We start from the raw sequence: 72,089 nt of genomic DNA on the forward strand, positions 1-72,089 counted from the left end.
CTTCCTTATCTCAGCCAATCTGGTGGTGACAAAGAAAATAATTCCCAGTTCCCCAAGAAAGGGGCGACTACCACGATGCCCACAGCAGATCATGGTGAAACCTGTTATTTTAACTACTTCCCTGGGTAGAAGGGTGGGTGCTGCTTACCTGGTTCATATACTAGGGCTCTGTTGGCACAGCCCTAGTATAAATACTACCATCCTTTCTGTTCACCTGCAGTGAGGGGGTGGGAAGGAGTCTCCTTGCTCACCAGGTCCAGTCTTCTCTGTTTCCTATATGGAGCAAGTAAGCCTTCTTTGGGGGAAGGGGGAGAGGGGAGGCCTTAAAAGGCTTAAAATGACTGCTTTTCTATCAGTCCAGCTACCTTTGCAATTAAAGTGGCAACTCCTTTTCTCCATTAAGCTGGACAAAGGCCCCCACCCCTTAATATGTGGTGAGGGGCACTAAAGTGATGTGGACTAATAACTTTTTAGTTTGCACCCACATCATCCTCATGGGAGTGTGTGTGTTGTATTTAAAGCACAGCAATTTGATGAGCACAGCTATTCACATCCATATCCCAAACCGCAGGGGAGTGTAGACAAGCCCCAGGTCTAGCTATAAGATAATGATATAGTTGGATTTATCCATCTGTGTGTCAGATGTCACATTTTATCCTTTAAAAAAAAATCTGTTTAATTCCTCTATCTGCAAGTCACAGATGGAAGGTGATTTGAACAAGGAGTTTTATATGTGCATATGTGCACATGTGAATCAGATGGAAAAATCCATATGCTCATAACAGTTCTTAAAAATCTGTTTATATTAAAACACTTAATATATTAAATATTAGCATTTTAGATAAATTAGTCTAGGAGTTAAACAATTACCAAAAGGTTGATTTACAATACAATGTAAATTATTACACAAACAGCCAACCTTAAAAACACACACACACCACTTAACATTTCCATTCCTAGTGTCAGCTCTGCTGTGTTGTATGTGGGATAAAATACCGCATTTTCCCTCTCTTCTATGTTTGCTTCTCAGTGTTAGACAGTCAGAGAAGTGAGACAGACAGACAGGCACATCATCCAGCTGGAAGAGGTGATCTAGATAAGAAATTCTATTAAAATATGGTGGTTCTATAAAGGTATGTACAAAAACTCAGGCAGCCTGTTTTGTTTCCTTGATTGGAAAAGAAATAGTGAAAAACTGTGTTGTCCACAAGAAGCAGCTATGATTGGGTGAGATCTACTTTACATCTTGGGTGTAGATAAGACGAGAAGGGTACCGTCAGGGGTGTGGGGAAGAAACTATGCTCGAAAACACATGCTGACTTATTACATATTCATTCTTTTAAAAACCTACTTTTTGTCCATTAGAACCTGCTGTGACTTTGGTTCTGCTCTCCGATGTAAAAAACCTTGACAACAGTTAGGCTGCTGATGTGCCGAAACCATTGCCTATCATGCAGGCCAATACTGTCTCACTGAGTCCTGGCACTCTCCCTTGCACTCTCCCACTCAGTCTGTTTTCATTTAATATTTCTTCTCTTTAAGTTATAAACTCTTTGGGGGCAGAGACTGTCTTTTTCCCCACTCTATATTTGTGGGGTTCTGGTCCATAACTAGGGCTCCTAGATGTTACAATAATAATTACACTAATAATTAAGGATCAGCCAAGAACAGGGCCCTATGGTGCTAACACGGTACAAACATAGAATAAGTGACCATCCATGTCCCAAACTGCAGGGCCTGTTCTCCTGTGTTGCTCCTTTGAAAGCTACACTTATTGGAAAAATGTTAAAAAATGTGTTTGTTATGTCTTGTCAGAAGAGCATTAGACAGCATGTGATGCAGGTATTATGTCCATCTATGGTAAACATGAAATTGTATATTACACATTCTGAAAGAAAATACAGAACAGGGGTTCTCAAACTGGTGGTCAGGACACCTGAGGGGGTTGCGAGGTTATTCCACAGGGGCGGGTGTCACAAGCTGTCAGCCTCTGCCCGACACCCTGCTTTGCCTCCAGCTTTTATAATAGTGTTAAACATATATGTTTAAAAAAGGATTTAGTTTGGGGGGAGGGGGGTGCCACACTCCCAGGCTTGCTATGTTAAAGGGTTCCCCAGTACAAGGGTTTGAGAACCACTGATATAGAAGCTGTTGACACCACATATTTGTAATCTCTAGAAGATGCTTGCTAAGTAATTTCATTATAAGATTATTTGGGGATGGGAAATTATTTGCTATTAATTATTTTTGCACTGTTTAATTAATTACTTCAAAGTTAAGGTATTGGTAAATGATGTGTTTATGGTAGATTTCTTATGTGAGTTAGATAACAGTATTTACTTTAAAATCTGTCAGCAATTTTTTATCAAGTGTAAGTCACTGGTAAGGGAGTGAATGTATCATGTTCACTTAGGTCTAGATTCTGATACTCTTACAATGGAATTTGCACATTTACTCCACAAATGTTCCTCTGGACTTCAGTAGCACTATTTGTTCATCATTACTAAGGATCCTTAATGCTTAACATAACTTAAACATTTTAAATGTATTCTTTGATACTCTTGAGATTGTGAAGTTCAAATAAAGAGTAGATCCAAGCTTCAAGTCAGTCTAATTGTTCTTAGGAGAGTTGCCAGTGCTCCCAATACAGGCTCTGAGTAGTTAATAGAGTTACTCATACCCTGCAGCACAATAAGGTGACAGTGTGGTGTGGTGGGAAGGGTGAAGTTTAGGCCCCAGGAGTTTGTGAAAGCTGGCTTTGCAGGCTGGATTGTTTATTGGACTGTTTCGACTTGAGTGAATTTTCTTTTCGTTTGAAATTTTAAAGGAAAGAAAGCTCATGCCTGCAACTATTTTGTTGCCATTGTACACCTGTGCTTACTCTATTTCAGAAAAGGCTCACTGGGACTAATTGTCTACAGTTTTTAGTAATATAATATCTACCTTGTCTGTGATCATATTTCTTAAGCCTCAAACCTTTTGAGAAAAAAATAAAGTTAGTGTAAAAGGATCTTATATGGCAAATTCAGTATGTTATTCAAAAGTTATTAAGTGAAAACAAACAGGATAACTTTACAAATAAATGATAACCTCTGGTATTTGCCTTGTGCATGGATTGGGTAATGGTGCTGGGGACAAAGGAGAGCTCAAAATCCTAGGGCCAGTTTATCTCAGCTCATAATTGTTCATTAGCTGCTATGCAGCCATTCAGAACTGCTTCTCCTGCGGATACACCCAATGCTCTGAAAGGCTTCACATGGATTCTAAGGGTATACTGGCATAGAAGGATAATCTGTTGACAGATTCCAAACTGATACAGATTTTTGTGTCATTAGCAAGTAAAGAGGGAAACCTCTCTGTAGGGGTTGCAGTACATGACACCTACAAAAGGGAAGCATTGTTTTGCTATTTCAATAAATCAATTTTTTAGAGTAGTTTCTAATTTTGTAGACAAATTCTGAAATATGCAAGGTGTCTGATTAACCAATACTGTAGCTTTTGTCTAGCACAGGTTTAAAATGTCATTGCCATGGAGAGTTTAATGAACCATGGGACAATGCAGATCCAGAAGTGATTGACCGGAATTCAAATTCACCAGCTGGGTTCCCTGGCTACTCAGACACTACCTGAAGACTAATAATTTTCTGAAGGTTGGTCCTAGAGGTGCCGTGTTTGGAAGACGATACCATCTTCATTGATATTTCCAGAAGTAAACCCATTTATCCTAGTTGCATTTTCATCTGAATGTGGTGTCGTACCCAGTTAATGTTCTCTCCCCCTTTTGGGTGGAGAAATGTGTTTTCTATCTGATAATTAGCACAAATAACCAATGTAAGCCAACTTCATGTTGTCATAGTGTAAGGGGATTATTTGCCAACCATATACATTGCTTCAGAATTGACATATGGACATAGAATACTCTTTTCAACCACTCAGAGTAAACACCATTGTTCACACTGCAGTCAGAAGCAAAGTTGCATGTGTTCGGCAACACAGAATGCAGCAATAAATACTATAGTACAGAGTGAAAGCATATCTAATCTGGTCAATTCAGGCTGAGGCTGCAATTATTGTTATTTTGATACATATCAGAATAGATAATACATTACTGACAAGTATCCAAAAACCAGTGAACTTTTATACTCCTCAAAATCCATGTCTCTCTGTACTTGGCTGATTATGCTAATAAGTAATCACAGATCCTGGCACAAGGACCACACTTTGAGTCTTTATATGGAAAGATCATAAAAATCCATTTTAATTTTTGAAGGATAAAATTAAGTTTGTAGAACAGTGGTAGGCAGTATCCTAAACCACTTGCTCTGTGGCAATGCAGTTCTCAAGAAGGTATTTTTCAAAAAAAGAAAAATAGATGGAATTAAAACCAAATCCTTTATAAATAGGCTTGATTTGTTTTCATATTATTGAGTACCTTTTTTAGTGTTCTCAATCTCTGTTTGGTTTATAAGTTCCTCACTCTTTCTTTTAGTACATACCATTAATATGAAAAATCAAGAGAACATTTCTATTTTTTCTATCTAATAAAAGTGCATGTGACATTTGCATAGGATAGCATACCAAAGATTATCACTATAGGGTCCCAAACAGCAACGAACCAAGTTCTTATATGAGCAATATGGAAGAATGATTTTGTGTTTAAGGCACTGGACTGGGACTTATAAGAGATGGATTCAATACGCAGATCTCAACAGACTCCCTGTGTGATTTAGGGCTCAATCTTGCAAGATACTGAGCACTTTGGGCTCAACCCAACAAAGGCCCAGCTAAAAATTAAGGAAGTGCAAGAAATAGCCTAGATGAGGACACAGGCTTGGTATGAAGGCTAGTTTTTATATTAAATGGAATTCACAGAATCATAGAAATTTAGTGCTCACAGGGACCTCAAGAGGTCATCTACTTTATCCTTCTGTGGTGAGGCAGGACCAAGTATACCTAGACCATTCCTGACATTTTCTCGAACCTGTTCTTAAAATCCTCCAATGACAAGGAATGTTGAGTAGCTTTGCTGGTTCTATAAGGAACAGTACCAGAAATAAGCCCTAACTCAGCTGTTCTCAAACTGGGGGTCAGGACCCCTCAGGAGGTCAAAAGGTTATTACATGGAGGGTCACGAGCTGTCAGCCTTCCCCCAAAACCCTTCTTTGCCTTCAACATTTATAATGGTGTTAAATATATTAAAAAGTATTTAGTTTATAAGGGGGGCTCACACTCACAGGCTTGCTATGTGAAAAGGTTCCCCAGTACAAGATTTTGAGAACCACTGCCATAACCTTTCACACAGTTAAGCCACAATGACTAATGTCCTAATTTTCTTGCTAATGAAAGGATGTGATGAGCTGTCATGGCCTAGTTAAGTTGATTTCCAGAATGGTATCTTGGTAAATCCTGTATCTTGTGTATGTGTGGGAAGGGGGGAAAATAAATATTAGTCACCATAACAACAGCGAGATTTAAGGAGAAAGCTGGAATTAAGGTTATAACCTAGAGATAAACTACCATTTGGTTTCTATATTGAAACTTTTACACAGCTAAATGCTGCAGAACTACCATGGTTTTGGCTTCTACACTGAACCTTGTTATTAAGAAAACAACTAAACTAGGTTAAAGGTGGTAGCATTGCTACAAAGTGATTATTGGTTGCATTAACCTTATGATTTGATTACCTGCTGCATTAATGTGGTGATTTGACCAACTGATAATTTAATCCAATATTACTGTTAATCCACTGAAACAACAAATCAGTATCAATTGTGACCTTGATTTGAGAGTTGGTTATTTGATTCCTGGTTTTAGTAACCTCTATAGTAGTTTAACAATAGTGATCTGTTTGTTGGATTTTAATATTTTCTTATTTATTCATTCATTTTAATAAATCCATGCAAAGATGCAGAGCCAATTTTCCTTTCAAACAAGAAACACAGACCAGAAGAACCTTCAGAGTTTGGCTAATTTACCAGAAAGCACACACCTAAGTGATTTGCTGGAACAGAGTCAATATACTCAGTAGCCGGACTGAACACTTCATTTCTCTGCCTCATTCCCCATCCTGTAAAATGAGGATGTGTCAACACATCTTGGTGTGATCTATTTTGGAGGCCCAGTTTCTCTTAACTGGTCCTCCTCAGTGTGTTTTCAGTCAGGCCAGTTCATGAGCACTCAACTTAAATTGAGGGTATCAGCCCTTCAATTCCTCGGCTTGCAGTCTCCTTCTGGTTGCTTTCTTAGAGACAAACTAATACAGGACTATCACCCTTTTCTCTCAAGCTTTTCTTCCTCCTCCTTCCTCTCTGTTCTTTCCCCCATTTACAGGAAGTCTTGTTTTCTCTATTGGCCACAGCTGTGGGATCCTGACCCCATGATTGGCCATTCTGGCAGCTGTGTGAAGCATGATCAAGCTGCTTGCTTGTAAGCAGGAAAAAGACTCTCCTCTCCCTTCTGCCTATGCTCAGTATTGGGTTTGTAAACCTCATTAAAAGATGCTAATTCTTTACTCTCAGCCTTTGCCTGGCTTCATGCTACACACACAAAGAGCTTTACGACTAGTACAACTGGGCCCTGAGCCAGGATGGGACCTTCAGGCACTACCATGCAAATAATAATAATTTGGCCCATTGTCTTTAGTTTGGATAAACAAATCTGGAGACATTACTACTGCATGCGTTCTGAACCTATTATTTAAAGTTCTAGAAGACTATGGCAAATCAGCCTTGCTCTCTGTTTAGAAAAAATTAGGAGTATCTGACCATTATTAAATGGATAATTATCATTTCTGGGTATTTATCACTCAGATCACAAAAATCAATTTTCACTATTGGGAATGGGATTTTCCTCTTAATATTTATAGGAAATATGTGAGATAAATGCTGATTTGGTAATTGGCAATTATCTAGTTTTGACTGAACACAGCATTTGTTTACACTTCTGCATTCAGCTAGGTCTCTTCGTACTTTGATTAAATGGCTAGTACCATGTAGATGAATCCCTTGGCATTCACATGGCAAGCATGGCTTGTATTTCAAAATGCACCGGAGTAAATGGGAGACAGTGAGCTGATTATTTCTGACAATCACTAAAGTGAGGAGCAAACATGCTGACTCACACACACACACACAAATTCATTCAACCGATTGAGAGGAGTAAATCATACCTGCTTGACTCTACTATTCAGGGTACTTTAGCCATATGATAAGCAGACTATGGCCAAGTACAAGTCTTTTTATAGTAGCCAGTACTTCTTAAAGTACATGCACTACTGCTTCAAAGAGTAATGGAGAATTATGATATTTAAGTGATATAGATTTGTTAATGCAGCACGAGAGGTAGTTTATTCTGATTTTCCTCAAGTAATTAAAAACATATCCTCCTTCCTTCTGTCCTCTTCACGCAAGTGAAACCCTTCATCAGTGTTGCCTGTCTCATGTTAACAAAATGTGCTTTTCTTGACTGTGACCCCTCCAACTCTAGCTATTTTGAAGAACTGCAAAATTCATACCCAGGCGGCCGTATGGAAAAAAAATGCTGGGTTTGGTTTCCAGCTCCGATGGCTTATTTTGTATTTTAACTACAGGAATCTCCCCTCCTGTATTAATTATGGTCTACACATAAAATCATCATCATGTCATGAAAATGCAAGTAAATTGCTTTTAATATGTACAGAAAAACTTCTCAACAAAAGCCATGCAATTTTTATATTATCTTCTGTGCATCAGACTTACTTCAACCCACTGTGGATGTTTGGCATTCTCTCTCTCTCTCTCCAGCCAATAGGGGATTTGTTCAAAAGATCTCTCGTAATAGTCATTCAAAAGCATCACATTTGAGTGCATTAATGAATACTATTGTCAACTTTCCACAGACTATCAGTTACTGGGTCCACAGTCATTGCTCTTGCTACCATCTTAGAATTTCAATAAAAAAAAATTAGAAAGCAGGGCTCACTTAAACATTTCTAGAGGTTTTTCTAGATAATGTTGCATTTCTGCAGGGAACCACAATGAGACAGTTGAGTACAATCCCTCTGAGAATATATATTTAAGTGCATACTGATATTCTGTGTAGTAGGTTTGAAAATCCTTGCTTAGAAATTTGTATTGATTTTACAAAAGAATTCTCTCCGTTTCAAATAAGCAGAAAGAAAAAGAAACGTAAATTGAGTAGTACAGAATAGAGAACAGGCCAAATTGTTAATTACAAATTAATTAGCTGTGGCATTAAACCCATTTTTTTCCCTTACAGTCACCCTGGTGAATAGTTACAAATTTGTAGACAGTGTTCACCAAATAATAATTTTCAACCTATAGCTTGTTCATGAACTGTTCACTGAGTATTTGCTCTTGTTATTCATGGTGTGTGAATGATCACCTGATATTCACATATTATGTTTTGTGGACCCTAACTGTAAGACTGGAAATGTTTGCACATGGTGAATAGTGGGGGAAAAAAATTATGAATACCAAAGTATTCATCTATGAAAAACAAAAAAAAAAATGTCTTCTTGCGTCACTGCTTAGTCCAGAGAAATTTTGCACCAAAAATTAAAAATTCTGTGTACAATATTGTAAAATTTTGCATTTTTTATTTGTCAATATAATCATGCCAGTTTCAAATATTTTGGTAATTTATTTCAGTATACCGGTCAGCTAGTATGTCTGTAAGAATACTGACAACAGAAAATATTTAGGAAATATTTTGACAAATAGATTCCTTAATAGGCATATTAATATAGAACTTTAAATAATAATGTATTTAAAGTACAATATAGAAATGTATTTCCCACACCCCTCAGAAGCAGTGCAAAGGCTTCGGGGAGTCATGGTAATGGAGGAACTGAAGGAGAGGTTAGTAATTGCTGGGAAGGAGCCGGGGAGTAAACCTGAAGGGTTGTTGGGGTGTGAGTGGGAGGAAGGGATTGTTAGGGAACTTCAACAATGCAGACCCTGCCTGACTACTAACCTCTCCCATTCAGTCAGATGCATCTGCCCCATCCCTGAGCGTCTCTGCACCCTCATCCCCCATCCCCATGTGCCTCTATACCCCACTCAGCCAACCCCTATACCCATGTGTTACTGCATCCTCTGTCCCCTATGTGGCCTTGCACCCCCACTCCCATTCAGCCCCTGCCTTAATGCTGTTACATGACTAGCTCCCATGCTCCCACCCCAGTCTGTCCCCCCACTAGCCCTCCTAAATCCCAGTCTATGTACCTCTTAGCAGCTCCCCCAGGAGCCACTTTGTCCATCCCTCCTCCCCATATCCCATGCCTCCTCACTTGGCCCCATAGGCAAGGTACTATGAGGAAGGTAGCCACTGCCCCCTGCCTCTCTGCAATTGGCTGCTCCAGCCCTGAGCTGGCTGCTTCTCTTCTGGTGGCACAGCAGCCCCTAGTTGATGAGAGATGTAATTGCAGCACCTCCCCAGCAGAATCTGTTTCTATGGCGGAAAAAAGTAATCTGTGGGGGACATGAATTCTGTGGAACAGAACTCCCTCAGGAGTAACTGTTTGTGATTCACTATTTCTAGGTATTCTTAATCCTGCCACAGTGCAAGGTGCTTATGAACCAGATGATCTCTTAAGGCCCCTTCTAGCCCTATATTTCTACCCTATGTATATGAAGAACTGACATTCCCTCACTCCTGTGAATAAAAAATGCCTTCTTTAATGTTCACAAATAGTGACTAAAAATGTGCAAACTGTTCTTTAAAATTAACGTTTAGTAACTTGCTCATTTTCAGCAATCTTCAGTACAGAGTCATCCCCCCCTTGCAAAGTGTTTAAAAAGGGGAAATCATTTTATGCAAATAGTTTGCCAATTAATTAATGCAAATAAGGCCAGATCCTGAATCCATGTTAAATTTTCTTTGCACCTCTCCAGCAGCAAGAAGTCAAGATTTCAGCCTTAAATTTATTTTGAAAGGGCAACTGGAGATTCCTCTGTTATTTGGGAATCTCATAATGGCATAAAGGCAGCATAACCAGCTAAATGTCATAGGATATCTGTCTCCACACAGGATAATTCTGGGCCTGGCAGCTAAGGGAGAGGGTTTGGCTAGAAATCAAAATGGGAGCAAGTGGAGTTGTATAAGGACGTTGTAAGTGTAAGCAGGGGAATAGCCCCGCTATTGTGGGGAACTTTCCTGGCTTCTGCACTATCCCGGTGAAGTGGGCTATCGAAAGGATCTGAGTCCTCGCTCCCACTTCCTTTACCCAGTGGTCTCCCTGTCCTTGAAGACTCCCCTTCCACTCTCCTGTCTGGCAGAGTCCTCGTAACCCCAACAAGGCTGGGCCCAGGATTCCTGGGGGTCTCGACCCCCAACCCTGCTGAGGTCACTTAGGATAGGGGCTAGGGGTCCCCACTCTAGGGTACTCTCTCTGCACTTGGCACTTCTCTGACCCACTGACCATTACCTACAAGTTAAAGCAAATGCAAGTTATTTAATCAACAATTAATTTTAAAAAGAATAAGGGAAAATGAGAAAGGTTAAAGGAAACACAACAACCTGCTCTGTGGCAGGGAACATCACAAACAGTGTCTCTGGAATGTCAGGGTAGTTCACAGTCTGTTCCTTGTAAGTCACAGGCCTTCTCCTCAGGCCCTGGCTGTGCTGCAGGGATGCTGCGGGTTGGACACTTGCTCTGGTGGTGGCCACACGCTCTAAGTGGTAGGACCCTTCTTCCCAGTGTCGCCCCCGCCCTGTCGGGGTTACGATTCAAGCCTGGCCTGCAGAGCCTCTTGGCTGAGGCGTCTCCCTGTGCTGGGCCCGCTGCCCAGGGTCCCCCTCGCTCTCCCCAGCTGCTCACCGCACCCAGCTCCAGACTGCTGCAGCCCCAGCTCCACCACTCTGTCCCAGCATGGCCGCTGCTTCTGCTGCTCTGCCTCCAGCTCCCTGGGCTGCTTCTTTGGACCCTCTGCCTCTGGTTGCTACAGCTCTGCTCCAGGACAGGTCTGCTCTGCAGCCTGCTTCTTTGACTCTGCTCCCAGCACTGACCTGCTTCATGAGCTGCTTTTCTGGCCCCTCTGGCTCTGGTTGCTGCCGCTTTCTTCCCAGGGCAATTCTGCTCTCTCTGGGCTGTGCCTCTGGCTTTGGGGCTGCAGCTCTGCTCCCAGGACAGGGTCTGCTCTCTCTGGATCTGGCATGGCTCTGCTCCCCAGCTCAGCTCAGGCCCCTGTTTTCTCCTTAGCTCGGCCCCACTCTGTCTGACCCAGGCAAATCCAGCTCACACGGAGGATGGGACCTCCCTGCCTCCTGACTCCCTGATTAGCCTGCCCGCCCTGTCATTCAGGCTGACCTGGAGCATTGGGGCTGGGGACTATCAATCTCAGGGTCCTGATTTCCCACAGACCCTTCCCCTTTTAGTACTGGGGGCTAGCCAACCAAAACACCCCCACTGAATGTTAGTAAGGGGGCAACAGTCCCCTTACATAAGCATGTGGGACTCACCCCTGCAGCACCTCCTGCTGGTGTCCTGGGAATTAGCTCTACTTCCAGCCTTGGAGTGCCCTCTGCAGGCCGGTGTCTTGCTTACGCCAGGCCCCTGTGTCCCTCCCAGATCCGGTGCCCCTTGTACACTGGGCTGCTGCCTCCTGGCAGTAACCCCTCACTTGCAAGGTCTCCCCTCCCCGGGGAACCCGCACCCCCTATCCCTACCTCACCTCAATCATAGGCTACTACCAGTCACCAGCTAGCCCCTGCACCCTGGGGCAGACTGCGGTATAAGCCACCTCATCATAGTCAAGGTTGGGTTTGGACCTCCTACCTCCGTCTAACCTTGGGCTGTCCCCTGCAACCCCAGTACCTGTTGGGCCTAATATCAGGCTGCAGCCTGGGGCTTTCCTGGCTGGAGCTCCTCAGGCCATTCCCGACCCCTGCTCCAATCTAGGTACTCTGCTTAGGTTCCTGCAGCCAAGTCCCACCCTCTCAAAAGCTAGAGAGAGAATCTTGAGCTTCAGCCCAGCAGCCCCTTTATAGGGTCAGCTGAGTCTCTTTGGGGTGTGGCCACAGCTGAGGCTGCCTCCCAATCAGCCCAGCCTAAGGCTCCCAGCCCTAGCCCTCTCCAGGGGCTGGCTTTTAACCCCTTTGGGCCGGGAGCGGGTGTCCACCCCACTACAGAGTTATTAAAGGGATCATGCACTAATGTAGCATTGTATAGGAGAGCAGGCAGTGTATGCAGAGACCCGCATACTCATCCTGGGATTTGAAGGCCAAACTGTGTTCTTTCTGGCTCATGCCTTGCCTCATCACCAGTAAGAGAGATTCTGATACCTGAAATTCAGTAACTCCTGAAGTCCCATGGTCCTAAGGGGAATTGACCATGTTATATTAAGGCAAGAATTTTGTCCCAGAAACTGGACTTTGTTTCTGAAGTGCAAGTCAGTAGAATCCGGATAATTTTTGTATTGTCTCTGCAGTACTAACTATAGCTTATTTTTAATCAATAAAGTAAGAGGCTAGAACTCAGAATGCATACAGGGAGCAGGTCTGCTGGGTAAAGAAAAACTATTTTTCCACAACTTTTCAGGGTAGAATTGAACTTGAAGCTGCTGGTCCTGCTATATTATGGATTCCTTGATCAAGTACTGTTTTAAGAGATTTTTACCACATATATAGTCATAACTGAAATTGACTCAGAGTAGATTTAAGTCATTTAATGAATCTGACAGTAATTATTATTCTGCTTTTAATAGGTAGGATTTTTTATTAGTTTAATGGTTTTATGCATTGATCAGATAGTCGCTGAAGACAATTTCAGTGCAGATAAAGAATCTGAATTTAGTATAGATTTTCTTTTAGTAAATTTATTATATGCTATTCTGGGTGTTGCTAATTGTGACTAATATGTGCTGTTTCATTTACAAAAAGCCCAATCCAATGCTCACTGAAGTCAATGGGGATCTTTCTATGGGCTTTGCATTGGATCCACAGTGAGCAGCTGTGTATTGCAGTGACTCCTCTAGTGCCCATGATTTTGTGGAATCTTTCAAGTCTCTTTCAAGCACATTTCTTAATTTTAGACTAAACAGTTCATTTTAAACATTGTTTATTCTAAATCCGTTTTAGAGTAGCCACATTTTCTGTCATTAAACTTTCCAAGATAGTGAGTGCAACTTTGGTGCTTGGTCCCTGGTTTTTCAGAAAGCTCAGTAATAGAACTTATTCATACAATAAAGAGTTATTTTGGAAATCTAACCTATTTTTCTTCTGTGGCAAAAAGTCTGACCAACCTATCACCATTGTCAAAGCACACCCAAATCTATACAAGTTTCTAAAGCAACCCGCACCAGAATATCTAAAGATGAAAATGTACCACATGGGATTCACCTTCCCAATGTCAATCAGAGCAGCTTGCCTAATGCTCTAGGATCTTGTTTCATCTGTTCTATGCTTTCTTTCTGAACCTTTTAAAAAAACAAAACAAACAAACACACACACACACACACAGAGCCACCCCAGACTTCTTGTCTCTGAAACAGCAGCTCAGAAAGAACAGGCAATAACAGTACTCCATGATTAAGATACACGGAAAACCGCAAAACCAAAAATTTCATGGAAGAAGTCCCTTTGCTGTGACCCTTAAAATCAATATTTTTGTTGCTCTCCATCCAACAGATTACTGTATCAGAAGAAGCTAGAATTTGTAGAGGATGGGCAAATAATCCACTCCTCAGGGTTTAGATGCAAGTGCATTGAGAAATAAGTTAGAATAAACTTTTGTGTCCATTATTTAGTATAACGTTGTCCACAGACTTGAATTGTGACACTAACAAATGACAAAAAGAAAAGGAGTACTTGTGGCACCTTAGAGACTAACCAATTTATTTGAGCATGAGCTTTCGTGAGCTACAGCTCACTTCATCGGATGCATACCGTGGAAACTGCAGCAGACTTTATATACACACAGAGACCATGAAACAATACCTCCTCCCACCCCACTGTCCTGCTGGTAATAGCTTATCTAAAGTGATCAAGTTGGGCCATTTCCAGCACAAATCCAGGTTTTCTCACGCTCCGCCTGGATTTGTGCTGGAAATGGCCCAACTTGATGATCACTTTAGATAAGCTATTACCAGCAGGACAGTGGGGTGGGAGGAGGTATTGTTTCATGGTCTCTGTGTGTATATAAAGTCTGCTGCAGTTTCCACGGTATGCATCCGATGAAGTGAGCTGTAGCTCACGAAAGCTCATGCTCAAATAAATTGGTTAGTCTCTAAGGTGCCACAAGTACTTCTTTTCTTTTTGCAAAGACAGACTAACATGGCTGTTACTCTGAAACCTAACAAATGACAAGTTCATTTATTTAAATTCTTTGATTTCACTACATATACAAAGGCACCTTCTTTCTTTGTGGAATTGCTTGATTGCAAATGATCAGTACTAACCTGGCTAAGTTGGTTTGAAAAAGCAAAATAAAGCTAAACAACAAATATACTTAAAACAGATAGACAGGATGCAAAATGAAATGGAAATCTGTTTTGCATAAAAAAAAAATCCTTTTAACCCTGTGTCCAAACATTGCTCCGAATGCTTGTCTGTAAAGGCACAAATGGATCTCATAGTGTTTAAAGTTGGTTTTATTACTTAAGAATGGGTTTTAGTTTAAGAGAATTAAATAGGCTTTTTTAGAGTAACTTTTATTTAAACATGATTTAAAAGCTTTAGTAAATTTTAGACAACAGTTTAATTCAAATAATGGATGTGTTTTATTCACAGATAAGTCACACAATCCCTTGCTTAGCAGTTTACACAGTTTCTGAAGCCATGGTTAATTAATTACAAATATTAAAACTAGGATTAACTTTTGGGCCCGATTCACAAATCATTTTCTTGCCAGAACCATGAGTTGGCCAATGAATTTAGTTTTTAGAAGTTATTATGCCAACAATAAATATTTCCTACAGTTTTAATAATTATTTAATGACATTTACTGTAGGTTAATAGACCCATTTTAATTATGTTTCATAAATGAGGAGGGGAACAAGAGAAGAGGAGAAATATTTTAAAAGGATGAAATTAAATCTGTGTGATTATAACATTCTTCTAAATATAACCGATTTAAATTATTTTTAACTAGCATATAAAAAGGCTCGCTCTTTTGTAGAAGACAACTCCTTAGAGATATCATTTTAGTTATACAACCTACAATCCTACTACAAAAGATTTTCTTTTAACAGGTTTTGTGATTGTATATATCTAGTATTACTAGAAAAAAAAAAAACCTAGCTATATAATAATGTAAATGTGGCATCGGATAACCATAAGAAGGGAAACCCATTACATAATTTTTCCATGACCTATAATATTGCAGTGCAGATTGTCTTCTGCATTTATGTCTGTTTGTGAGCTGGCCCCAGGAATGTGTTATGCAGGATTGATGATCATAATAGTCCCTTCTGGCCTTAGAACAAACAAACAAACCAAAAAACTATGCATCTATGAATTTGGAGTTTCTAGATCAATACACTATTGAGATGTTTGTGGAAAAAGTCTTTTACAAACATTTTGGAAAAACAGAAGATACCCTTTGCTTTTCAAATTCTCATATCTCCACAATGCAGGGGAGAAGTATCCGCCCAGAGAACACGCATGAGAAATTTTATGTAGCATTTAGCTTTCTCAAAGGATTATAGAAGGATGTGGGATCAAACTACATCCTAAAATGGAAAGCTAGTCACAAGCTCAATTATGGCATTACAACCACAGCTCCATAATTATGGCAGAGGAAATGGAGAAAGAAAATGGGCGTCTTTAAGGGAGGAAATAACTAAGAAGCTGGTGGGGGAGGGAGGAACTTACTGAGGAGATGAATTGCACTGGGTGGCAAGATTAATGAGAGAAATAAATGTAAGAACTGGGAAACAATATATTCAGGCAGCTATTAAACTGTTACTGTAGTAGAAAAGTCACTGTAAAAATTAAAAGCATGTATTTAATCTCCTGCCTGTGACTTAAAACTGAGAGAATTCAGGGAACCCCATCTGGTGGGGGAAAAGCGGGGGGTGGGGTGGGTGGGAACTTCTCCAAAATTGTTCAGGCTAATCCTACAGGAAAAAATTTCCTTGGAATCTTAGTCCCTACAAGTCTTAGTTCATATGCTGAACCTGTCAGAACTGCCTGCCTACTAACATAGGTTTTTATATACACAACTGATATTCAAAGTGAATTGGCTGTCTTAGTAATATAATGTAACCTGGAAGGATTTCACTCAGATGTTGTTGTGTCTTTTGCCCTTTACACAATATGAAAGAGCCACATGGGCCGAGGATCCAAATAACCATGTTTACTAACTATATACTACATTCAATGCTAGCTACCTATATACACTGCTGCTCTGCTTCTTGTGGTTTCTGGAACATAGAAGATAATGAAGGCCACTAGAGGGCTCACAAAGTACTTAAAAAGTTATGTCCAGTTCCTATACACTAAACATTTGCTGGTTACTTTTTTTGGAAGTCAATTTACCTTTCAGTTCATATGCCTAACTTGTATTATTGCTGATAAAAGCTAAAAAGAAATACAGACTAGTGCATACACTATGATTTATCCTTAAGGTACATTATGTCATTACAAAATTTTAGTAATATTTTTACTGAGGTAGTGCCCAGAAGCCCAATCACGACTGCAGCCCCATTGTGTTAGAGGGGGAAAAAAAACAAACAAACAAACAGTCCCTAACCCAAAGAGCTTGCAATCTTAAAAATAAATAGTTGTGGAAACTTTTATGCAGGTAGGAAAAATTTCTACCAATTGATCAAGTTATGAGACCCTGTTTTTTCTCCCCCACAACTATGTACCCCAGAGATGTGGGTGGACATGTACTCAGACTCCTAATCCGAACTGCCACCCATGCTGCTCCAGATACACTGCTGTCGTTAACATGCTAGTTAGAGCAAAGCTAAATAGGTATGTCTGTGGAAGCTGGGAATCCCAGCTCAAAATGTTTTTGTTTGACATAGAATATTAACTCACTAACTTGTTCTGAGTGGTTATCTATCACGAGTCACACACACAATAGGTAAATTACTATGTGTTTGGAACCAATTTCTATTGTTCATAGTCCTTCCCTTGTCCTACTCTCCACTGTTCTCTCATTTTTTTGAGTCACTGCATGCATCCAGTGCTGATCTTTGTCTCCCATTCAGACACCCTTTTACTCTGTATTTCACCACTCAGAACTCTTCCCAATCAATACACCCCCAAGTTCCTATTCTAATCTCAGAACTCCTCCATTACGCTCTACTTTCAGATACTCCCCAAGCAGGAATGTGGATGGTAAAGTTCCTCACTTAGTTCATTGGCAGCCTAGCTCATCTGCTTCCCACCTCTGTGTGAATACGGGGGAGCAGAGAAGTTTTGTCACTGAGCTGAGGGGGAATCAATAGCTGCATAACTATTTACAATGGAACACATATAGCAAACACTGTAGAATATAGTCTGTGCACAGGTAAGAAGTGTGATTGGGGTGTAATTGAATGAAATGCTGTGAAAGGGCTGATATGCCATGCTGTTGAATACCAGCTCAATTTGAGCCCAGGGTCATAGAATCTCTTTAATATAAGACAGGAATGATATTGTGCTGAAGGCATAAATTTGTAAATTCAGGGGTCAAACCCTATGACTGAAGAACTGATAATATAGTTCCTATTTTTAAGAAAGGGGAAAAAAGTGATCCAGAAAACTACAGGCCTGTTAGCTTGATCTCAATTGTGCGCAAGGTCTTGGAACAAATTTTGAGAGAGAAAGTAGTTAAGCACATTGAGGGGTGAACAGTAATTACGAAAAAGAATACATAATGTTTTTTTAAAAAGGTAGATTCTGCCAGACCAACCTGATCTACTTCTTTGAGAAGAGAACTGACCTTATGGAGGAAAAAAACAAACCCAAAAAAAAAAAAAAACCCCAAAAAAAACCATGCAGTAGATCTAAACTACCTGGATTTCAGTAAGGCATTTCATATAGTTCCACATGGGAAATTAGTTAAATTGGAGAATATGGGGACGAATATGAGAATTGAAAGGTGGATAAGGAACTGGTTAAAGGAGAGACTACAATGGATCATACTGAAAGCTGAAATGTCAGGCCGGAGGAAGGTTACTGTTAGGATATAGATATTCAGGTCTGTCTGTAAAGGCCTATACTCTAAGAATTTAGGTGTATTCTTATCACTTGGCAAGTTATAGAGGTACAAAAGAGAATCAAAATCACTGTCTGCCGGTGTAAGGGCCTTCCCTTACTGTGACAGTCTGAGGCCCTGTTCTTAGGCTAAGGCCTTTGGCTAAGCAACAGAGGCAGCCATAAACTGGGAAGCAAATGGTCACGTCCTCACATTCCAAACTAGTCACATTGAAAGAAGGTGCTATTGGGCTCTTAGGAATACAGTCCTCTCCTGATAGTGCCTATGGCCTCCAGAGAAAGGGAAGTGCCTAGAAAATGTAAAAGGAAACTTAGTTTGATAGCATCCCGACTGGCAAGAATTCACTTATCAATAGCTGGGATGTGAAATCCTCACTTCTGTATTGTTTTGTCATTATAGTTCCCACTTTGGTATTGTTTGTCTGTATAATCTCTGTCTGGTTCTGTGATTGTTCCTGTCTGCTGTATAATTAATTTTGCTGGGTGTAAACTAATTAAAGTGGTGGGATATAATTGGTTAAATAATCATGTTACAATATGTTAAGATTGGTTAGTTAAATTTCAGGGAAATGATTGGTTAAGGTATAGCAAAGCAGAACTCAAGTTTTACTATATAGTCTGCAGTCAATCAGGAAGTGGGAGGGGGAATGGGGATAGGGGTGGGAAATGGGAACAGGGAATGGGAGTAAGGAAGTTGGAATCATGTTTTGCTAAGGGCAGGAATGGGAACAGGGACACAGGTGTAAGGCTCTGTGGTGTCAGAGCTGGGAAGGAGGATGCTAAGGAAGGAAACTGGAATCATGCTTGCTGATGTTACGAATTACACCTGATAGGACACGCACACAAGTGCTACGAATTACACCTTGTAGGACACGCACAGTTCGAATCTAGGCTGAGGCACAGAAATAAAGTTCACAACTGCAGAGTTCCCAAAAGACACTAAGTTTATTACGCTCGAGCGTGGTGCCCCCCTGCTAGCCAGGAGGGGACCCTGAATGCAGATTATACAAAGGTTATATACCTTTTAGCAAAGCATGTTGCCCTCGTGCATCGGAAACCTTAGCCAATAAACAAACCCTTGTCTTATCTACCACCTATCCCTGCTTGGTGCATTCCTCATGCTATACCAGTATGTTAATTACACAACATGGTCCTAAAGCCATGCATCAGTAACTTTTATTATCAGGATGGGAGGCCTCACATCAAGGCCAAGAGACAGGGAGTTAGAGACGGACAAAAACCAGATACTGGGAGTCAAGGCAGGCTGGAGACAAGGAGGAGGATTTTCACAGGGATTCAGTATCTAAGGATTACTCCTCCTGGTGTATAATGTGCTGGCATTTAAACAATGGTGGGCCCCAAACCAAAATGGAGTCACATGTGCTAACTTTTCCTTAACACTGAAAGTTCACCCCAATAAACATTGAATCGTTTGCACCTTTGGACTTTGGGTATTGTTGCTCTCTGTTCATGCGAGAAGGACCAGGGAAGTAAGTGGGTGAAGGAATAAGCCCCTTAACAGTTACTAGTGGAGTTCCTCAGGGATTGGTCTGGGATCAATCTTATTTACATTTTTATTACTGACCTTGGCACAAAAAGTGGGAGTGTCCTAATAAAATTTTCCAGTGACACAAAGTTGGGAGATATTGCCGATATGGAAGAGGACTGGAACATCATACAAGACGACCTGGAGGACCTTGCAAATTCAAAGACTTTAAGGTCAGAAGGGACCATTGTGACCATCTAGTCTGACCTCCTGCACATTTCAGGCCACAGAACCTCACCCACTCACTCCTCGTCTCTGTACCTGTTCCAGTTTGAATTAATCTTTCTTCAGCATGGGAGACCAGAACTGCATGCAGTATTCCAGATAAAGTCTCACAGTGCCTTGTATAATACTACTAACACTTCACTATCTCTTCTGGAAATACCTCATCTGATACATCCTAGGACTGCATTAGCCTTTTTCGTGGCTGCATCACATTGGCAGCTCATAGTTATCCTGTGATCAGCCAATATAGCATGGTCTTTCTCCTCCTCTGTCTCTTTCAACTGATAAGTCCCTAGCTTATAGCAAAAATTCTTCTCGTTAGTCCTTAAGTGCATGAGTTTGCGCTATTAAATTTCATCCCATTTCTGTTACTTGGAATCTTTAAATCATGATGTAGGGACTTCAGTAACTGAGCCAGAGGTCATGGGTCTATTATAGGAGTGGATGGGTGAGGTACTGTGGTCTGAAACATACAGGAGGTTAAACTAGATGATTGTGATGGTCTCTTCTAGTCTTAAACAATGAGTGGGAATCAGGAAATCCCTTGTTCTACCCACAGACTTTGAGAGACCTCTGTGCAGGTCAACGTTTCCAAGTGGGAGTGTTCAACATATCTGGAAGTTATTCAACTGATTTAGCTACCTAAATATGGATTAAGGTGCCTATCTTTTGACATCCATAAGAACATAGGAATGGCCATAATGGGTCAGATCAATTGTCCGTGTAGCCCAGTATCCTGTCTTCTGACAGTGGCCAATGCCAGGTGCCCCAGAGGGAATGAACAGAAAGGTAATCATCATGTGATCCATACCCTTTCACCCATTCCCAGATTCTGGCAAACAGAGGCTAGGGACACCATCCCTGCTCATCCTGGCTAATATCCATTGATGGACCTATCCTCCATGAACTTATCTAGTTCTTTTTTGAACCCTGTCATAGTCCTGGCCATCACGACATCCTCTTGCAATGAGTTCCACAGGTTGATTGTGCATTGTGTTAAAAAGAAAAAAAAGTTTGTTTTAAACCTTCTGCCTATTAATTTCATTTGGTGCCCCCTAGTTCTTGTGTTATGAGCAGGAGTAAACAACACTTCCTTATTAACTCTCTCATCACTACTCATGATTTTAGAGACCTCTATCATGTCACCCCTTAGTCATCTCTTTTCCAAGCTGAAAAGTTCCAGTCTTATTAATCTCACATCATATGGCAGCTGTTCCATACCCCTAATAACTTAATAAAAATTGCTCTTTTCTGAACCTTTTCCAATATATCTATTTTGAGATGGGGCAACCATATCTGCAGGCAGTGTTCAAGATGTGGGTGTACCATGGATTTATATAGAGGCAATATGATATTTTCTGTCTTATTATCTATCCCTTTCTTAATGATTCCCAACATTGTTTGCCTTTTTTTTTCCTTTCCATTCCTTTCTTTCCTGTTTGCTTTCATCCATGTTTGAAAGTTTTAGCTTTATTTTAAAGCTCTCTGTGCCTCAATTCACTTATCTGTAAAATAGAAGGAGCAATACTACTTAACTACAGTAGTAAACTACAGAGGTTTAACTCATTGAAAAAGATTAGATATCCTCACATGAAAATTATTAAAGTGTGCAGTGTCTTTTTATGGTTATGTCTAAATCCTTTGGTAAGCATTCTTGTAAGCTAAAGTTTACCTCAGTGGAAATGTTCTGCAACAGATCCTATGTGATTCCTTCCATAATTCTTTGCTCATTTTATAAACATCAATATTGTGTGATTAACACAAAAGGTCTTTAAAATTTGTTACACACCAGTGAAGAAGATACTTTGGATGATAAATATATATCTTCTTTTAAACAGTAAACTATTTTCCCTTTAGATATTAAATGAAAAGTAAATTCATAGTCCTTGTTTAAGTACAATATTTTAATATATAGGGTTGTTGTTTTTCTTCCACAGACAGCAGAAGGAATACAAGTTACTTAATAAAACTAGCATATATCATCAGAACTGTGCTGACAGTATGGGAGATACCAATGCATGAAAAAGGAAGGAAACATGTCATGTTAATTACTGGTATGCCGTTAAAAATAGATGGGGACTGATTCTTCATTTCTTACTTAGGTAAAACTGCCATTGACTCTTTAACCTGGGGAGAGCTGGTTGAAAAATACAAGAACAGTTTTGGGATTTTTTTTTTTTTGTGAAAAATCTGAATTTTTGGAAAATTTTTACAGCTCTAAAAATGGTCAAAAATAGGGGATTTTAAAAAATGGAAAAAAAAAAGTGTTGAAAATTGTTGACCAGTTTATAGAGCTGTCAGGTTTTTCTGCCAAATTTCAGAATATTTTACAAAAAAAATTCCAAAACAGTCCTAGATTTTTAAAACTCATTCTTTCCTTCTGTAGCCAATAAAAGACAGGATTATGGATTCAGTTGCTGTAGGGACAGTGCAGAGATGAACCATCATAGGTGGTATCCTTCAGGCAGTGCAATGCTTCTCAGAGCACAGGAAAAAATCCCTGTGCCATGTCTTTTAAGACAGTGGCTCTCAATCTTTCCAGACTACTGAACCCCTTTCAGGAGTCTGATTTGTCTTACGTACCCCCAAGTTACACCTCGCTTAAAAACTACTTGCTTACAAAACCAGATATAAAAAAGACCACAAGTGTCATAGCACACTATTACTGAAAAAATTGCTTACTTTTTCATTTTACCATATAATTATGAAATCAATTGGACTATACATATATTGTACTTATATTTCAGTGTATAGAGCAGTGTAAACTAGTCATTGTATAACATTTTAGTTTGTACTGACTTCACTAGTACTTTTTATGGAGCCTGTTATGAAACTAGGTAAATATCTACATAAATTGATGTACCCCCAGGAAGACCTCTGCGTAGCCCCAGGCATACCCATACCTGGTTGAGAACCACTGTAAAACTTAAGAGACTTGTAGAGTGTGTTCCCTCCCACATAAAGCCATCGTTGCTGCTCTTTGAAAAGGGGAATTGAGGAATTATTCCTCCCTACTCCAGCCTCCTCTCACTCCCCCCTCCCCCGGTCTTTGAGAAGGGCACTTAGTAACAGCGGTGAGTTCACGGGCTAAGATTGTGGCTATTTGTGCATAATGGGGAATTCTTCTCCCTACCCCTTTGTTTATATGTATAGGGCCAGAGAGAATTTTGCCCAAATAATAGTACCTGATTCCATTGAAGCCAAGAGAAGTTTTGCCATAGACATAGGTTTAGGACCCTTAATCCTTACATTGTTTCAAATTGGCTAGTTTTACTGTGGTTGTGCTATGGAAGTGGTCTCTGACTGTTTCTTCATTGAGAATTTTTTATTCCAAGCACGTCCTTAGCCATTTGCTATTTGAACTGTAGCCAGCCTATCATGAATTTGCTTCCACATTTTTATTATTGTTCAAATATTTTAGTTAAAAGATTTGGTTTCTATCATCCTGCAAGTAGGATTGTTGGTTTATGAAAAAATATCAATCAATTTACATAAACATGTTCATTTTTCAAAGTTCTTGTTGCAGGAGAATTAGAATAAAGGCAGTTATGGTCTGTCCTAACTTATTTTTCAACATGTTAATATATGGCTTAATATTTTTGAGAAGCCTCATGGAAACTATTAGGACTGTTTTTGTTAGTTTGTGTTCAAATCCAAAGTCGGTAAAGATCCTGGGAAACCAGTCACTCATTCATTTTTTAAACAACCATATACTCATGAATTATACCCGCACACTAATTTATAAAGGCAGGAATTGACAGTAATGTAACAATATGCACTGCTTAAACTAAGGAAAGGAACTGAATCACGTTAAGGGGAAAGAGTTCTATTTCTTTTATCTCATGGGGCTCTCCTATACATTGGATATAAGTTTGAATTTGTCTCCCGGTATCTGATATCTCTATCCATCTATAAACTAAAAGCCCTGGACCCTTGGTCCTTCTTAAATTCCCTGTGAGACGCTGGAATTGGAAGGCAGTTTAAGCTTCCTCAAACAGGCAACTGAGAAGTGTCAGTGAAGTTGGATGGAAAATGATTTTCCTGTTCCATGAGAATTTGAGATTTGGGAGGAAAAAAAAATCCATCCTGAATAAGGACAGTCAGAAAAATCACAAAAAAATCGGGGGCGGAAACTGGATTGAAAGAAAGTGTTGGAGCAATTTTGAAATGTTTTATTTTAATTGCTCCTGATGAAAATACACTTCACAGAGCACATGCAGTGGCCCCAGGTTTGGGGGAACAGAAAGGTTAGGTCTGCTATTGTCTCTCCTGCCTCCTTAGCCTCAGCTTCACCGAGTGTAACATCTTAATGATGTTATTTGTTTACATGGAAGTATTAACTGGGCCTAGTACATTTAATAGCTGCTTATTTACACATCATAATTATTGGAATTAATTGCACCTGAAATGTTTGGGATTTTTTTTTTAAACCTAGAAATATTAGCAATGTGATTTCAAATGTAAAATAAACTCTTAGACATCCTGCAAAGGAATTCATGTCAGCAGCCCTATGCCAATGTGCATCCCTTTGCAGGATTGAGGCCTTAAGCTATACATTTTGAGATACAAAATAAATAAATACAAATAAATATTGTATGGATTCTTGTGCATAATAATGACTACAGATTGCTGTTTCATGTGCAGCCCACGTTATATTTGGATTACTACTCAATAATCAATTTTGGTCTGATAAGGACTTAACCTTATTGTTGCATTTGAAAGATAACAGTAAGAGGGCTAGCTGCATTGAGAAATGACTACTGTCATACAGCAGGGGTGCAGAATCAATTTTAAAATGAAAAAGAATTACTATGTGAATAACCACTTCAGAGAAAGCACACTACTTTTAGGGTTATTTTTCCCTACTATTCTTCAAATAGAGTCATCAACCACACTCACAAATGCAACTTATGACATCTCTACATATCTTCCTAAGCTGTTTCCCCAGGAAAATTTTGAAATTAAAAAGAGCAAATTTGTGTGTCAATTATTTCCAAGGAGTCAGGGGGTGGGGTGGGAGGGTTAAACGAAGAGTGTTTTCTGTTTTATTCTCTAGAACATTTTAAAGTTCCTGAACATATGTGGATTATTAGTGTAATCATTCTAAATTCCATTCAGACCACTCACTTGTCAGTTGATGTAAAGTGGTTGTTTAATTACAATATTATAATACATTTATATTAATTTTGCAGTGCAGGTTACAGAGAAATATTCTATTGACTTTAGCTTTCAAAATGTTAAAATTTCCCTATCAGTAAATTGTTAAAAAGTAAAAAAAAAAAAATTAAGAAATGCCTCTAATAATATAGACTTAAAATTAATACAAATACATACACCCAGAGTTGTAAACCAGTTAAGCTTGTGTAAGATAGTGTATGCATAGTGGCCCCTTTTGTCTAGGTCAGGGGTTCTCAAACGGGGGGGGGGGGGTCAGGACCTCTCAGGGGGTTGCGAGGTCATTACATGTGGGTCACGAGCTGTCAACCTCCACCCCAAACCCCACTTGCCTCCAGCATTTATAATGGTGTTAAATATATTAAACAGTGTGTTTAATTTATTGGGGGGGGGGTCGCACTCAGAGGCTTGCAGTGTGAAAGGGGTCACCAGTAAAAAAGTTTGAGACCCACTGGTCTAGGTTCTATGCTGCAAAGGATCCTCCTCTCCAGCACCTCCTATTGGCTGGCTGTCTCTTGCTGGTTTTTCCATGGCTGAGGCTGGCAGCCAAGTCACCTACAGTTTAGTCCCCTTCTGAGGTAATAATATCCCAAATCAAATGAACCAAAAAAACCTCTTCTAGCCTTCCCAGTGCTAATCCTTTGCAAGCTTTTTGCCCCACTCTCTGCAGAGTGCTTTCTCACTTTATCACATATGGCTGCTTCCTAGGGACCTTTCCCTAGATGCCCAGCTCTTCCTGAGCCGTTGACAATCAGGGCTTCTTCTCTGAAACCTCTCTTCTCCCAGGCCTGCTTTAGGAGTCTTCCTCTTCCTCACATGCCCTCTTCCTTCTGGGACAGTCCAAGGTTACAACCTTCTTCCTGCAAGCCCCTATATTGCTCCTTTCCCCTTCAGTCTGGGCCTTCTTCTGTAGGCCAGCTTTCCTAGCCTTACCCCTCTTCAAAGCCTTCACTCAATCCTGCTGTTCTATCAGGGCCTGCTGCCTTGGAGTGTTTTCTTCTCCTGCAGCCCGTCATTTCTTCCCAGACTTCAGCTAGCCTATCTAGAAGACCAGAATTTACTTTTCCCCCCATGGGCTTCATATTCATTATCTCTTTAATCACAGATAGTGACTGCAGACTCTCCCTGCAGCTCCTTTATGCTACAAACTGCCTCTCTTTATACTAACCAGTGTCCTCTTATCAGGCCTGCCAACAGGGGATGGGGGGCAAAGAGGGCAATTGCCCAGGAGTCCCTGGCTGTCACCGCTGCCCTGGTAGTGAAGGCCAGGAGCCCCAGGCCCTTTTAAATTGCCTCAGGCCTCCTAGGTGCGTGCAGAGTGATACTGGCGGCAGCAAAGGCAGCTGCGCGTGCATGTGGAAGCCCTGGCCATGCTGGAAGAGCGTGCCCAACAGTAGCTCGCTGGGTGCCAGCAGAGGCACAGCACCGCCCAAATCTCAGGCAGACCTTTCTAGGACACCCATTGACTGTTCTGCCCTGCACAGAGACGTCCCTAGACGTTGAATCAGGGCAACCACTCCGAGTTCCACGCTTTGCGGCGGCCCGGCAATGTAATTGGCCTTGCAGACCCACATTAGCCCATTTAGGGCCCTTGTGGGGGTACACAGCCCACCACAGCTTGCTGCACAGTACATACCTGACAAAAAGCCATGAAAACAAGGAAATGAAAAGTTAAATTATCTTGTAGTACATATCCTCTACTTTTCCACCCAGAAACGTACCTTAACGGTCTCTACAGTAGCTGTGGTGTAAACTGTAGAGCATACATCACAACCTTATCTCTGCTCTCAAAGAGGCCGGTCTTCAAGCATTCGCTTTATCAAGCTAGATTATCTTAAATTCACATCCGGCTAGCCCTTCTCTGCATGCTGCCTTCATCAGACTACTAATCCCAACACTTTTAGTTGTGGATTTTTGGCGTACCAATATGAAGCATAACAAATAGGCAGACAGATAAGCTATCTACCTCATATTTTCATTTTATATACATATATAATCAAGATTAGCTAATAACATAGCTATTTTCTGTCTCATATGGGTAAATGTGGCATAAACACAAAATGGATGTATGTGGGGTTTTCTTTTGTGATGTCTTCCTACATAATTTATCAGGCTGATGCTTCTCATTATGTTTCATACTCCATTTCCCACTGTGAATCCTTTTACAATATCAAATGAAGAAAATGTATATTTAAATTAATAATTTTAGAGTGTAGCATACGAATATTCAAATCAAATATGGTGCCATTGTGGAGTTTGGATAGGAAAAAAAGGCTTTTATGTCAAATACAATGCAAAAGTGATAGTTTGGTTATCACATTCATTACTCATTCTGGACAGTTCAAGACCATCTGCGCTACATACAATACTAAACAGTATTTTACTTTCTTAAAGATTAATTTAAAACACACACACACTTTAAATGGACCTCCACAAAGGTGTTTTTTTTTTTTTTTAATTTTACTTGAATTACTTCTTGTTCCTTCTGAGATCTGAAATTCTGGAGTACAAACACCCTTAGGCCTGTATTCAGAAGTAAATAGCCATGTCATTCCAGCTCAGACTTTTTCACATCTGAAAAGTAGCATATTCTGGCTCTGTGGGAGGATGACCTACATGGTCATAATGTGGGCATGCCTCATAAGTCTGTAACAATTTTGAAACAAACAAACATTGAAGTTGACAGAGTGGAGAGCTCATATGAATGAGCTTTCCAATTCTTACCTTCCACACTCCTTCCTTATCGATCTACAGTCGTTCGCTCCCATCCCTTCATTATGTAAATCCTCCTTCGTGTTTCATCCTATAACCTTATCTGTAGATCCAGAGATCTCTCTCACATTCCCTCAGTCTGTAGTGATGATCAGTATCTGGATTCATATTCATTTATAACATTCCTCACAAATGTTATCCTAGCTGCAGCTCATGACCATGCCTAAGTACCCAGGCTAAGAGAATGTGAAGTGACATCACCAAGGGATAGAGAGTTTTTAGCTTCTCTAAAAATCTTACCAGATCTAAGCATGTTGAGTTTGTAATTGATTTTTCAACTGATTATATTTTCCTCCCCATAAACCAGGAAAAGTACTCAAAAAAATCCCCAAAGTCCTTTTCAAATTTTAAGCTTCAGACATTTTTTTCTAGTCATATTCAAATATGTATGTAACTGGAATTATTTTTATAATAAAAAAGTGTATTTTTTTTCCTTAATTCCAAAGTGGCAGAAGATATTTTGTTGAAACTTGCACAGGCCAAGCATGGAAATGGAAATATATGTTTTAGACATCTAAGTTAGACAGATGGAGAGATAAAAGTAGATATGGACAAAGAAGTAGTGTTGGGATCCCAACTAGGTAAGAATTCATGTCCAAATAAAATATTATGTTAAGATTAAATTGTTGTTAAACACAGTTTCCACACAAAATGGCAGAGCTTTTAGGTAATCTTTTTGAGATCAGCTGTTATTGTAAGTTTACTCCAATTTTGGGCCCGAATCTAGTGACAATGCGCTGTCCCTGTGACATTTTGGCTGCATCTACTCCCCAAAATAAATCTAATCCGAACTAGATATCTAACCATAGGGATGAGTTTGAATCTGAAGACTTCAATCTGAAACGCCTGTCTAACTCACTTGGATATTAAAAAGATGCTAAGTTTCAAGATTCTCGTTTTGACACAACTTTTATGTAGAGTGCATATGTTAGAAACAAGAATCATGCACACAGCTATGCCCTATGTGAACCTAATGGCCTGAACAATCAGATTCTGCTCCCAGAGGAAGAGGTAGCATGCAATGCCTAATAATTAGCTTTTATGGTCTGAAGCAAGACAGTCCTGAGAGATTCCTTAAGTTTGTAGCTGCAAATACTTTGTTTAAATGAAGCCCAATATTTTTAAAACATTTGTTTTTTTTTCCTAAAAATTAAAAACAAACTTCTTGTTACAATTAACACCTGGAAAGAAGGAATTCCTATAACTGTTACAGTTTGGGCCTGGTTCTATTTACACTGTGGCCCATTTACTCTGGTCTGAGTGAGTGTGAGTGTACAAGCAGTGTAAAGGTGGCTTAGAATAAATGAGAATCAGACGCTTCATGTTTATTCAGAGACATGACAAGAAAGCTGGGAAATCAAGTTTCTTTCCTAAACTGGCCAGACACATGGCTAGGCTTTTCTATTTAAAGATATTTAAAATACTCACACTGCTAGCTGGGCTGGGGACTGGTGAGGTGAAGACTCCCTCTCAGGAGGGAGCTGAGAGAAAGATGAAGATTTCAGACAGGAACAGCGGAGAGGCAGAACTCCATGGGCTGCCTCCTTTCCCTCTCATGAGTGGACGTATCAATGAAAACATATATATTATTTACTAGATCAGCTTGCATTTGAAATTTCCCCCTTTACAATCTTTCTCCGTACAACCAAAGTTTGGCTAGGATACTGTAAACATAATCCTAATAAATATTTCAAGTGTTTACATTTTTAGAGTAATATCTATAATGATATTACTTTCACTGTAAATACCATAGGCATTGATGCTTTTATGATGGAAATTAATTCAGAAGTCTGAATATTTATGAATTAGCATCTTTCGTCTAAGAGAATAGGACAGCCTTGAAAACATGCTATTACCCAAAATACCTATATTGATTAAAATGGTAAGTAATGACAGCTACTCTTATTAGCATAAAATAAAGCAAATTACAGGGTTTTTTCATTAAGATTATAGGCAGCATCTCATGCATTCTGCTATTTGAACAATGGAATTGCTTACATACTATTAGTCTTTCTGTAAGCCAAAAGTGGTGCAAAGTATCTGAGACAATAAGAGAGCACTCACAGATGGATACATAGTCCCAAAAGGGAAAATATTTAAGACAAAGTTAAAACTATAGGAACAAATCTTTACAAGCATGGGGCAAATAATATTTATCTTCCTAAAAGGGATACTGAGACACTTAAGGATGATCCTGCTCTCACTGCTCTCATTGACAATGGGGACACAATATGACCCTTAATCTTCAGGGAATGAGGCAGATTTCCTGTGGAAAGAATAAACCTCACAGCATCTCATCTTGAAAAGGGCCATATCCTGTTCCCATTCAAGTCTATGGCAAAACCATTGATTTATTGGGGGCAGTATCAGGCCTTTACTGTGCAATGAATCAAGGTGATCTCATTTTAAACTGTTATTTACAATCACTCACAGCTTTCTGAAAAAGTTTGATACATACATTCAAACATCCACAGCACAGATCTGGTAAGATTTTGCTTAAAATATTGGCTAATGGGGCTAAAAAGTCATTCTGAAGAGAACAGATTATGTGGACTGATTTTTAAACCCAAATAACTCAGCAAGCACCAAACCAATTGTCACCAGAACATTCAGAACATTTTTATCAATGAGTGGTGTCAAGTTACAAATGGCTAACCCCAGATGTTCAAATCTCTCTCTCATTTATAATGGGGAAAGTGGTGGAGAGTTTTACTTTATTTTTAATTTTATTTCATTATTTAAACTTCCACATTTTAAAAAAATGGCTGATCCATTTTTGCTCCAGCTTTATAACTAATCACCTGCAGGCCGACACCAGGCCTTAAAAATGCCAGAAAGTTTCAGAAAGTTATGAGTGACTGAAGAGACATGGTTATAATGAAAGTACGTACACAGCCTTTGTTATAGCTTTCACTATAATAAACATTCATTGTTACAATTTAACAAACAGGGTTGTTCTCTTCAATTATTGCAGAGTTTCTCCAGAACTGCCTGGCAAATGAGATTTGTATTCTTGATTTGCAGTTCATCTGATCATCTTAAAGGTTGTATATCTTAACTTTGCTACTTAGTTTTTGGTAAAAAAAAAAATAAATAAATAAATAATGCATTAATTAAATTTCTGACTGAACTTCTTGGGGGAGAATATCTGGCATGTACATACCTTGCAATGCCAGCTACAAAAGTGCTGTGCAAATGCCTGTTCTCACTTTCTGGTGAGATCTGTAAAACAAGAAGAGGGCAGCATTATCTCCTGTAAATGTAAACAAACTTGTTTCTCTTAGTGATTGGATGAACAAGAAGCAGGACTGAGTGGAGTTGTAGGCTCTGAAGTTTTACATTGTTTTATCCTTTGAGTGCAGTTATGTAACAAAAAAAAAAATTGTAAATTGCACTTTCACGACAAAGATATTGCACTTGTATGAGGTGAATTTTTACAGTGCAAATATTTGTAATAAAATATACACTCTGATTTCAATTACAACAAAGAATATATGAAGACATAGGAAAACATCTAAATATTTAATAAATTTCAATTGGTATTCTAATAGTGCAATTAAAGCTGATCATGATTAATTTTTTTAATCAGTTAATTTGAGTTAATCACAGTTAACTCATGCGATTAATCGACAGCCCTACTGTAAATCTGATTTTTCTGCAAAATATATTTCTCAGCCAAATCTTGAAGTCCATACAAAAATTTTACTTAGTACTTGAAACAATTAAGTGAAAAACTGATTCTGCCTGCTCCTAAATTGGTGCTGAGTGGTGTGAATGGAGCATTTGGAGCCTCTCCCTTTCCTTACATTAGGCAGGAAAGTCATGAGAGCACAGACTGCTTCTTCATAGAATATCAGGGTTGGAAGGGACCCCAGAAGGTCATCTAGTCCAACCCCCTCCAGCCCATACTTCCTTAACTTGCTGACAAGAAGTCTTCCCTATTCTTCTGCATGGTGCTCCAAAACAGCCTGTTGCAGAGAAGTGAAAGTGGGGCTAGAAGGCAGCAAGGCTAGGGTTTAAGCAGAGTTGGCTGGCTACTCCTAAGGGGAAGTAATCAGTACCCCCAAAGAAATGAACTAGCAGGTTGTCATAAATATAAAGGGAAGGGTAAACCCCTTTGAAATCCCTCCTGGCCAGGGGAAAGCTCCTCTCACCTGTAAAGGGTTAAGAAGCTAAAGGTAACCTCGCTGGCACCTGACCAAAATGACCAATGAGGAGACAAGATACTTTCAAAAGCTGGGAGGAGGGAGAGAAACAAAGGTTTTGTGTGTCTGTCTGTAGTCGTCTTGGCCAGGGACAGAACAGGAATGGAGTCTTAGAACTTTTAGTAAGTAATCTAGCTAGGTATGTGTTAGATTATGATTTCTTTAAATGGCTGAGAAAAGAATTGTGCTGAATAGAATAACTATTTCTGACTGTGTATCTTTTTTGTAACTTAAGGTTTTGCCTAGAGGGGTTCTCTATGTTTTTGAATCTAATTACCCTGTAAGATATCTACCATCCTGATTTTACAGGGGGGATTTCTTTATTTCTATTTACTTCTATTTTTATTAAAAGTCTTCTTGTAAAACACTGAATGCTTTTTCATTGTTCTCAGATCCAAGGGTTTGGGTCTGTGGTCACCTATGCAAATTGGTGAGGCTTTTTATCCAACATTTCCCAGGAAAGGGGGGGTGCAAGTGTTGGGAGGATTGTTCATTGTTCTTAAGATCCAAGGGTCTGGATCTGTAGTCGCCTAAGCAAATTGGTGAGGCTTTTTACCAAACCTTGTCCAGGAAGTGGGGTGCAAGGTTTTGGGAAGTATTTTGGGGGGAAGGACGCGTCCAAACAGCTCTTCTCCAGTAACCAGTATTAGTTTGGTGGTGGTAGCGGCCATTCCAAGGATAACGGGGGTAATATTTTGTACCTTGGGGAAGTTTTGACCTAAGCTGGTAAAGATAAGCTTAGGAGGTTTTTCATGCAGGTCCCCACATCTGTACCCTAGAGTTCAGAGTGGGGGAGGAACCTTGACATGGTGGCACAGTGGTGGGATTAACCTGAAATCATTTTGAGATCCAGTTGAGATTTTTTGAACTAGAAATACAGATTTTAAAAAGGAATTTTTAGGAAGTCCAGAAGGCAGCTTTGAAACTGAAAGCAGCTTGGTTTCTCTCTGCTTTGTGGCCAAGCAGAGACAAAAGGGGATTATCTTGTGAATTGCAGATTTTCTTTGCCTGGAGGCAGGGTACTTAACTCCTGCAGGGAAATTCACAGTCTTCCAACCCAGAGGTTTTTTTTTTTTTTCTTTTCTTCCTAAAAGTAAATAGGGGGTGTGTGCTCTACCCATTTGCCTGGAGACAAAAGTGGCAGGGTTTTTTTTTTAGGATTTTTTTTTAGGATTTTTTTTTGTTTTACAAGGAGCACAGGTTTGAAAAGAAATTTTTTTCTTCTTTGGGCTGGGTAAGCAGGTTTCCAAGTAGTTGGAGGTTTTTTGCTTTAATTTGGGCCCAGAGCAGAGACAAGGGAATTGTCTTTTTCTGTAGGCTGACAATCACTATCAGAGAATAGGTATTCTATTCCAGCACAGCAAAATTTTACAGCCAAGTTTTGTTTGTTTATTTCTAAACCTCGGGTGTAAAGTTAGTTAAAAACAGAGAGGTTAGAATGGCCAAATCCTCAGCTCGACTACAGCTGGAATTAGCCAAATTTCAGGCTGAGGAAAAACAAAGGGAACATGAAAGACAGATAGAACTCATGCAGCTGAAGAAGGAACAAGAAAGGGAGGCAGAACAACACCAAGAGGCTGCCCACAAGAGGGAAATGGAGGCAAGGAAGCATGTGGAGGAGGAGAGGGAAAAAGAGAGGAAGCATGTGGAGGAGGAGAAGGAAAAAGAGAGGAAGCATGTGGAGGAGGAGAAGGAAAAAGAGAGGAAGCATGTGGAGGAGATGGAGAGGATAAAGGCCCAGCAGAATATACCAACAAACCCTAGCAATCCTTCTCCAGGTACCACTTCCCATCCCAGAAAGTTCCCCACCTACAAGGCAGGTGATGATACTGAGGCCTTCTTAGAAAACTTCGAAAGGGCCTGCCTTGGGTACAACATCTCTACTGACCAATACATGGTAGAGCTGAGGCCGCAGCTCAGTGGACCCTTAGCTGAGGTGGCAGCTGAAATGCCTAAAGAACACATGAACAAGTATGAACTGTTTAAATCCAAGGCGAGAGTCAGAATGGGGATAACACCCGAGCAGTCTCGTCGGAGGTTCAGAGCCCTAAGGTGGAAACCAGACATGTCATTTACCCGACATGCCTACCACATTGTAAAACATTGGGATGCCTGGATATCAGGAGCAAGTGTTGAATCTCCAGTAAATTTGCCCTTCCTAATGCAAATGGAACAATTCTTAGAGGGTGTTCCTGAGGAAATAGAAAGATACATCCTAGATGGGAAACCCAAAACTGTAATTGAGGCAGGAGAGATTGGAGCCAGATGGGTGGAGGTGGCAGAGAAGAAGAAAACTGGTCGCAGTTGGAGCGGAGACCAGAAGGGACCACCCCAGACCACACCCTATTACCGGGGGCCGCCCAAAGCCCCACCTACCTCCCAAAGAACCCTCCAGACCCCTTATCGTCCCACCACCCCGTTCTCCAGCAACCCTCCTTGCCCCGGTGACCCGTCAGCTGGACGATGTTTTAAATGTAACGAGCTGGGGCATGTAAAGGCCAACTGCCCCAAGAACCCCAACAGATTACAGTTCATTGCACCGGAATCACACCAGAGGTCCACAGGCCCAGATACCTCCCAGATACCCTTGGAGCGGAGGGAAACTGTGAGTGTGGGTGGGAGGAAGGTCACCGCGTGGAGGGACACCGGAGCACAAGTGTCAGCTATCCATGCTTCCTTAGTGGACCCCAATTTAATCAACCCAGAGATCCAAGTGACGATTCAACCCTTCAAGTCCAACTCTTTCAATTTGCCTACAGCCAAGTTGCCTGTCCAGTACAAGGGCTGGTCAGGAATGTGGACTTTTGCAGTCTATGATGATTATCCCATCCCCATGCTGTTGGGGGAAGACTTGGCCAATCATGTGAAGCAGGCCAAGAGGGTGGGAATGGTCACCCGCAACCAGGCTAAACAAGCCGTGAGGCCTAGCTCTGTTCCGGAAACTTCTATCAGGACCCAGTCAGAGGTGATGGACCTGGACCCCAGGCCAATGTCTGCAACAGCAGTAGTGGATCCAGTCCCAGAGACCCAGACGGAACCAGTCCCAGAACCGGAACCAGCCAAACAACCAACACCAGACCCCGTGTCAGCACTGAATCCAGTACTTGCAACCTCAACACCAGAGGGCCCCACCGAACCTGAACTGGCAGCAGCCGATAACCCTACACAAGAGGCTCAGCCGGAGCCTGAATCCCAACATAGTGCACCAGCGGAGAGCGGTTCACAGTCAACAGAAACAGCTCCATCCCCTATATCGCTTCCAGAGGGACCAAGCCTAGGTCCACAATCCCATGAGGAACTGATGTCTCCAGCATCAAGGGAACAGTTCCAGACCGAACAGGAAGCAGATGAAAGCCTCCAGAGAGCTTGGACGGCGGCACGGAGCAACCCACCGCCTCTCAGCTCTTCTAATCGATCCAGGTTTGTTGTAGAAAGAGGACTTTTATACAAGGAAACTCTTTCTGGGGGACACCAGGAAGACTGGCATCCTCAGAGACAGTTGGTAGTTCCAACTAAATACCGAGCCAAGCTCTTGAGCTTAGCCCATGATCACCCTAGTGGCCATGCTGGGGTGAACAGGACCAAAGACCGTTTGGGGGGGGTCATTCCACTGGGAGGGAATGGGCAAGGATGTTTCTACCTATGTCCAGTCTTGTGAGGTGTGCCAAAGAGTGGGAAAACCCCAAGACCAGGTCAAAGCTCCTCTCCAGCCACTCCCCATCATTGAAGTTCCATTTCAGCGAGTAGCTGTGGATATTCTGGGTCCTTTTCCGAAAAAGACACCCAGAGGAAAGCAGTACATACTGACTTTCACGGATTTTGCCACCCGATGGCCGGAAGCAGTAGCTCTAAGCAACACCAGGGCTAAAAGTGTGTGCCAGGCACTAGCAGACATTTTTGCCAGGGTAGGTTGGCCCTCCGACATCCTCACAGATGCAGGGACTAATTTCCTGGCAGAAACTATGAAAAACCTTTGGGAAGCTCATGGGGTAAATCACTTGGTTGCCACTCCTTACCATCATCAAACAAATGGCATGGTGGAGAAGTTTAATGGAACTTTGGGGGCCATGATACGTAAATTCGTAAATGAGCACTCCAATGATTGGGACCTAGTATTGCAGCAGTTGCTCTTTGCCTACAGAGCTGTACCACATCCCAGTTTAGGGTTTTCCCCATTTGAACTTGTATATGGCCGTGAGGTTAAGGGGCCATTGCAGTTGGTGAAGCAGCAATGGGAGGGATTTACACCTTCTCCAGGAACTAACATTCTGGACTTTGTAACCAACCTACAAAACACCCTCCGAACCTCTTTAGCCCTTGCTAGAGAAAACTTACAGGATGCTCAAAAAGAGCAAAAAGCCTGGTATGATAAACATGCCAGAGAGCGTTCCTTCAAAGTAGGAGACCAGGTCATGGTCTTAAAGGCGCTCCAGGCCCATAAAATGGAAGCATCGTGGGAAGGGCCATTCGTGGTCCAGGAGCGCCTGGGAGCTGTTAATTATCTCATAGCATTCCCCACCTCCAACCGAAAGCCTAAGGTGTATCATATTAATTCTCTAAAGCCCTTTTATTCCAGAGAATTAAAGGTTTGTCAGTTTACAGCCCAGGGAGGAGACGACGCTGAGTGGCCTGAAGGTGTCTATTACGAAGGGAAATGTGCTGGTGGTGTGGAAGAGGTGAACCTCTCCATGACCCTTGGGCGTATGCAGCGACAGCAGATCCAGGAGCTGTGCACTAGCTACGCGCCAACGTTCTCAGCCACCCCAGGACTGACTGAACGGGCATACCACTCCATTGACACAGGTAATGCTCACCCAATTAGGGTCCAACCTTACCGGGTGTCTCCTCAAGCTAAAACTGCTATAGAACGGGAGATCCAGGATATGTTACAGATGGGTGTAATCCGCCCCTCTGAAAGTGCATGGGCATCTCCAGTGGTTCTAGTTCCCAAACCAGATGGGGAAATACGTTTTTGCGTGGACTACCGTAAGCTAAATGCTGTAACTCGCCCAGACAACTATCCCATGCCACGCACAGATTAACTATTAGAGAAACTGGGAAGGGCCCAGTTCATCTCTACCTTGGACTTAACCAAGGGGTACTGGCAGGTACCGCTAGATGAATCTGCCAAGGAAAGGTCAGCCTTCATCACACATCTCGGGCTGTATGAATTTAATGTACTCCCTTTCGGGCTGCGAAATGCACCCGCCACTTTCCAAAGACTTGTAGATGGTCTCCTAGCGGGATTAGGAGAATATGCAGTCGCCTACCTTGACGATGTGGCCATATTTTCGGATTCCTGGGCAGACCACCTGGAACATCTACAAAAAGTCCTTGAGTGCATAAGGGAGGCAGGACTAACTGTTAAGGCTAAGAAGTGTCAAATAGGCCTAAACAGAGTGACTTACCTTGGACACCAGGTGGGTCAAGGAACTATCAGCCCCCTACAGGCCAAAGTGGATGCTATCCAAAAGTGGCCTGTCCCAAAGTCAAAGAAACAGGTTCAATCCTTCTTAGGCTTGGCCGGTTATTACAGACGATTTGTACCGCACTACAGCCAAATCGCTGCCCCACTGACAGACCTAACCAAAAAGAAACAGCCAAATGCTGTTCAGTGGACCGGAAAGTGTCAGAAGGCCTTTAACAAGCTTAAAGCGACACTCATGTCTGACCCTATACTAAGGGCCCCAGACTTTGACAAACCGTTCCTAGTAACCACAGATGCATCCGAGCGTGGTGTGGGAGCAGTTTTAATGCAGAAAGGACCTGATCAAGAATTCCACCCTGTAGTGTTTCTCAGCAAAAAACTGTCTGAGAGGGAAAGCAACTGGTCAGTCACTGAAAAAGAATGTTATGCCATTGTCTACGCTCTGGAAAAGCTACGCCCATATGTTTGGGGACGGCGTTTCCACCTGCAAACCGACCATGCTGCACTAAAGTGGCTTCACACCGTCAAAGAAACTAACAGAAAACTTCTTCGGTGGAGTTTAGCTCTCCAAGATTTTGATTTCGACATCCAACACATCTCAGGAGCTTCTAACAAAGTGGCTGATGCACTCTCCCGTGAAAGTTTCCCAGAATCAACTGGTTAAAATCGTCCTTGAGATGTGGAAAATATTGTTAGTCTTTATGTACTTGGTAGTATATTTAGAGATGCATGTGTCTTATTAACTCTGTTTTCCTAGAGCTCCAGGAAGAAATCCCAGCCAGTGTTTCACCCTAGCTGAGATTTGGGGGGCGTGTCATAAATATAAAGGGAAGGGTAAACCCCTTTGAAATCCCTCCTGGCCAGGGGAAAGCTCCTCTCACCTGTAAAGGGTTAAGAAGCTAAAGGTAACCTCGCTGGCACCTGACCAAAATGACCAATGAGGAGACAAGATACTTTCAAAAGCTGGGAGGAGGGAGAGAAACAAAGGTTTTGTGTGTCTGTCTGTAGTCGTCTTGGCCAGGGACAGAACAGGAATGGAGTCTTAGAACTTTTAGTAAGTAATCTAGCTAGGTATGTGTTAGATTATGATTTCTTTAAATGGCTGAGAAAAGAATTGTGCTGAATAGAATAACTATTTCTGACTGTGTATCTTTTTTGTAACTTAAGGTTTTGCCTAGAGGGGTTCTCTATGTTTTTGAATCTAATTACCCTGTAAGATATCTACCATCCTGATTTTACAGGGGGGATTTCTTTATTTCTATTTACTTCTATTTTTTATTAAAAGTCTTCTTGTAAAACACTGAATGCTTTTTCATTGTTCTCAGATCCAAGGGTTTGGGTCTGTGGTCACCTATGCAAATTGGTGAGGCTTTTTATCCAACATTTCCCAGGAAAGGGGGGGTGCAAGTGTTGGGAGGATTGTTCATTGTTCTTAAGATCCAAGGGTCTGGATCTGTAGTCGCCTAAGCAAATTGGTGAGGCTTTTTACCAAACCTTGTCCAGGAAGTGGGGTGCAAGGTTTTGGGAAGTATTTTGGGGGGAAGGACGCGTCCAAACAGCTCTTCTCCAGTAACCAGTATTAGTTTGGTGGTGGTAGCGGCCATTCCAAGGATAACGGGGGTAATATTTTGTACCTTGGGGAAGTTTTGACCTAAGCTGGTAAAGATAAGCTTAGGAGGTTTTTCATGCAGGTCCCCACATCTGTACCCTAGAGTTCAGAGTGGGGGAGGAACCTTGACACAGGTACATAACCACTGCTCAAGGAGGAATTCTGCTTCCTTGGAGATAATTCAGCCCTGCACTTCATTTTACTGTAAGTCATCTTTAAATGACACAATCAAATCCTAAATAAAGGCTTAAGGCTATTATACAGAATTATTTCATCCAGTCACATAGCTACTTGTTAGTTTATTCCACTTTTTAAAAATGTGGATGTGGGGCAGGGCCAGACTAAATGTGTTAAGAAAGAGAAGAAAAGAAATAGAAAAAGCTTGTTTGAGGCTCAATTTGGACACTATCAACTTTCTCTAGACTTTTAGCTTTATATCAGGGCTCCGTAGTGAATAAAGTTGAAAAAAAAAAACAAGTAGGCAAAACTGCTCCCCATTGGTTCGAATTTCTTCTACTAACAAACCCTAGTTCTGCTCCCTGAAGTCTCAGTGGGTTTAGGATTTACTAAGCAATGGCCGTTCATTTTCCCTTTAACCTGTCTAAGATACAGAAAGATCTCCCTCACCACATGCCCTTCAAACAGTAAACTCCCCAGAAAACTAAAACAGCACTCCTTATGCTGACTCCACCTTAACTACTCCCCTTTCCTAATCTTTAAGTAACCCAGTCCCTCTTTAAGTGCCTGTGCTTAAATAGGCTCAGCTAATTAGCTCCCCACTGACTACTGCTTGAAATTAACACATAAAATGCCAGACTACTGTCTGGCCCAATGCGAGTACCTCAGACACAATGCGAGACACAGCCAAAAGGTTACCGCTATTCATTATAAACGAAACCTGTAAATCCATTAATGTTCTGGGACAATATACAAATATTATAAAATCACAACAATAATTCAGGCTCATTCTGTCACACAAGGATCCTGCTATCTCCAGCCAGCCACTTATCCCTTTCTCCAGAAAACACAGAGAACAGATGGTCTTTATAAATAGATGGAGGTCAATAGATGAATCAAGGTAGGAAGCTGACTTAGGTTTGTGTGTTTTTCTAACATGTGCTCTTAAGCTTCTCTTAAGGTTTTAATGCATATATTACCTGATAAAAAATACTTCTATGAAAAAAGGGTTAGCTGCAACAAACATATGGAAAATTACTGTCCAAAAAACTTATGTTTTAGATATCTCCCTTCCTCAAGAGACTGACATTCAATCATTGGTACATCTTATATTTTGTATAAGTAAAAAGCATATTTAAAATAATTTTGGACCCTTTCACAGAATTGGAAATATGCTATAAGGAATTTATTGCTTCCTGAAATTCTGTTACAGAGAATCTCACAAATACCTTGGCAATTCACTTTAGTCCAGACTTTTGTTTATATAAAAATGTAATTTTCTTGTTCTGGAAAGACATTTTTCTTTATAAACTGGGATAAAATGAATGTTGTATTTCATTTTTGCTAGCTTTTCAATATGAGTGATGTAGACTTTTAATGTGTTAATTTTACAAAATGAATTTATATTCAAATAGATAGATAAGCTTGTTAAGAAATTAGAACGGCACCAAAGATGCCAGAAACAAAAATAGGCCTTATGAATTATTAGTCTACATAATGTTTGATTGCTTTAGTAAAAAACAAACAGAATTGTAGAGGAAAGCACTCAGAACAAGAAAAACTTCATATAGAACTGAGTGAGCAGTTTGGGGGGGAGGGGGAGAAGAGTAGCCAGTTTAAACATTATGGAGGATCTAAAGTAAAGACACAAAATTTAAAGCCTTTGCTTTAAAACAGTTAACATCCTCCCCACCCCAATACACAGACACACTGTATTAATAGGACTTACACACCTTTCCCATTCTGAAGTACAAGCCCTACTGTAAAGCAGTGGCTCTCATCTCATGTTGGGATACACATGATGTTTGATTTATAACAGGAATGAGACACACTCTACAGGGCTCCAATTAAGTAGTATTTAAGACTGCTTAAATTTAAAATACATGCTAAATTCTGAAGTTAATGGATTGAAGCATGTGCTTAAATTTATAAACACAAGTCTAATCCAGACTAAGAATGTGTCAAAAGCACCCTCCAAGTCTTTAATCACCCTGCTACCCTCCATTTGCTGCCAGTCCAATATGCACCATATGTAACCATTACTTTGTACCCTTAGAATTAGGAAAGCTTGGAGGATGCCATTTGATGACACCAGCATCTCTCTTATGGGCACTTTGTTGGAATATCTTGCCTTTCCAGTTAGGTGGAGCTGCTATGGTTATTTCTGGCTTCTGTGTATCCAGAACACATTGTTGCTTGTGGCCCGTTCCTGTGGGCTACTGCACTGGGATGTTGGTTTTCAGGAGATGGACATGTGCTATGTGGCTATTTTCCTACTGCACTTTTCACAGCACTTCTAAGAAGCACTACTATGACTGCTCACTTCTAACTGGTGAATCAAGTGTCTGCTACAAGTTGTATAAAGAATAGGGCCAGAACCCTAGCAGCTGTTGGCTTTAGACCCCAAATCAAAGAGTACCCTGCAATATACGAGTTCAGGAATGTAGAGTCAGTTCCCTTAATAGTACAATACAAAGTGTCAACTAATGCACAATTGAGTAAACCACTCACTTTGCATACAGTATGGGACTTGACCTGGTGTCTCTGATGACCCTAAGCACCATGACAATGCTACTTCATCACAGCTGCATTTATTTACTATAAAGTATTGTGTCCACTTCTTATGGCACTGTTGCTTCTCTGCCAAGGGGTAGCATATGTCAGGGACCTTGCAGGTCAGCTTCCCAATGGAAGTAAAATAGTGACAAGGAATCGACCGCTGTGTGTATAACCTACTTTATTTACACAAACAAAATCCTTGACCAGTCCCCAATGAGGAACTCTGCCTCAATAATTGACTTGAATCAGCACCTAAGGCAAACATACTCTCTGCTACTCATACAGCTCTCTCTTGAGCTGCCTTTGCAACAAACCTTGCATAATCCCAAACTCACAACACTACAGCAGATCTTGCAAAGTGTCAAAAACTCGCCTAGATAAAGAGAAAAAAGAAAAAAAAAAAAAAAGCACACACACAAACACCTGAAGACCATATGAAACAGCAGCACCTACTGACACCTACCATAACCATTTGCTCATGCAAATTCACAAGAATAGATCCACTGAGTACAATGGGACTACACATATTAGCAAAAAAATATTCACAGGAATAAGGATTTTCAGAATCAAGTGCTGAAATGATATAATGCATTACAACAGAAAATATATTTTTTAAAAGTATGTAAATCATTCTCAGATTATTTACTAGGCTTTAAAGTAATGTGTAATAGCAGGAAACTGAACTGGAGGTGCTGTCTCTCAACCGGATTCTCCAACAAAACAACCCACAATTTTAACTTAAGTTCAGAACCACACAAACACAGAGTCCCATATAAAGTAACCAGTTCAAACAAACAATTTTCAGTATGGCTTTTTCCTTTTTTGAAGTTTTACTTATCTTACTTAGTTTTCTTATCAAGAAGGGTGGACAATAAATTAAAAAGATTAAAGGAGTAAGCAAAATAGCATCAATCACAGAATATACCAGGCATTAAAATTTTGACATCTCATTGTCATGACCAAGACCATGTAACTAGAGTGAGAAGTTATAATGACCTAACCTATTATTGATACGCTCCAAAGATTGTAATTTCATGGTAGTTGGAGGCCATTCCCAGGACTTTCTGGTTTTCTGCAGTTCTGTAGGCACACATTCAGTTAACTTATGGGGAACTTAAAAAAGGAATTCAAGCAGCAAGATATATAAAGAAATCGTGCCAGCTTTTCAAAAGCAGAAACCAAAACAATATTGTTTTTGCTAGTATCTGCAATAGTGGTCTTGTCTCTTCTTAAGACACATGAAGTATTCAGACTCACACACAGCACTGTGCTTTTAAGAAGAGAATAAAGGTCCTAATGATATTAACTGACTGGCCACATACTTCCACCTTATTGCTTGGTTCTATGGAGCAAATAAGCAAGAAAGGTTAGAATCTGCCTAAATAGGATAAAATAAGTACTATTGTGAGGGGAAGAGGAACCCCTACTTTAAAATCCTTTAGATGACAATATAGAGATTGCACTGTTAAATACCCTGGCAAGTGACCAAAAAAACCCAACAACAAAAAAAAGCTCACGATTCATTATAAAGAGAGTCACATTTTTGTTAATTATTTGATTCAAACTAAAGCACAGTTGGAGGTTTGCTCAGTCGGCTCTGGATAGTGTTGTAAAGGTAAGTTACACTAGCAGTAAGGCCAGGGTGGTGGAAATGAGAGTCACTCTTTCAGTACAGAGGACAGTGAATGAAATGTAAACAGTGTAGAAAGGAGAAAAGTTGTAGAGGAGGAAAATGGAAACTTCAGAGTAGGACAGAACTTGGTAGTCTGAGCTAGCATGGATCTGAAATTTAGATACATTGAGAATTTTCTGGCAACTGCATAAACCACTCAAGTTCTTTTCAGAATTTAGGATGTTACACTATACCTCCTTGAAAGAATAGGAAACAAGATATCTATGTTATATTTCTACCTCCACTGTTGACTTCCTGTATGACCTTGTGCAAGTAGCAAGAAGCCTAAATGCCTTGGTGGATCTGAGTTCTGGTGTCCATGTGCCTCAGTTAGGAAATTTTATAGATGGCTCTCTCAAAAGATGTATGTGAAGACATCAACTATTTCAATTTTCTTTTTCAACTGCAGGGTTAGGTGTCACTTGTTAAAACTACATAAAAAGTAGTTACCCCACTACCATACAAAGATGAGTAAAGCTCATCTTTGCAATGCAGCATCCCAAGAGTATAATTATCTCCTGATAACCACATCTCCCTCTTCTGCCTTATTGCTAATTAAATTAATTAAGGAAACCTATCCCTGAGCAGACTTGATTTAATATGCTGTATGTAATTAGCAGCTCTTGAAAATGGAGATGAGATGATTTCACTGACACAAAGAAAAGTTACAAACTTTGCATAGGCAGTGATCTGATGTTTGTGGCTTTGTAAAACATAACAAAAGAGTACGCTCCTAACCAGAAAGATATTGTGATGACAACAATTAGAAGAGATTTTATAACCATAAATTGAGTGTGCTTTTGTCTTTTTGTGGTGGCTATGTGTATTGGCAGAAAGGAAATATGTTTTGGGAAAACTAGAATTAGGTGACAAAGTAATACCAGGATAAGCAGGTTTTGAGGTAGAATGTCTGAAACCACTTTCCCTTTTTGTTTTATTAGGAAGCATGTGTTAAAATAAAAGGCACAAACTTTTTTCCCCTTTCAAAACAAACATACTAGAAATACACAAGTTTCACTTTACAAAAAGTTCCTCAAATTTAGTCCAGTCTTTCATGAGTAAGTCACTATCTGAGATAACCCAGTTTTTTAAATGAAAAATGATGTGGACCTAAATCAATACAGGAAATATATATTCACCACATTATATAAGGGCTACTTGATGCTCATGACACACTTGTTTCACTTTTCCACAACCATTTAAGAGCTTGTACTGTACTACTGTAAATACTCATGACAACTTTGTAGTATGGATTCCTAATATTCACCAAAAGCATATTTGAACTGAATATTTGACTAAAATTTGCAATTTTTTCTGTGTTAGTTATGAAAATCACACATTATTGTTTCTAATCCCTGGCTGGATGATTTATGTATCTAAACATATAAATTTTGTGCTGTATTGATTCACTGTGTAGGTCCAGGAAAAGAAAAAATAATTAAAACAGATTTTAAACTTAATATTTAGTCATAATGTTTATAATTCCTAATACATGAAGATCAAGCTTTATTAACTCAAGAAATTAAATTGAATGTTTTTAAATAAGGGCGGGGGGAGATCACTGAACAAAATAAAATTCTGTGAATTATTACTCAGCTATTATTAATATATAGTTTGCCATTTAATATTTTCTAAATACTCCACAGATAAGTACTGAATAGGCTAGGGCTATAAGCAATCATAATGGAATCAGGAAGTGGGCAAAATATGATGGAATAGTTTAAAAATCCATATGAGACTTCATATTAAAACATATTCAACAAAGTCATTTTCAGGGCATATTGGATACCAACTAGGATGCTGAAATATGGCATAAAAGTGACAGCTGCTGGAATTGTAAGAAAGAAGATGAGAATGTACTACATATGTTATAGCAGTGTCCCATTGTATTCTTTTTGAGAGGAAAGAAAGAAAGAGTGAATATGATTATGGGTAGTGACATTTTTAGTGATCCAGAAATATTTGTGCTAGGTAACCTGAATAGTCCCTTGAATTTAAATGAACCACAAAAGAAACTCCTATTAAGAGCAAATACAAATGCTAAAAGGATGATACTGCAGAAATGGAAATCTGCACAGGGATTAAACGCAGTAGAATGGCTCACAGAATTAAGTGACCTGACAAATTTAGAGAAAATCACCTTTAGCTTAAATGACAAGCAAGAAAATTGAGAAAATATGGTCCATTATTTTTAAAGATGTACAGTATGATAGCTTAATCTGCTGATCTAGAAAAAGTACAAAAGACACACTGATATAACTAGAATAATAGTTATATTTTGTATGGTACCAGTGATTATTAATAGTTTTAGTTTAATTGACACAAAAATGGAAGAAATAGAGTCAGATTTTATTATATGTACACACACTGGACATTATATCCCTGAAGGTAATGGCCATGTTATAATTTAGAGGAATGTGTGATAGTTTTTAGCACATACCTCTGACCTGTATTTGAGCTCTGTATACAGTTCACAGTTGGTTTCACAATTAAGTGGCTAAAAAAATTAGTCTTAATTTATATTTGTATAAGCTCTGTAAGATGTCCATAAGATAGTTTATAAAGAGGTACACAATATGTGTGGGGTATAAGAATCCTATGAAGGTTTAAGTGTTGTACTTTTGTGATGACCTGCATAACTCACTCATAGTTTAACACTTGTGAGTGATGTATTCATCCAAATTCATGCCAAGTGAACTTTTAACCCACATCACATCCTCATGTATGGTGTTATATATATTAGTGCATTATATTTACTATATTCCTCCTCTTATGTTAAAAAGAGATCAGATAAAGAAAAAAGTTAACAAAAATGATTCGGAAACTGTTCATACCCACATATCTGAAATTTTACCACACACAAAAACAAAACAAAACAAAAACCATGAAATCTATTACCGTTGCCCCATTTTTAGATCATGATGATCTATGATTTGGGGCCTAATTCCGTGGTTCTTAGAGGGACAGGGCAGGCAGTGATTCAATTGTTTCGCTAAGTGGACAGCAGTTTGGCCCATGGTACCTTTGTAAGCAACCTGCAGTGACAGAGCCACAGCAAGCTCAGGTTTTTTAAAAAAAAAAAAATTGTGAGCATTATAAGAAATCTGTGGATAACAACTAAGATCTCCTGCCTTGGCCATAGATAATTAATAATTCAGATACCTGGAAAATTACATTTTGTTTTTGTGTGATGTGTAAGAGTGAGAAAGAGAAAGAGAGATAATGGAAAGTGTTGTATATATGTTATAGTCATCTATAGCAAAAACAGAATTCTTCTGATTACTAGAAACCACAGATCTACTTATTTGTTACGGATTTAAATAAACTATCCTGTTTGTAAATGTATGCATTAGTATCTGGAACACTTGTCCCACTCACTGCTGGAAGAGATAGGACAGTGGGAATGTGGTTTATGTAGGCCACAACTCTATTAAATAACAAATACGGGCACCTTCAGTGAATAACTTGTCCAGTTCAGGTCATCCTTCCTTCTGTAATCCGTATCACCTGGCGGAGGGATGCCCTTCGCTGCACACCCTGTTAATCTGGTCCCAGCACTGTTGCTAGGAGCCCACTTCCCTCCCCTCATAAGAAGATTAAATACAGAAATATAGGAGGGTTGTTTCCTCACTGCACCAGAGACATTAGGACACAAACCCATTTTCAACTGCTTTAGGAAATGCCTTCTCCTACTCTGCTTCCAATTCCAATTCATCCAGACACTGAAGCCCTACTCACTGAGTACTTGCACTGGGCACCTGCCAAGTTGCAACAACATGAATTTTACAACCTAACCTACCCACTGGGTTTCTGGGCTCCTGAGGAAGATGGGGGTGGGGGGAAACAAAAACAACTCACCCACCCAGTCCAATCCATTAGTGAGGGAAAATGCCTTCCTACCACCAAGAGGTAACTAACAGGATGCCCACAGCATAGCCCAAAATCTGGTCCTGCTCTAACCCCAGCTCTTTTTCAGGGTGCAGAATGGCACCTGGGAAGTGTGAAGTTTTTATAAATACTTTGTGTGCAGAGGAGCCAATAAGCTTATACTACACTCTTCTATCCAGCAATCAACCAAGGAACATCCTCCCTCTTTATCCCACAATGGAGCTGAGGACCCATGAGGGGACAGGAAAGGCAGTCACTAAAGAAGTCAATGGTTCTCTTTCCCCTCCTAGTCCAGACAAAGTCTCCCCACCTCTGAGGCTGCCAGGGAAGTGTGGCAAGGTTAATCAGCGACACATAATGAAAATGTATAAGGCACTAACTATGCAAAAAACTGCACACTCTAAAGGTTAGACAGGAGCTAAAGAGTACTCTCTGTCAGACCCAGAAAGGGACTAATTTCATAGCATTATGCAGATAAATTACTTCATTTCCTCCATAATTATGTTTCCAATGTAGTACTTTTCCTGCCCCCCATATAAACCTTACTTCATTTTGGAAATTGAATTAATTTGGAATTACTGGAAAACTAACAGAAACACTGGTATTGAACGTTTCTAAGCAAAACATATTACTATTATTAATCTTCTAGTAGTGCCTAGAGGTCCCAAACAAAACTGGGGCCCTATTGTTCTAAGCATTATACAAAACACATAGTAAGAGATTTTTCCCTGCCCTGGTGAGTCTGCAATCTCAATAGACAAGACAAGGAATAGGGGAACTGAAATACCGGGAGATTAAATCTCTTGCTAAAGATCACAAAGTCTGTGGTAGAAACAGAAAATAGACAGGGATCTCCAGAGTATTACTCCAATGCTCTAACAACCACCATCTTCTCCTATAGTGTTACAGGGGAATTTTGTAAAGAAGTTGAATGTTTTATTGTAGCTATACTCTTGAATGCTGCAGGAAAAATGCAGAACTCATACATGAAGGGAGAGTGGATTTTGCATTTGCCATAATTTGAGATGGTTGGAAAAACAGTTTAAGAAAATAAAAAGATTTTTCAAAATATATTTGACTGCTTTCCCCCCTCCCCAATGTTCCTAATTTCATAAATCCAATAATTCTGAGCAGATTTATATCTGAAGAAAAATTGAGAGGGCAGGGAAATCAATGTATCAGAACTGTTCAGGGGAGAGTTTTGTAAAAATTCAAACTTTTGGTTAATTTTTTGGTCAAAATGTGTCTAATTTCATTTTTAACATCTCAAATCATAATTAAAGAATAATCTTAGTTGGCCAAGAATTGAGGTGGAAAAAAAGACACACGTCTGATAGTGGTGGAAATGTTATTTGAGCTGTGTATTGAAGAACTGGTTAAAGAAATATTCACACGTCTGTATTTCGTGTTGGCCAATTGGCTGTAGGATATTAAGGTCCAAGCCTGGGCACTGAATGTGCTCAACACCCAGTGCAAGCAATGGTAGCTGAAGGTGCTCAGAACTTTACCTACTAATGAAGGGCAATAACTTTTGTGAGTAGTACGTGATAGCTGTTTAATAACTCACAGCAACAGTTAACAATGCATTAGGGGAGGAAGGTAAAAGACTACCCCACCATAAGAGCACTGTGATTTCTTCCAAAACAAAATTTAATTATTTTTAGCATGGACTCCATCATCATAATCACTATTTTAATTACTTTTACTACAGAGCCCAGAGGCCTCAATCAGAGTCAGGGCCCCATTGTTTTGGGTGTTGTCATTCAATGTATGATCTGCAAATTTACTCCAGCCCTGCAATTCAGAAAATATTTGTTTGACTAAAAAGTGATGCTATAAGATAAGTTTCAGAGTAACAGCCATGTTAGTCTGTATTCGCAAAAAGAAAAAGGAGTACTTGTGGCACCTTAGAGACTAACCAATTTATTAGAGCATAAGCTTTCGTGAGCTACAGCTCACTTCATCAGATGCTGTAGCTCACGAAAGCTTATGCTCTAATAAATTGGTTAGTCTCTAAGGTGCCACAAGTACTCCTTTTCTTTTTGCTATAAGATAAGATCAGCAATGCACATCTTCTTACTATCTTGTTATTTCTCTCCCCCATATTTTGTCATCAATTTAATCCTGATCCTGAAATGGATAACAGCTTCTTCCTGAACTACCTAACTAAACTGGCCACCAGAGGGCAGCAGAGATTGGGGCAATATTCCCAGAAATTGAAAGAAAATAAAAATAATCTCTGGGCAGACTTTAAAAAAAAAAAAAATCAAAGCCAACCAAGTAAACCAACCAGTGACATTTATCTAGCTATAAACAAAAGGTATCTGTAAACATAACAGTATTTATTTTAAAAACATACAAATACTAGACAGAGAAAGAAGATGGATTAATCAGTGTTTTAGCAAGACAAATTCAGATAATCTCACCTCTAGATTACTAGTTTGAGCCTTGTCAGGGTCAGTAGTTATCACAAAATTATTAAACTTGGATGGCTGTTCAGTAGTGTAGTAAAGTGTGGCAGGGTCCCCTTAGCTCCTGCCTCTTCTAGGTTCACAAAGTCACTCTGAGATCCTGAGGGTTAGTAACCACAGGTGCAGTTTATTCACAGACTTTGTTTCACCATATACAGTTGGCCCTTCACCATCTGCAAGGAGGGACGAACTATCTCCCTGCTTCCACTCCTTGCCTTTTCCCTTTCTTTCTGCTCCCCCTCAGCTTCCTTCCCCTGAGGCTTTTACACAGCTCCAGGCTAATTAAGCAGCAGTAGCCTCTGCCTCCCCAATTAGGATCTGGTTATCCCCCTAAATGGGAGCTGGTGTGAAAGAGGGCTGAATCAGCAATCCTTTGCCCAGCACCCTGTTAGAAGTAGTCCATGTGAAATGAGCCTCAGTCCAGTGTTTGATAATGTTTATGAAGATATCATAACTGGCACTATTTAGCAATCTCAGTGAAGAAAGCAAGGTCTAAACCAGTATGGATAAGAATTAAAATACCCAGCCAGTCATAGAAAATTCCTTCCAGAACCTATTGAGACACACTAGCAGGGACAAGGAAAAAGAGAAGGGTAGAGTTCTCATGCCACTTACTTTATGGTACTGGTACTGTACATCTTGTGTGCGGATTTCAGCCTTCTATCCATCCGGCACTTTTTATAGGCACTACTTTTTTTTTTTTTTTAAATGAATGAGAAATAAAAGCTTAAGCAAGGATGATTTCACTGCAAGCAGTTTGTGGATAAAACCAAAATACTGAAGTTAAAATACAAAGTGTTAGTTTAAAATATTTTTTCTTTAATGAGCAACCTCAGGGACATCTAACATTCAGCAACAGCAACAAAAACATATCTTCACTGAGCTTTTTGGAGATCAGAGAGAGAGAGATTCTCCATATTTTATCCCCCAGTTAATGTGAGCACAGAACTTCAGTGACCTGCCACCATTGGCATTCATTCACTGAGCACCATCCATACTGTGTACTGAATGAAAATGGGGGCCTGTGGAAATACTAGTAACTGAGCATGTAATTAAAGACAATATATCACAGATGCACAAGAGGTCAGGTCAGGTGATGAATTACAATTACACGGGCCTTATAATATACAGACCATCAATATCACAAGGAATTTTCTACTTCTTTCATCCCCCCTACCCCCCCTTCAGTTCCCACTGATGTCAATGGCCTGGATATTGCAACAAGATATAGACAGGCAGACCACCTTCATCCATGTGGGGCTGCATTGAATTCATTGGGTCTCTGTGGGAAGAAGGGGTCTGCCTGCATGCATCTCACTGCAGGATTGAGGCCTTAGGGAGTTGCAGGCAATCTGTACTTCATATGAACAGCACTTTATTTAATTAGGTAGTTTTAAAATAAGATAGACAAAAGGTTTTTTTTTTTTTCCTGGAGTGGCATTTTCAGATAATGATCAGTACAGTAAAAAGTACAGTAAAAATCAAATCAGCATCCCCTCCTATCTTTCAAATCATCTCTACTAGTATTATGCAGAAGGGATGGAAAGAAGCTATGTGATGTCCCAATATCTTTTCCATTTGAGGGTGGAATACATTTTAAAACAAAAAACAAGTAACAATGGGGCCAGCTAATTAGCATTTACATTTGTGTGCAATGTTCCTTTTCTCAAAAATATTTTATTTGCAGCCCACTTGCAAAAAAAAAAACAAACACCATCAAGAGGACAAATCTTTCATTGCTAAGAGCAAAATGCAGTGATATTTGGGGAAACTCTTAAGGGGGAAAAAAAAAAGTATCCTATTTTCGGATTCCAAACATAACAGAATCATAAACTCCTTTGACTGTAGTTATGTCTGTCGCCCAGATGGTTATGAAAGAAGACACTTGGTGAAAACAGAAAGGCCTGCTGCTGTCAGGAGAACTATGAAAATAGAAGTGCTGGGATATTATGGTAATTGCTTAAAACACATTTTCAATTTTTTAAGTTACTGCAGAATTGTTTTCTTAAAGAGTTACTGGATCGTAGACCGTAAACGTGCCTGGAAAAGTTATTGGAATCATCTACAATTCTCTTCTGTTTAGACACTTAAGTAATTTTAGAATGATCATGGAGATTGTCAAAATCAAAGTTATCTCCATAACACTCATGAATAAAATAATGATTCCAAGTCTATAGCTTTTCCAAAACACTAGTCTTTAGAGGCACTAATACGTAAGTACAGAAATGTCCTGTGTGGTCTCAAAAATATTACAAGTTTTTTTGATTACAATGTGACTATTCACTTATCTGTCAGAAGTATTTCCATGACATCTCCCAATGCAGTATATAAACATGCCTAGGGGGCTAGGAATTCATGCCGTGACCCATAGGGGGACTAAAAACTTTACAATATATAGTTAATATAAATTGGATTACTTTTAGCATGCATCTTTTCTGTTTATAAATAACTATTTAAAGCTCTAATTAAATCTCTCTATAAAGCTATAGCAGTTCAACATTCTCATCTTTGATGCATCCTCTGCTGTGATAGGCAGCCTGAGGTCCCAATTCTCTCTCATGAAGACATATCAAACTACTAGCATAAAGATTGAAAGGAAAAAAAAAAGATAGAGATTAAGATAATTTGACGTAAGATCACTCTAGTTCATATTACCAATTTACTGAAAACAACAACAAAATAGAATGTCTGTGTCTCACCATTCAGAGTAGCTCACAACTGTGAGTGCCTATCTTGGGGCAGACTGTCAGGAAAAAAAGGGCAGACACCCAAAACAGGTGGTATATTCTATCATTAGATTTCACCAACCCAGTAACAAAATGTTAACTCCTTAATCACTATATCAGTCTTATGGAGTCACAGGCTGTCCCCTTAGCCTCTCCACCGTATCTTGCCACCCAGGCAAACTGAAGAGGTTATTTAAAAAAAACCCACACAACACATCAGGTTTCTCCCAGTCCCAAGAACCCAGTCACTTACCCCAGATCAATTTATTTTCCAGATCTTACAACAAAAGGCAACACTGGCAGCCAATTCAAGAGTAAGCTAACTGGGTTTATTCACTAAGAATAAAGAATGAGAGTTGAGTGGTTAAAGCAGGTAAAATATAACAGGCGACTCAAAGTTTGTAAGTCCAAAATGATAACAGAGGTGTAGTAATCTGCCAGTTTCCCAAAATTTTTTGGGACTACACAGAATAATTCTGGGGACTGCTATCTTCTCCTTAAATTATTCTGCCCTGTTGTAATCCAAACAGTCTATAAAGGATCTTCCTTTGAATCAGTACTTACAGCTTCTTCTCCAGACAACAATCTGATCAGTGTTTGTACCCACACAACGGCCAATTGCTTTGACTTGAGTATTCATCTTAATTTGCATTGATGAGTTATTTAGTCACAGGTATATATAATGATTGCCATTACATTATAATAGGAATAGATAAGTGAAAACAATACAAGTAACATTCCACTAGTTTTCATGAACTTCTAACACTTGAACACACTGTTACATTAGCATACATTTTGATCTAGGATTATTTAGTTACCAGGCATGCACAATGTAAATATAATTGAGAGTAAACAACAAAATATAGATAGGCAAAAACAATTCAGACAACATCTAATCTCTATTAACACACAAGTGAATTGACCTATGGCTTTGGCCTGAGATTGTCTGTAAGTGTCACTGTGTGATCTTCGGAGAAGCGTAAGGGGTTTTAAATACAATACAAATCAAGAAAGATTTAACACTTCCTTCATATCATAATTAAACATAGTATACTGAATAGAAATAATATTTGTTTTGTACTGTTCATACCAAAACCCACTAAGTTTGGTACTAGCAGTTTCTCCTGTTTGACAACAATCAACAAGAACACAATAGATGCCAATATTAATCTTTTATGGTATCCTGGTAGTGGCCACATTAAAAAGCAAGTATAAAAGTAATCATGCACCTGGCATGAGTTAGATAGAATAATAGTGGTGGGAAAAATCTTCTGATCATAATATTCTGTCTGTTTATATTGTAAAGCACAAAGATTGATAGCTGTTCTTTACATGGTAAGAACAAATGCTCAGTAATAGCTCACACAGGGCCTGATCTAACCATCCAATGATGTAAATGGAATTCAACTGGTGCAGGACTGAGACCACAGACCCTTGTAAATCAGAAGCTGTGTTCTTACAACTAGAAGGACAGATTCTCAGTTGGGGTAAATCAGCATTAAGCAACTAAAGTCAAGGAACTAGGTTGATTTAAAATGGATCAATGACATTTACTCTACTTTCTTTACAGGGGTGTTGTGAAGAATAAAATTTGAGACTTCCTGGCTCCAAGCCCTCTGCTTATTTTTTGTAGATAATATGGGTGGCTCCACAACTTCCTCCTTTTCATCCAACTGTTAAAAAAAAAATAGATGCAAGTACAAATATTTACATCAAACTGCCTTTAAAAAAAATTACTTTAATATGAATAAGTTTCTGTTCTCTAAATGTCATTTAAAGTCAGCATTTGGGGCCAGGTTGTAATTGTGGGTGCACAAGGGAGAGAGAAGCAGGCCCCTTCCCACCCTTGCACACCACATACAAGAGACAGAATCACAGTTCCTGTCCTCAATAACTACTTTCTACATGAGCCTGTAGGGGATCATTGTCCCAAAGGATACATAATGAAGGGAAAACCATGGCCCTACCCCCACACAACACACAGATCCTGGCCTCTCCCCACAATCCTGTGTAATAGGCTAGGCACACAGTGACTCACAGGTAGAAGCTTCCTAGTGGATGGTGCAGCATGCTTATCATCCCTGTGCACTAGGGAGATAGGGGAGGGGCTGTGCTTTATATGCAGATTCAAGTGTGACTAACTCATCAGCTGTGTTTAAGTCCACGATTCTGTTAGCAAAGTACTTTATGTTATCCAGGTTTCTAATTATAAATGTTTTGTACCTTCTTAAATTGTAAAGCAGTCTCTTCTTTTAAATTCAAAAAAGTTGACAAGTTGTCTGTTGACCAATATGATTTTCCTTTGTAACATTTTTGGGCAGGCTTTGTTGAATGGCACCAATTAGGGCTAGGGGTATAGCACATCATTCTGCAATCAGGTCCTCCACTCATTCTGCCTGAATTTGTATCATGCTCCTCCACCTTCCTGATATTCCTTTCAGCCAGATATGTGGCATTGATTATACAGAATTCTATATTAAGTTGTGGTGTGCTGCTTCTACTGTTACAACTGTTTCTTTGGCAGTGGCACAGTTTAGTTACTACTACCTGGAACCTGCTGGCACCATTGCTGACTCTTCCTGTATTTTTGTTGAGTCTAAGGAAGATACTGCTGCCTCCTCCTCCTAAAATGTCTATTGAAGTTCTGTGCTTATGGAAAGAGATTGTACTTGAACTTCAGAAATTATTCCTCCCCCCCCACATTTTCTCCTTCCATGCTTTTCCCAAATCCCAATCTCTGACTGGATCATATTTGTCTTGCCAAAACAAGAGAACAAATTAAAAAGTAAAGAGTCTCCAGTACAACACAAACCAGATAAAAATCTGCTTTCAGTGACACCAATATATATATACAAATTATTGCACTAGCTACAATGGAGTTAATCCTATTTCATTCTGGTACATCTGAGATTAGGCACAATGTATTAAACTCTTGTTTGTATACACTATAGAATATATAGTCGAAAAAACTAGCTAGATTAAATGCTTCCTTCCTCTCCTTCATTGCCTTTCCAATCAGGAGTATATAGCAAAAAGAAATTTACTTAACATGAGATGTTTCAACCCAGAAATTATTTTAATCCCAAGGTTATAAGGACATAGAACCTTCCCTGTGTATGCCACTGGCTAAAATCTTACCCAAACATTATAGGATGAGGGTTATAACTGTCAGAGAGGTGTTTGATTTTCTATGTGAAGTGAGTTTGTCTGAATCCAAGTATAGTTCACTGTAGGCAGGTGTCCACTTCACAACTAACACTATTGCTGGCAGTTTCATTGAACAGTGCAAACTGCACTATCCTCTTCACCTGAGAGCCAGTCCCTCCAGCTCATTGCTGAGAATCCTGGGTAGATAGTGAATCCATATAAACAACAACAACATAAATAATGTACGGCTGTTTTCCATAGTGTACCTGTTAAACACAGGACTTCAGTTTCCAGTGCTGGCATTCCATCACCTTTAACATAACAGATGTAATCTAAGAATGTTGATACATTGAGCCACATGGATGAAAAAGGAGATGATACAGAAGGCAAGCTTATAAGCATCTACTTTCACCTAGCTGCATTAGATGTGTTTCGCCATGTGATTTGTATACTATTTAATTGCATATTTTGTTGCAGATGATAGAGTCTATCCACACAGCACGACTCAATTTGCTAGTGACACTGAAAATGTGATTAGACTCACAAATGTACAGGCAGTACTCACTAAGAGTCTTGCTTAGTGTTCTGTTTTATGTTTGACTCTCATGAGGCATCTTCAAAATGCAACAGAACAAGCATATAATAGAACACTGTGTCAGATGAGCCACCGGTTGGAGGGTATATTTTATATTCTGAAATCTCATTTTGACATGAGTGTCCTTCCAGTTTATTAGGTATACTGTAATAAAGCCCAAAATAGCATATGTCACCTGTGATGCATGTTGCATTTTGCATAATATGGAGATAACTTGTGAATCCACTGAGTAATAGAAGGTTCAGCAGAGGTATTATGATATGCATGAAACCTCTAAATGGATCTGTCTATTCTTGTGTTAGAAAGTATTCAGTCAGATATCTACTTTTCAAATATTACTGAGGGAAATGTCAGGCTGCATAATATACAATTATCAGGTTCATGTTCAACACAATTTAGTAAAAAAGTTGAATTGAAAGTGATGAATTTTGGCTTCTGGATAATTTTTGTGAAAAGATGAAAAAGTTGGTGTAGTTTCATAAATCTTTCCTTTCATGTCACAATGAAAAAAAAATCAGCACAAAATTACTACCGTAAAATTAATGAGAGAGAAAATGAGGCAAAAATGTCACTTCAGAATGTGGTTTTGGGATTTTTGAGGGTGGGGTGGTAAACATAATTTGTTTCCACTATATGTTATCAAGGTAAAATCCAGCAATTTAAGATTATCTCTAGTTATACATATGAACAAACCTTTCAATTCTGCGTTCTATCTGTTCCTAGGTGTTAACTTTTGAACAGATTTTCAAATGTCATTTTAAGTTCTATACTGCACCTTTTTTGTTCTTTAGAGAATACAGAAATATTAGACTACTCTGAGCAGACATATATTACAATATATTAATACTGAATGCAATAATTTTAACTCCACCAGTTGACAAAATATATAGAATTGAAAATCCCTTTAATTTCACACTAACGCAGATCAGTAGGTTGTTAGAAACTTATTATTTTGAGCTATCCTTTGATTATTCAAAATATTTGTTAAAATGCAATTCTGTGTTTTTATTTTCTTTTTAGGTGTTGTGACAAAGCTCCGAGCCTATACTGGTGGGTTGCACACTTGCAGGCAGATTCAGTAGCCTCAGAAGCACGCTAAGGCCCTCAATATGATCTCCCTTTCTCAGTATAGCAGCAAAGGTCACACCTTATTGAGCTACTTTCATCACAGGCCAGTACGGGAGATGGAATACAGACAGTCTCTGTTACTCCTTAGAGTTCAGTAGGTGTAGTTTGGCCTCCTGTCTGGACCAAACTCTGTTTCCCCTCTCAAGGGGAAGGAGAGCTTTTAAGCAGTATGAGTGAGATCTTGATTGGTTCCAACTGTCTCCCTTAGCCTTAACCTGACCCTTTGCCAGTAAATGGAAGTCAGGTGCTAGCATTAGCCTAACAACCTTAACTGGTTAATTAGCATCAGGTGTCTTGATTGGCCTGGGGTAGCCTTTGTTTGACTATCCAAGGAACGGGGACCTACTCCTTCTGTGGCTGTTCTCCCTACCTTCCCCTCTGGCCTGGAGGGAGGAGGCTTCTTGTCTCACTACGGAGACTGGTCAGTTTTGCTCTGGCTAGAACTTTCCCTCTCTGGCTACCCTGATGGCTAGGGCACTTTCTCCCTCCCTTGGGTTGCTGCTGCTAGCTGGAGTTCTCTCCCTAGACTGCTGCTATTGCTGCGGGGAGGCATTGCCAGCATACTGCCCACCCCCCCTTCTGGAGGGAGAAGCCAGGACCCCACCACCTATGGGTCCCTCCTGGTTGGCCGGCTAACTGCTGCCGCTGCATTGGAGCCATCACCACCATCGAGGAGGAGGAAGAAGAAGAGGACTCCTGCTGAGGGATTTTGTGGAGGGGTTTTGTTCATGAACTGGGTGACTTTTGACATCTCTGCTCCTGAGGGTGGGGAGGTTTCTCTTGCTGCTGTGGGGAGCAAGGGGGAGAGGTGGTGAGCCCTCCCCCTCACCCATCTGTTCCCCCCTCACCATCACCACTGCCCCCTCCACCACCCTATGTACCAACTGGTCCTGCTCTTTGCCCCTTGCTGTGGCTGTTGTTCCCACCTTTTCACCACCTGGGATTGTTTGCAGCAGTGAGCAGCAAAGACTGAGTTACACAAGTGCACGTCAGGGCATGTGCCTCCCCACCTTGGACTTTCCTACCTCCTAGCTGCATTTGCCTGGTGGGGACCCCCTCCCTGCTGTGCCCCCCAGCCTCCCTGTGTTAGTGTACCCCTCCCCATGTGCAGCCTGCCACTTTGTTTAGACCCTCTGGGAGTTTTCCTTTGTTAGTTTGCCTGCCCTGACTCAGCGTTTGTTAATTTGCTGCCCCGCCCCAGCCCTTTGTGTTTGTTACCTGCCCCACCCCAAACTTTGGGGTTTGATTTGGTTGCCTGGCCCCTACTTTCCCTTGCTCCCCCCCAGCTCAGCCCCTCTCACCTGTGTGCCCATGCCCACTTCATAAGCACTTGTGCCCCCCTTTTAAGTTGCCCCCCTCGCTGTTCACAGCCCTTCTGATAATATTGTAGTTCCTCCCCTTCCCAGTGCAGCTGGAGCAGCCTGTATCCCTACCTTGTACTCTTTTTTTTTTTTTGCCCCTATCTCCCCCACCACTGGTGCCCTCCTCCACTGCCTGCAGCCTAGTGGGGAGGAGTGGTTGCTTCTTCTATTTCCTCCGGTTCCCCCCTGTAGTCCCCTGTCCACTGGTACGCTCCTTCCCTGACCGCAGCCTAGCAGGGAGGAGTGGTTACCCAGTTTCCTCTCCCACCCCTCCTGCTCGACCCTCCTCCCCTGCTTGTTGCTCAGCGGGGAGGAGCAGCTGCCCATTGCCCCGCTCCCATATTAGGTGCTGCTCCTGCTTTTTGCCACAATGGAGAAGGACACTGCTCCAGCCCCTACCCCTACCCCTGCTGACCCCGTGGTTCCCCCTTTGCCACCGCCCCTTCCCACCCCTGCGGCTGACCTCTCAGCCACTATGCCACTACTGGTCCAGACTCCGCCACTGCTATGCCCCCTCCCCACTCCGGACTTTTTGCAGAAGCAAGAAGGGCCAAAGGAACAAGAAGGGAAAAGGCCCTGCCCGGAAAGCAAAACCTTCTTCTGGTGGGGCTGCTCTCCCGGCTGCGGGCAGGGCCGCCCTCCCCGCAGTGGCCCTGACATCTAGGACAGGCCCTCCTTTCCCTGCCGTTCCTTCCGCCAGTTCTGGGGGCGCTCATCTCAGGGCCCAGAGCATACGCTCAGGAGGCTGCGGCCTCTCCACGTGCCACCGCACCATCTGCCCCAACTGCCGCCTCTGGTATCATCCCTGGTGACTGGGGTCCCTTCCCTTTGCTGACCAGGAGGCACAGCGTCTGCTGCCTCCTGGTGCCCACCTTGCCCCATGTCGAAATGTACATGCGGATGTTGGCACGGGTGGTGGGGCCCACGGCCATCGCAGTGGCCTCCAAAATATATAGGGAAGTCCATTTTCATCGTCAGCCCTCTCCCACTAGACCGTAAGGACTCCGTCACATCCTATCCTTCTGCTGGCAGGTCCAACTCCAACTGCCCCCGGTGGTGAGTGACAGGGTTGCGCTCGAGGGGTCCTTCCTGATGCCTTACCAGGGGGCCCGGTGCTTTCTCTGCCAGGTGATAGAACATGTTCAGAGGTACTGCCCCCTGGCCTGGCACAGAGGGGCATCCAGGAGGGCGCCGGCCTTGTTATCGCTGGTGACCCTGATGGCCTGGCTTCCGCTGCTGCCGCCCCTCCTCCTGCTGCCGTAGCCCTGCATCGGACCGTGGGGACAGTTCACCCATGACGCCCAGAGGAGCGGGTGGGCCTCACCTTCATCAGCTGCAGTTTGGTGGGGCCCATGGAGGAGAGGAGAGGGTGGCCAAGGGAGAGGGCCTGCCCCAGGTGTAAGTTTCCCTTCTCCCCGCTGTCCCGCCCTTGCCACCCCGAGCCCCAGAACCATCGCCCTTGCCACCTAGCCCTACTCCTGCTGACCAGCCCTCCACCTCCATATTGGAGGGCTGGGTGCTCGTCCGGGGGAACCACAGCGCCCACAAATCGTGGGCTCCATCCCTCCCCTCCAATGAGGAGGGATAGGAGGCCCCCCAAAAGATGCAGGGGGCTGATGCTACTAAATCTTCAGCCGTGACCCCAGATGGAGCCCAGCAGGAGGCGCTGACTATGGAAGTCGTGGCAGCGGATGGAGGTGACCCTGGCCCCCTTGCCAAGTCCCCCTCCTGAGGAGGCCTGTGTAGGAGTTCTCCTGGCTCCTGTACCACCTGTGCCCCCCACCGCTGCCAATGCCATGGCAATCATTGCCCTGGTTACTGGTAGGGAGGACTCTGGGGCCGCGGGGACTGATTTTACGTCCATCTTTGAGGAGATTAAGGCCCTGGGTCTGACCCCGGTCACCCAGGGGGAGGACGACCCCCCCACCAGCAGCAGGCCCCAATCTGGGCGGCGGTTTAGCTTTGCCACCCCCTCCTCCTCCCTGCCCCTCACCCCATGCTGTCGCCCCCTGCTCTGGTCCTTGAGGCGCCCCTGGCCATACCTACCTGCCTGGTAGCGGATAGCACTCCATCTGAGGCTGCTGAGCCCCACGGGTCTATGGCCGATGCTGAGTGGCCGGGCTCTGAGCCTGCGGGCACAACCTCTACCACCCATACAGAGTGGCTAGCCTCCCTTCCAGAGAAAGGCCCCACTGCTGACTCCACCATGCCTAATGCCGTGGCTGCGGGTGACACATTTATGGCAACTCCCGTACCCAGCATTGGTGAAAGCCCCTCTTCTTCCCCTGCCCCCTTGTCTCTGAGTCCTGGTCAAGAGGATCCACACCCCGGCAGCTGGGCTGCTGGGGACCGTGAACCTACTTCTGTCCCCAATCTTGCTCCTACCCCTAACCCTAATCTTGCTCCTGGCCCCTATCCTGTCCCAGCCTCAGTCCCCGCTTCCGCTTTAGTCCCTGCTCCTGGTTCGCTCCCACCCTTGCTCCTGCCCCTGATCCTGATCCCACTCCTGGCCCTGCTCCTGCTCCCAAAGCACCACCTGCCCCTCTCCTCTTCTCCTCCTGAGCTATTGCTGCCCCCAAGGTTGTCTTATTTCCACTACCCATGGATAACCCTCTGGGGGTAGTTTTCATCTCTCCTTTTTCTGACACTATGGTGGCTGCAATATTCCCTCTGCTGCCCCCTCCCTTGCCAGGGATGGGGACGGGCTGCCCAGTGCAGTCATGCCGGGGCTCAGCCCCCTGTTTGCCCATCTCCGCAGGCCATGAGGATCTCTCAGGGGCCCCACAGGAGGATGGCAGTGGGTTGGCTGCCATGTCCCCCTTTGCGCTGAGGGATGAGCTGAGCTGTTTCCTAACAGAAACCCATGGCTCGAAGGACAAGGTGCGGCTCACCCTCCAGCACTGGGGGGACTTCCATCACATCCTCCAAGCCGTGAAGGCCCTTTCTGGGGAGGGGAGAGAGGCCAGGAGGCAGGACATCATGGCCTACCAGAGGGCCTGCAAGTTCCGCGACTCCCTATTAAACTTTGGGTACGAGACCGGGTTGTTGCAGGGCCAGCTGGAGGCTGTCGATCACCCTGCCCATGAGGATCCACCCCAGCCCTCACTATGACGGTCACCATCTTTGCTACATTAAACACCTGGGGCTGTAGGGTGGGTATCCACAGGAGCCAGGTGCTTTCCTTCCTTCGGGAGGGAAGGTACTCTGTGATCTTCCTGCAGGAGGCCCACATGGCTCCAGCTGTCAAGGCTAGCTGGTGGCTTGAGTGGGGAGACGGGGCTCATTTTAGCCACCTCAGCGCCCACTCGGCTGGGGTGGCCACCCTGTTCTCCCCCGAGCTATAACCCAAGGTGCTGGGGGTCATCGAGATGATGCCGGGCCGCCTGCTGCACATCCGGGCGTGTGTGGAGGGGCTGATCTTAAACCTAGTCAATGTTTATGCCCCAAACACAGGCCCAGACCAGGTGCGCTTTTACCAGCAGGTGTCTGCCTTCCTCGGCACCCTGGATCCTCATGGGTGCCTGGTCCTGGACGGGGACTTCAACACCACCCTCGAGGACCAGGACTGCTCAGGACTCAAGAGTTCCCCAGCTGCTGCAGGCATCCTCAGGGAGATCATGGACCATCACTCCCTGGTGTACATCTGGTGCAACCACCACCCGGACGACGATACCGCCTTCACATATGTCCGGGTGGAGAATGATCGGTCGCACCACTCCCGGTTGGACCAAATTTATTTCTCATGTTTCCATCTGGCACGGGCCCATGCCTCCGGCATCCAGCCAGCCCCGTTCATGGATCACCACTTGGTGACCGTGACAGCCTCTCTCAGTTCAGAGAGGTCGGGGCCGGCCTACTGGCATTTCAGTAACAGCTTGCTGGAGGATGGGGGCTTTGTGGCATCCTTCTGGGAGTTCTGGCGGAGGCAGTGACGCGCCTTTCCCTCAGCATGGTCGTGGTGGGATGTGAGGAAGATCCACGCGTGGCTCTTCTGCTGAGACTACACCCGGGTCGCCAGCTCGCAGAGGGATGTGGCGACAGTGCAGTTTGAATGGGAGGTCTGAGAGCTAGAGAGGCATCTGGCCTCCAGCCCCGAGGATCCACCCCTCTGCGGAGCATACCAGGAGACGCGGGAGGAGCTCCGGGCCCCGGAGGACCATCGGGCCCGGGGTGCCTTTGTTCAATCCCGCATCCGCCTCCTCTGGCAGATGGACCATGACTCCCACTTCTTCTATGCACTGGAGAAAGGGGGTGGGGGGCTAAGAAGCATGTCACCTGCCTTCAGGCAGAGGATGGCATCCCCCTCACAGATCTGGAGGAGATGCATGGGAGGGCCAGGGCCTTCTACATGAGCCTTTTCTACCCGGATCCGACCAATCCTGACACTTGTAGAGTGCTCTGGGACGGGCTCCCGATGGTCAGTGTGGGCGACCAAGACCAGCTGGAGCTGCCTCTCACTCTGGTTGAGCTCTCAGAAGCCCTCCGCCACATCCCCACCAATAAATCCCCAGGCATGGACAGGCTGACCATGGAGCTCTACTGCACTTTCTGGGACATCCTCAGCCTGGACCTTATCACCATCTGGGCTGAGTCCTTGGAGAGAAGGATCCTCCCCCTGTTGTGCAGGCAAGCTGTGCTCGCCTTGCTCCCAAAGAAGGGGGACCCCTGCAACATTTGGAATTGGCATCCTGTCTCGCTTCTCAGCACAGACTATAAGATCATAGTGAAGTCCATCTTGCTGCAGCTGGGGTACGTGCTGGTGGATGTGGTCCATCCTGACCAGACCTACGCCATCCCGGGAAGGACCATCTTCGATAACTTGTACTTGGTCCGGGATCTCTTGGAACTCAGGTGTAGGGACGGTCTGTCGTTCACCCTTCTGTCCCTGGATCAGGAGAAGGCATTTGACAGGGTGGATCACAGGTATCTCCTGGGCACTCTGCTGGTGTTCGTCTTCAGGGCCAAGTTTGTGGGTTTGCTCCAGGTGCTGTATGCCTCTGTGGAGTGTCTGGTCAGGCTCAACTGGACCGTGACCGAACTGGTCCACTTCAGGCACAGGGTGCATCAGGGGTGCCTGCTGTCAGGCCAGCTGTATGCTCTGGCGATCAAGCCCTTCCTCTGTCTCCTCCACTGGCAGTTGATGGGGTTGGTGCTTTGGGAACCAGAGCTGCGGCTGGTCCTGTTGGCATACGCTGACTATGTGTTCCTCATGGGCCAGGACCCGGGCAACCTGGTGCAGGTGGAGGCCTGCCAGGCTGTTACTTGGCAGCCTCCTCCTCCTGGGTAAACTGGGTCAAGAGCTTTGGCCTGGTGGTTGGGGACAGGTAGCAGGCAAATTCCCTTCCAGCCGCACTTCAAGCCATCCGGTGGAGCGCGGGTCCGCTGCTCTATCTCAGCGTTTACCTTTCTGCCACGCAACCTTCTCCACCGAAGAACTGGCAAGATTTGGAGGTCAGGGTGGGTGAGCGTATGTGGAGATGGATAGGCCTGCTCTGGTGTCTCTCCCTGCAAGGGAGTGCTCTAGTGACGAACCAGCTAGTCCTGTCCATGCTCTTGCACTGGCCCCAGGGATCCTGGCCAGGCTCCAGAGGACAGCCCTGGAGTTTTTCTGGCCAGGACTCTATCGAGTCTCTGCAGGGGTCCTCCACCTGTCCCTGGAGGAGGGAGGACAGGTCCTAAAGTGCCTGCACACTCATTCACGTCTTCCGCCTCCAGGCCCTGCAGAAGCTCCTTTATGGTGCAGGTAGACCGATGTGGAGCATACTGGTGCATGCCTTCCTGCGCCACTTCCGAGGGCTCTGACATGACCGGAAGCTCCTTTATCTCCATACAAGGGGTCTTCTGCGAGACCTCTGCCGGTCTTCCACCAGGACCTCCTCCGGACCTGGAAACTGGTTTTGGCCACCAGGTCCATGGCGGCTGCTGAGGGGCTGGATCTCCTCGCGGAGCCCCTGCTACACAACCCCCAGATCCATGTGCAGGTGGCGGACTCCCCCTCGGTGCACCAGAGGTTGGTCCTGGCAGAAGTCACCAGAGTTGGAGACCTCCTGGACTATGACGAGGAGACTGGCTGGATCCCCTGATGCTTGCTCAGCGCATGGGGCTCTCCAGGGCTCGTACTCCCTGGCACATACTTCAGGAGGTGAGAGACGCTTTACTGCCCACTGCTTGGGTCTTCCTCGACCGGGTTCTGCGAGAGGGCATGCCATGCCCACCCTCCACCCCAGGCCCTCTGGAACTTTTCATCAGGCCTGTGCCCTATGGACCTGCCAGGCCATCCCACCCCTTTACCGCGAGCCAGCTACACAACTTGCAGCCAGTTCAGTTCCGGACCATGCCAAGAAAACATCTGTACACACCAGCGCTCCACACTCTTCACGTCCTTGTCCTCACGTCCCACCCCGACATGAAGTGGTGGGACCTTTTGCCACCTCTGAAGGGTGAGGAGCCCCGTGGGCCAGCTTATATTCCACCTTGGTCCTGAGGCCCGCCAGGGACATCAGCTGGTGGCTCCTTCATGGAAATGTGAGCATGGGCACGTACTTGGCATGGTTCACTTCCCTCCCAGACACCTGCCCTTTTGCAGCATGAGGGAGATCCTGGCACATGTATATCTGGAGTATACCAGGTTGCAGCCTCTATTCTGGCTCCTCCTAGATATATTATTATGGTTTTAGTTGCATGTTTCCCCTCACCTTCTCATCTATGCACTCCCTATATATAGCCCTTGCTCCTTGTCAGCCTCCTCCTAGCCCTGGCCAAAATGACCATCTACAAAACCAGGGAGAGGAAGTTTTCTGTGATTTTTGGGGCCTATTTTCACTCCTCAGTCAATTCACCATGGACGCATCTGGGTAGAGTTCCTCTGGGCGTCATCCACTGGCTCCCTTGATGACTTTGAGGAGCAGGGGGCGCTGTCCGTGGTTCTCTGCTCAGTCTTCCTGTCAGGTTCCCTTCATTTAGCCATGTGACCTCATTCCCATTCCTGTAATCTCCTTAGTTGTCCCATGCAATTATTTGGTATCCCGGACCTGTAGATCTGCCCCTTAGGCTGGGCGGAGGCCCTTTAGCAGTGGGTGGGCTTCTACCTGCCCACTTCCTGGATCCCAACAGGTCTACTCTTTTATCCTCCTGGTCTGAGTCTGTCACAGGTGTGTTATTTAATGTTGACTTTAGCACTACTCACCATAACTGGTAGTGGAATGGAAAGGATAGAGGTTTGACATTTGCAAGTAACAAAAATACTGAACAGCCTTCCCAGAGGAGCAATGGGGGCAAAAAAACTAAGTGGCTTCATGATTAAGCTTGATAAATGTATGGAGTGGATGGTATGCTGATTTTGCCCATAATGGCATGTAGCTGATCTGTGGCTGCTAGTAGCAAATATCCTCAATAGCTGGGACACTAGATGGGGCGGGCTCTGAGTTACTACCGTGAATTCTTTCCCAGGGGTCAGGCTAGTGGGTCTTACCAAGATGCTTAGCATCCAACTGATCACCATATTTGGGATTGGGAAGGAATTTTCCCCAAGATCAGATTGGCAGAGACCCTGAGGAGTTCCTTCCTTTGCATAAAGAACACAGGTCACCTTCAGGTTTTAAACTAGAATTAATGGTGGATTCTCTAAGTTCAGGTTTTTAAATCATGATTTGAGGACTTCAGTAACTCAGCCAGAGATTAGGGGTCTATCACAGGAGAGGGTGGATGACTTCTGTGGCGTTCAATGTGCAGAAGGTCAGACTAGATTACCATGATAGTCCCTTCTGGCTTTAAAATCTGAGTTTTACCTCCATACTGTATCATGAGGGTTTGGTTCCCATGCCTAAAAATTTGATTTAAAATGTTCTTTTCCTAATAGCAGTTTGGAAAACTGTGCTCACTGAAATGTTTACTTCTTCCTTTTAAAATGAAATTAGTGCTAAACTGCACTAGAACTGTATTCTGTCATCCACAAAACACTTAAAGTATGTGTAATCATGCCATATTAATTACACTGCCTTGCATTTCTCTGGAGGAACAATCTTAATGTAAAACTGGTGTTAATTTTCTACTATGCCTAGCTTTTAAATCCAGAAGGCACCACTGTGGTAGCCTAGTGTGCCACCCTTGCACAACACAAGACATATGGCTTTCCTGCCTTAATTCAGGGCAATATTCATTCCTTTGTATAAGGCCACCACAAGTCCCATGTATTACTTAAGTCTTATTTTGAGGGCTTAAATTGGATCTGAGTGACACATAGTCCTTTTGCTAGTCCTCCACCCAGGTACAGCTCAGTGGTTTGAGCATTGGCCTGCTAAACCCAGGGTTGTGAGTTCAATCCTTGAGAGGGCCATTTAGGGATCTGGTGCAAAAATTGGGGATTGATCCTGCTTTGAGCAGGGGGTTGGACTAGATGACCTCCTGAGGTCCCTTCCAACCATGAGATTCTATGAAAAATCTCAGCCCCTGCTGAGTTTGCTAATAATAATGCTAATTAGTACCAACTGGATATTGCTGTAGTCACCTGGCTATTATCAACTACAGGTCAAGGTGTGGGTAAATGGTGTGATGATTCTCAGGGTACTCAGGACTGAGTCACCTTGTTATCCCCTTGTTTCCAGAGAGAGAGAGGGAGGGAGGGAGACTTGCTGGTGTTTAACTGTTAGACATTTAAACAACTTAAACTGTCAGAGTTTAACTGGGTCTCCCAAACAGTTTCCTCTGGGCTATGCCAGCCCTTATTTTACCTTGCAGGTTAAAATAGGTGCACCCAGGCTCTGAACCCCTTTGAAGCAATTTCCTTTTGTATTCAGCCCTCCATCTACTGATCACTCACAGAATTACCAGATCATCTGTTCCTAAAAGAACAGTGTGTAACCCTTCTGCCCATCAGAGTTGGCAGCAACAAGGGCTGGGGTCAGTATCTAGGGGTTCCATTACAATAACACAATGCAAAACCGGCTCGAGCCCACACCCAGTGACCTGGGACAAATATATACCACCCCTGCTGGGCGCCTCTAAAAGGCAATACTTCCCCTCTTGCAAGCACAGAGTCTGAGTGTAGCAAAAGCCTTTTAATAAAAGAGAGAAACAATGGCATTATGTTGGGGAAACACCACCAACATGAGTCATAACACAACCCATGAGACAAAACCCACCCCAAGCAAATTGGGCCGTGTCCTTTCCCTTTGGTTCTTGAGTCCAGCAACCCAAAAGTCACCCAAAGTCCCAAAACCCAAAAGTCTCTGTCCCTGGTCAGTGCAGCCCCAGAGTTCAAAAGTTTATCTGCGGAGTTTTACCTCCCAACCTGGGTGGAAATGTGGGGGTTAAGGGGTACCTAACGTGGTCCAAAGCCGACTGCCTAACCTCGCTGTGGGGCTCCACTCCACTCCACCAGCCGCCCCATGAATTGCTCTGCTTTGCCAGCCACTCCACTCCACCAGCCATCCCGTGAGCTGCTCCAGCTGTCCCACAAACTGCTTTGCTCTGCCACATGAACTTCTCTGCAATATATCTTCAAGGCCCCACACTACTTAACGCAACACTCAGCTTTTAATGATTTCAGCTTGTAGTAGGGGAACCTCAGTGTTGATACACCATTGGCCCAAAGTGAATTCAGCTCAGCAGTCTGTAACTAGACTTGTAGTAGAATCAAAACTAGCTCTGATATTCCACCATGAAAAGAGAAGGTGCAATTAACATGTAGAGCCCACACCACTAAGTATTAATATCTACCCCCAGCCTCTCTCAATTCAGTGAGTTTTGGAACCCATGACCCTTGCCTAGCAAGTGCTGCTTAGTTGATGGTGAGTCCCTCCATCATAACAAAGGCCAAGTACAGTTCCACTGTCCTTGGTTCACATAATCAGGATAATAACAGTTTATTCTTCCTGCCCCAATAACAGAGAAACTGGGGCTCCTACAGCAGCCAAAGTGACCATCTAGGTGGGGTGGGTGTGCCTATGCAAATAAGATCAGCCCCTGAAGTTCTTTTCCATAACCCACCACGACTCGCCACTAGATGTCAGGGTAGAGCTCATCCTGACTCTGCTTACAAGTGTATATACACTACTTGAATGATTAAGTTTAGGATCAGGGGGTTTTTGTACGACACCACAATGCTGAGATATATTTATAGTGAAAACATTCATAAGTTTATTATCAAAGATAATAAAGATTTAGGATTTGAGATAATGATTGAGGATAATGGAAACAAAGGATACATATAAAACAAAATCATAATGTCCTTTCTAGAGATTAGACTTAACAAGCTAACCTTCTCTCTAGGGAAGTTTATCTCACCCCAACTGTCTCAGGCATCATTTCAACCAAGCCCAGTTGAAATCCCATTTTCATGAATGTAAACACATTGTTTTCTTCCTCAGTTTCAGGATAAAAGGGTGTCCTTTTGCCTTCCCATTATATTCCTCAAAGTTCATGTCTGACCTCAGAGACAGGGCAACACCATCATGGTTCAATCTCTGGTATCTTGTTTCCCCCATATTGATTCTGCATATAAATGGAGCTTCCATTGTGTTGGCTTACAATGCTTAATTTACAGTTAGACAGATACACATATTTTACTTCCTGTCTGGAAGAAACCTGTTTTTCTCCTTTGGTTGGTGACAACCAAACACATTTTCAATACATAACACAACTCCTTTAAAATAATCCATCCATACATCATGCAGCAATTATGAGGCTCATTATAACATAAGCTTTTATTAGAGACCTCACATGACATAATTTATAGATAAATACCTTGAAAGCAGTGTGCTAGATTTCATGAGTTTCTCAGTCCTGTTAGGAGTTTGTTACACTACAGTGAACCCTTTGCCAGTTGGCATTGGGCAGTTCTTAAGGTCACAGAGGGATAGGAGGCAGGAGTGAGCAGACTCATCAGTGCTGGGAAGCAGGGCATCTGGCTCCAGGCTGGGAATGAGGGTTCCTACCTGCTCCTGGGATGCTTCCAGTCCCTCCGGTTCCCACTGCCAGCTCTCTGGTCCAATCCTGGGCGCTGAAGCAGCCATTGCAGACCCTCTAGGTCCTACTTTCACCTCTGTTTGAGCCCCTGGCACATTCAGGAATTTGCACAGGGGTGAGAACCCACAATGGTTCTATTGTGGGGGTGTTAGCCCTCACTGTCTGCTTGATTTCACTGTTCCTGATCAGCTAAATTGGGAATAGCAACTCATTTCACGTAGACCAACAAAGAGCCATCAGATGTTTTTTGGGATTTTTTTTGTCATACAGGACTAAGCCAGATGCAGACCCGACTGGTACATTTATCCTTTATTATCTCCTGAATTAATGTTTTTCATACTCTAGAATGAAAAACCTCTTAACAAAAACTAACAAAAAAGCCCTTCCAAAAATACTTGGGCTACATTCACAAGTAGTCTTTGGCTGCTTTTTGGTGATCCTCATTATTCAAAGCAGCCATAAACCTGATTAACAGGCACCAATACTTATGTGAATGTGGTCCCTCATTTTTAAGAAGAAAACTATAAATGAACTTCTCTTTTTGTTTTCTAAAATAAAAACAAGTAAATCAGAGAGTCATGATTTCATTGTTTTCCAGGCCCCCTGGAGACATGGCACGTGTCAAAATCCCATTGTAGTGTGTCAGAATACTGTTGTGTTATGTCACATTTTATGCAGATGCATGCATAAAGAGTTGATGAAATCTAATGTGGCATCTGAACACAATTACCACCATGCTCAAAAATTTGAGAAAAATATGTTGGAATTTTGTTATGCGTTTTGTCACCCTTACACACTATGAATAGTAGAGTATCTTGCTCTACAAGTATTGTATGCTTGTCTCACTGTAGATACAATGATAACTATGTGTACTAGAAATAGTATCATACAAGGATCTCAAAACTCTTTAAAACATTGATTAGTCATCTCAAAAAATTCTGTAAGACAAGTTAAATGTTTTACAGATGGATAAACTGAGGCTACATAGATATCCAATGACTTGCCTAATATCGCAGAAGTGAGTCAGGATGGAATACAGCCTCAGAGTAGGTTTGGCTGGAAAACGCTTCCATTCCATGAAAAATTCTGATGTTTCAATTTTTTTTTCATTCTGTTTGATTTCATTGGGAATAATTTCATTGCCTTTAGTGGGAGTTGGATCAGCCTCCTTATGAAGTCTGCAGAAGGGGGAACCTCTAATATAAATCTTAGGAGTTATTATATCAAAAAGTGGGTTACAATGATGAGGCACTGATATCATACTTCCTTACAGAGCTGTTGTCCAAGTTAATCTTTTGATTGTATCAAGGGTTCAGGTCTTGACAGCTCTGAGAACTGGTTGGATAATTCATTGAAAATAATATTTGTGGTGAATTTTATTCACTTTTTTATGATTCTACCAGCTCCCTGGTCACAAATATTGCCTGAATATTATGCATTGTGAATTTTGGTGGGTTTTTTTTCCCTTCAGTCAATAATTATTCACATATACTTTTTCCCATTAGTAGATTAGCTTGTCACTATTTTTAAACCTGTTCCTAAGTAAACACTAAACACCAATACCCTTATTTTCCAACACTAGATCTGTGAATGTGCAGAGCTCTTTCAGCCAAATAAAAATGTGTGCTATAGGAGACAGAACTCTCCAGCACTGTTTATTTGTATGACAACCAGGCAGGAGGAACTCACCAGCCACCTTCAGAAACTCCTTTTTGCCCCTTTATTATTCTAATAAGCAAGCATACCCTCACCTTCTCCAAAAATCCCTGTCTTTTGCAGCGTACCTGGAAGGTCACCAATTCAGGCTATGTCAGACCAAGTAGGTGAGCAAGTTCTACTATCTCAGAGCCCTCACCACTATCATCCTCCCAGCTAATCTCACTCTTATAATGAAGAGGGTCCAACTTGAATGTTCCTGTTAACTGTAGCTGTGGCAGTTTGGCAAAAGGAGAGCCGCAATCCCTCCAAAAGGCCAGTTCTAGGCCAATCAGGGATTTATAGGTCATAACTGAAACCCTAAATTCTACCCAGAGGCCAGTGGGTAGACAGTGTGCATGCTGGACCACTGGTGACCTATGCCAGTGAGATGCACCACTCAGCAGGTGAGCCACTGCGTTCTGCACCAGCTTCATTCTCCAAATGGTTTTACAGTATTGCCTCACTTAATGCAAATTGCTAGTGACTTATCTGTAGGTTACAGAATTATGGATAACCGTGGCAAGATCTGCATCTGAAAGGAAGAGTCACAACTCAACCTCCTTGTCTGATACAGAGGGTAAAAAACTGACTGGGT

This window comes from Lepidochelys olivacea (genome assembly GCF_965140295.1).
Source record: "Lepidochelys olivacea isolate rLepOli2 genome assembly, chromosome: 4".
In the NCBI taxonomy this organism is placed as follows: Eukaryota; Metazoa; Chordata; order Testudines; family Cheloniidae; genus Lepidochelys; species Lepidochelys olivacea.